This window comes from Mobula birostris, chromosome 22, assembly GCF_030028105.1.
Source record: "Mobula birostris isolate sMobBir1 chromosome 22, sMobBir1.hap1, whole genome shotgun sequence".
Lineage (NCBI taxonomy): Eukaryota > Metazoa > Chordata > Chondrichthyes > Myliobatiformes > Myliobatidae > Mobula > Mobula birostris.
In genome coordinates this window covers 50,305,453-50,377,541 of record NC_092391.1, presented here as the reverse complement: position 1 = coordinate 50,377,541, position 72,089 = coordinate 50,305,453, and the positions used below count along the sequence as shown (strand labels likewise).

The following is a 72,089-nucleotide window of genomic DNA, read 5'->3' as shown; positions in this document are numbered from 1 at the left end:
GAAAGGTCTGCTAGCCCAATGCGGGCTTGATATTTATATGCTAAACACAAAGGCAATCCCTATTCACAGTATAAACAATACATAAACAATGTTTTCCTTTGAAGCTACATACAAAACATCACACCTTCTGACTTTATCCTTTCCTCCTGACGCCCGCATGTCTAGGCTGGTATCCACAGCCTTTAGGAATGCAAGTTAAAATCCACAATACGTTTATTTGGCATTTTACGTGCTAACATAGAAGACAATTCATATCTATGAAGTATAGATAATGCTGTCTTCGAAACTACCTGTAAACTTCATCCCAGAGGCGTCAGCAGCGTCTGGCATTCACAGCTTTTAGGAAATGCATTGTTACAAATGAACTCAATCCACAGTACTTTGTCAAGCAGGACACTGGTGCCCAAGCCATTTAAGTGCAAAGGAATCATCTGCCCAAAAACTCACTCTAACGCAGACCCAGAGCTATCAAACGTTCCTCGTATGATAACCTTTCATTCCCAAAATCATTCTTGTGAACCTCCTCTGAACCCTTTCCAATCTTTTTTTAGATGAGGAGCCCAAAACTGTTCACAATATTCAAGGTGAAGCCTCACCAGTGCCTTATAAAGCCTCAGCATCACATCCCTGCTCTTGTAGATGTCTTGAAATGAATGCTGACATTACACTAGCCTTCCTGCAAGTTAACCTTTAAGGTGTTCTGCACAAGGGCTCCCAAGTCTGTTTGCCTCTTAGATTTTTGGATTTTCTTCCCCTTTAGAAAATAGTCTGCACATTTATTTCTACTACCAAAGTGCATGACCATGCATTTTCCAACATTATATTTCACTTGCCACTTCCTTGCCCATTCTCCTAATCTAAGTCCTTGTGAAGTCTATCTGTTTCCTCAACACTACCTGTCCCGCTACCTGTCTTCATATCATCTGCAAACTTGGCAGCAAAGCCATCTATCCCATCATCTAAATCATTTATATACAGCACAAAAAGAAGTGGTCACAACACCGACCCCTGCGGAACACCACTAGTCACTGGCAGCCAACCAGAAAAGGATTCTTTTATTCCCACTCACTACCTCCTACCAATCAGCCAAAGCTCTAACCATAAATTTCCTATAGTACCATGGGCTCTTAACTTGGTAAGCAGCCTCACATGTGGCACCTTGTCAAAGGCCTTCTGAAAGTCCAAATACACAACTTCCATAATATCTATCCTACATGTAATCTCCTCAAAGAATTCCAATAAGTTTGTCAGGCAAGATTTCCCTTAAGGAATCCATGCTGATTTTGTCCTATTATGTTCTATGTCACCAAGTACTTCCATCACCTCATCCTTAACAATTGATTCCAACATCTTTCCAATCACTGAGGTCAAGCTAATTGGACTATAATTTCCTTTCTCCTGACTTCCTCCTTTCTTAAAGAGTGAAGTGACATCTGCAATTTTCCAGTCCTCTGGCACCATGCCAGAGTCCAATGATATTTGAAAGATCATTACTAATGCCTCCACAATCTCTACTGCTACCGCTTTCAGAGCCCTAGGGTGCAGCTTATCTGGTCTGGGTGACTTAAGTACCCTTAGGTCTTTCAGCTTTTTGATCACCTTCTGTCTTGTAATAGTAACTTCACTCACTTCTCTTCCCTCACACCCTTCAACATCTGGCACACTGCTAGTGTCTTCCAGAGTGAAGACTGATGCAAAATACTCATTTAGTTCATCTGCCATCTTGTCCCCCCCCACCCCGTTATTATTTCTTCAGTCTCATTTTCTAGCAGTCCTATATCTCATCTCTCTTATTTTTTACATACTTGAAAAAGCTTTTACTATCTACTTTGATATTGCTTGCTAGCTTGCTTTCATATTTCATCTTTTCCCTCCTAATCATTCTTTTAGTTGCTCTCAAAAGCTTCCCAATGTTCTGTCTTTGCACTAAATTTTGCTTTGTTGTATGCCTCTCTCTTGCAAGGGTATTAGACCCCCTCCAATTCAGGTGCAAACTGTCCCTTCTGTACAGGTCCCACCTTCCCTGGAAGAGAGCCCAATGGTCCAATAATCTGATGTCCTCCCTCCTACACCAACTCCTTAGCCACATGTTAAACTGTATAATCTTCCTAGTTCTGGCCTCACTAGCACGTGGCACTGATAGCAATCCTGAGATCACAACTTTGGAGTCCTGCTCTTTAACATAGCACCTATCTCCTTGAACTCACTTTGCAGGAGCTCATCGTCCCTCCTACCTATATCATTGGAACCGACATGGACCACAACCTCTGGCTACTCACTCTCCCACTTGAGAATGCTATGGACTTGATTCCCCCTTGGCACCCTGGAGGCAACATACCATCCAAAACTCTTGTACTCAACCACAGCAGCAATGCCTCAAAAAGGCAGCATCTGCCATTAAGGACCCCTATTACTCAGGACATGCCCTCTTCTCATCTGTACCATCAGGGAAGAGGCACAGGATCCTGGAGGCATACACTCAATGCTTCAGGAACAGCTTCTTCCTCTCTGCCACCAGATTTCTGAATGGACATTGAACCCCTGAACACTACTCAAGACTATTTTTACACTACTTATATGACTTGACCACTATATTCCCCTAACCAATGAATCCCCTATCACTACAGCTTGTCTCTTCTCCACCAGCTTCCCTTCTGAGCCGCAGAGTCAGACTCAGTGCCAGAGACCTGACCGCTGTGGCTTTCCTCTGCGAGGTCATTTCCTTCCTAAGAGTGTTCAAAGCAGTGTACCTGTTGTCGAGGGGAATAGCCACAGGGGTAATCTGCTCTGACTGCCAATCCCCATTCCCCCTCCTGACAGTCACCCAGTTACCTGTGCCCCACACCTTGGATGTCCTGTCTATCAACCTCTCAGTCTCCCAGATGATCTGTTCATCCAGTTCCCACTCCAAATCCTTAGCATGGTCTGTTAAGAGCTGCAGCTGGATGCACTACTTGCAGGTGTAATCATTCAGGGACTCTCGAACCTGCCTTCCCACATCCTACAAGAGGATCATTCCACCATTTTCTGCCCTTGTTGGCTCTGTAGTTTCTATCACCTTTGAGTTATGCCCATAAGACCATAAGATATAGGAGCAAAATTAAGCTCTTTGGACCATCGAGTCTGCTCCGCCATTTCATCATGGCTGATTCAACTTTCCTCTCAGCCCAATCTCCTGCCCTTCCCTCAGTATCCCTTCATGCCCTGCCTTAAATATGCATAAAGACTCGGCCTACGCAGCTGCCTGTGACAAAGAGTTCCACAGATTCACCACTCTCTGGCTAAATAAGTTCCTCTGTTCTAAAAGAACGCCCTCTATTCTGAGGCTGCGTCCTCTGGTCTTAGACTCTCCCACTTTAAAGACTTTAAAGATTCAAGATTGTTTAGTGTCATTCCCAGCACACAAGTGTAAAGGAGAATGAAATAATTGTTACTCCGGGTCCAATGCAGCACAAAAAAAACACAGAATAAGATAAAGAACACCATAATAATAAAAAATCACAATAATTATAAATAGGTAAGATAGCTTAGATACATAGATTGATTGTATGTCCATAAACAACGTTCCCTCTAATTTTTAGTAGTTAGCGTGTAAATTTTTTTTCCTGTGACAAAAGTATGTACGCACTGAATGCACACATGGGGCAGTTTGTGCAGGTTTACAAAATATTTGACATAAAACTGCACAGAACAACAAAGTAACATACATATCTAAGTCACACACAAAAAAAATGCTGGTGAACACAGCAGGCCAGACAGCACCTGTAGGAAGAGGTACAGTCGACGTTTTGGGCCGAGACCCTTCGTCAAGACTAACTGAAAGAAGAAATAGTAAGAGATTTGAAAGTGAGAGGAGGAGGGGGAGATCCGAAATGATAGGAGAAGACAGGAGGGGGAGGGATGGAGCCAAGAGCTGGGAAGTTGATTGGCAAAAGGGATACGAGGCTGGAGAAGGGAGGGGGATCATGGGACAGGAGGCCTATGGAGAAAGAAAGTGCAGGGGAAGCCCAGAGGATGGGCAAGGAGTTATAGTGAGAGGGACAGAGAGAGAAAAAAGAGAGGAAAAAAAGGGGAAAAAAATCATAATAATAATAATAATGAATAAATAAATAAGGGATGGGGTACAAAGGGGAGGAGGAGCATTAACGGAAGTTAGAAAAGTCAATGTTTATGCAATCAGGTTGGAGATATTTAATTTTTATCATATTTAAATCACTCAGTTATTTTTTCTCTCTCCTGTCTTTGGCATTTACCCATTCTTTGTAAACTCTATCTCGACTAATAAAACTTCCATCCCATTGACAGCTTTTGATTCTTATTAACATATCCAAATGACATTCACCTAAACAGTTTCTCAGCTTGTTTTTGAGTTGATTCATTAGGCTAAAACTTCGTTCACAGTCCGCACTAGACGCAAGAAAGGTTCCTCCAATGTCCATCAACTGTGCAAGGTTGCAAAACTGTTCATTTTGAAGTACAAATGTCACCATTTGAGAAAAGTTTGAAATCGATTTGGATTTAATTTCTTCTTGCACGGAAAATCTGAAATCATTAAACTATCTAACTATTACAATATTTTCAGTTAGAAAATCATGATATTTTAGATATAAGGCATTAACTTGTTCATCGCCAAATATGAGGTCACAATCTGCAATTGCGGAGAAATCAAAAGCTGACCATTCTTGTACCTCAACTTTGATCTCCTCTGGGTTTGATTGTTTTCGCTCTCGCTCATCTGCACTCAACTGTAACATGCATAGCGCTCCTGTAACAGGTAATGATGGGTTCTGTTGCCTGAGCTTCTGTACACCATCCAAATGCGATTTACTTGCCAAATGACGCTTCAAAAAGTCAAGTTTCCAAATATCATTCCACTTCTTTCCACTAGCAAATTCTCCAGCAACTTTCGCATCACGACAATACAAGCAGATAACTCCAGTTTCCGAATCATACATAAATATTTCTCGTAGCTGAACATTCATGACCTCATGAGCTTTCAGTGTAACAATTTCTACTATTTTGTTAAGCTATTCAACTTCAAACAAATTTGCTGTTCTTTTGCACTTAATGCCCTTCGCTTCTTTTGAATTTGACATAGTGAATCAATATTTTTTTCCAATAAAAACTTAGTAAGCAACCTACAGGATTTAAAACATATCTTTGTAAACTTCACAACATGAACACTGTCCACCAAACATGGCAGCCGCCGTGATGCAGCTGTAGAAACCGGAACAGGATAAGTGAGGTGATGTAAATTAGTGACGTGCATTGTGGTATTTGAAAAACTGGCTAACTAGTTAACAGAAACAGTTAGCTAAACGATTATTTTCAATAAGTATGATTATTGACTACTACATTATTTTAGGTAACTAAACTTTTGTGCGCTCATTAATTTCCTTTGTGCGCTGGTTGAAAAACGTGCGTGCGCACACACGCGCACAGCTTAGAGGGAACTATGTCCATAAAGTGACAGTAGACTGTACATAAGGTGACTGACAGGGAATAATGAAGTAGTGGTGGAGTTAGTGGGTGGAGGTGTTGATCAGCCTTACTGCTTGGGGAAAGTAACTGTTTTTGCGTCTGGTGGTCCTGGTGTGGGTGCTACGAGGCCTCCTCCCTGATGGGAGTGGGACAAACAGTCCGTGAGCAGGGTGTGATGGATCATACATGAAGTTGTTAGCCCTTTTCCAGCATCTTTCTGAATGTACGTCCTTGATGATGGGGAGGCTGGTGACAGTGATCCGACGGGCAGTTTTGATTATCCTTTGTAGAGCCTTCCTGTCTGCCGCGGTGCAGTTTTCATGACCAAGCAATGATACGGCTTGTTAGAGTGCCCTCTACTGTGCATCTGTAGAATGACATGAGTAAGGTTGTGCATAGCCCAGCTCTCCTCAACCTCTTCAGAAAGTAGAGACGTTGATGAGCTTCCCGATTGTGTGGAGTGTGTTCTAGGGGCCATGGCGGGTTGTGTGGGATATGCACTCCTCGGAGTTTGAAACTGCTCACAGTTTCCACTGCAGTCGATAACCGTCTCCTTAGTCTTCTCGACATTGAGGAAGAGGTTATTTGCCTGGCACCATGCCTCGATGTTCTTCCATCTCCATTCTATAGGCCATCTCATCGTTGTTGGTGATGAGCCTCACCACTGTCATGTCATCACGAATTTGACAACGTGATTACTCGGGTATTTGGCCGCACAGTCGTGTGCGAGCAGAGTGTACAGCAGTGGGCTGAGCCCACAGCCCCGGGGGGGCACCCATGTTCGGGATGTTGGGGATGCAGGAGCGACTGTGCATCCTGACTATCTGAGGTGAGTTGTTCAGGAAGTCCGACACTCATTTGCACAGTTACATAGTCCTTAGTAGTGTGTCTAGTAACATTGTCAAAGAGTCAAAAAGTTCAGGGGTTCAGGGAGAAAGTTCCACCGTGTGGAGCTTCAGCAACTGAGATCTTGGTGACTGGGATAAACTGTGTGAATGAGGATTGAGAGTTTGCAGAAGAGGAAGGAGAGGCTGTTACAGAGTAATGGCAGGCAAGGGCTGTGGATGCATTTAAACTGGAAAACTGAAGGTTAGGGCAAGGCACAAGAGACGAGATGGGTAAGGAAGAACGTAGAGGTGAGCTGGTCAAACTTTGGTACAGGCTGCAGAGTTCAGAATGATCTAGAAATGTACCCTCACTATCAGGTTCAAGAGCAACTATCTTCAACCAAGGTTCAAAGTAAATTTATTATCAAGGTATATATTGTATATGTCACTATACACTACCCTGAGATTTATTGTCTTGTGGGCATGCTCAGCACGTCCAAGAAACATTACAGAATCGATGAAAGTCCGTATCCAACAGGATGGACTAACAACCAATGTGCAAAAACACCCCAACAAATTATGCAAATAGGAAAGAAAAAAAATGAAATAATGTTAGAGAATTTCCTTTTCCACCCAAGACTCAGACCCAGGTATTCATTGGGAGACTCTTTACTTATGTGACACGGGAGCCGCCCCTCCGGAGAGCAATGACTCTGCTTACAATGAGTACACGCACCCCCTTTATGGTTGATTCTAATGGGTATGGTTTGCTCAACATTTCCATATTTAGTATTGTTCTAAGCACGCCAGAGGGGAAAAAAAACACCTAAGTCACGTAGCCTTGTGGTGTACAGCTGTAGTCTAGAGGGCATCCCACATAATCTTATGTCTACAGCAGTAGGGCAGAGAGCATAATTTTCTACTGATCCAGGCATTAAGTAATACAGACACACAATTCTATAGTCTTGCAAAGGTATATACCGAATCCAGTTGGCCAAAATCCTGCACAAATAATAATAAATAAATAAGCAATAAATATTGAGAACATGAGATGAGGAGTCCTTGGTACTGAGTCTATAGCGAGTGGAGTTGTGTGAAGTTAACCCCATTAGTTCAAAAGCCAATTGAGGGGTTAACTGAGGGGCTGAGGGGTAATAACTGTTCCTGAACCTGGTGGTGTGGGTCCTGAAGCTCCTGTACCTCCTTCCTGATAGCAGCAGCGAGAAGAGAGCATGGCCTGGGTGGTGGGTGTCCTTAATAATGGATGCTGCTTTCCTGCATCAGCACTCCATATAGATGTGCTCAATGGTGGGGGAGGGCTTTTCTGTGATGGACAGGGCCATATCCACTACTTCTTGTTAGATTTTCCATTCAAGGTCATTAGTGTTTCCATTCCAGCCTGTGATGCAACCAGTCAATATACTTTCCACCACACATCTATAGAAGTTTGTCAAAGTTTTAGATGTCATGCCAAATCTTCACAAAACTGCCATACTTTCTTCGTTTTTGCACTTAGGTGCTGGGCCCAAGACAGATTCTCTGAAGTGATAACACCAAGGAATTCAAAGTTGCTGACCCTCTTCATTTCTAATCCCCTATGAGGACTATCTCGTGGACCTCCGGTTTCCTCTCCCTGAATTCAACAACCAGCTCCTTGATCTTGTTGAGGAGGAGAAAATCAGCGGTCCATGAGCCAGTCCTCATCGGGGCACTGTTGAAAACCACTCAGCACAATCCTAATCACTACGTCAGAAAGGCAACTCTGTGACCAGTTTGCACTAAAATAGACTTCATTTTATTTCTAGTTGTGGTCTTCCTTGTCAAGGCTGTATGCAATTGATGTTTTATTGTGAACGCTGCTTATCTGATGCTGCAATGTTGCAGCAAATTCTTTTAAGTTGCAAATTCTCTTAAGTATACTGAAGTGCAAGGGAAGATGGAGGTCTGAGCTGACGGTGGTATGAACGAGGATTCCAGGGAGTGGTTGAGAGCTGAGCAATGTTGTGGAGGTGAAATTAGACAGTGCCTGGGATAAGCTCATGTGGCTTAGCCTCAATCAGGGCATGAGGGACTACCTTCTCATGGCTGGGAGCAATTATTCCCTTATCCCAGCTATTGTGAGAGAGGAGGGTCTCCACTACTAGAGACCAATGGTGAGCCAATCATGTGCCAATGCAATAGGACTGAGGGCAGGAAGTTTCTCCCTCAGGAAGTGGAGTGAGTTCTGCCTCATGGCATGGTCCCACAAAGGTTACTGGGTACTCTGGTTTCCTCCCACATTTCAAAGACATATGAGTTAGGGTTGGTAAGATATGTTGGAACTGAAAGAGTGTCAACACTTGCGGTCTGCCCCAGCACGTACTCCATGCAAGCAACACATTTTGCTGTGGGCTTCAATGTTTCGATGTAATATACATGTGAAAATAAAGCTAACCTTTAATATTTAATTAATCAGTGTGATTAATTAAAACACTCTGATGAATTAATGATCAGAGGAGGGCCTCTATCTCTGTGAATCCAGCCCTGAAACATCGACCGTCTATTATACAGCAATATGGAGCCCTGTTTTAGAATATAGAACGTACAATATAGAAATAGTACAGTATGTGCTGATATTAAACATTGTGTAGACTGAAGGGGTTTGTTTAATTAGGGATTTAATTACTAGTTTAATTAGTTTGGTGTGACATCATGAGCAAAAGATCCTGCTTCTGTGTTGTACTGTTCTCTATGCCATGATAACAGTGATATACAGCTCAAAGTGCGCTCGTCCACGTTGTGCGTGATGTTTGAAGCAGTTTCTGGTCCTGGTGGCTGGAGGTTTAAAAGGAGAGTTTATTTTCCTATAAAGAACTGCGGATACCAAAGCAAGTCATTCACAAAACAGCTGAGTGTTTCAACTGGGGGCTGGAGTTGGGGTAGAAAGGAGCCCAGAGCTATTCAGCACTGGGAACACTCACAGGATGGCAGTGTGGAAGTCGCAGCAGGGCAAGGATAGCCTAGGGCAGTTGTAGTCAAGCGAGACCACCTCTGTTTACTACAGATGAGATTGTGTGTACTTAAGCCAAATAGTAAGACCTCTGTAGTGAGACTTTTCCCGAAAGGTCTTCCTAAAGTATAGCATTCCTTTACACAATAGGGGGTGCTGGAGACAGATGTGATAACAAAAGGATGCGAAACCTACTCAACAACTAAGGCTCTATTGTCTTTATTAACTTCGAAATACCATCGCTGTCCGCTTGAAGATTCGATAATTTAACTCCTCTATTGTGAATGGTATTTGATCTTGTGAGTATAGAATTCAAAGATATAAAATTTACAATAATCAATACACGTACAAGGAAATCTTGAGTCATAAGTGTGTGTGCGTTCTGGGCCCAGTTACTTCAGTTATTTAGTTTTTAAATTTTATTTATTATCGGTGAGGGTAGTTACTTTGACAGCACCTTACGATCAGGTTCTCCCTGATCTCACTGGCATCTCTCCTTCTACCACAGACTGAAAAATATAAGAATATGTATTTAAAGATTGGCCTTCTGTTGCATATACTGTGAGTATGCTACGGTACCCTGTGCACATTGAACTTCAATCATTTCGGTCCACTGATCAATAGACACACGTTTTTCAGTAGAGCTGACTGCAGATATGGTACCCTGTCGTTCATTAGTGTGTACAACAGAGGAGAAACCTCAGCCTCCAGCAGGAGCCAGACTGTGGGTCTTGCCGCTGTACAGTTGGACCACTCTGGTTGGATATTAGACTGGCCACACAACAGCATGCAGGCTGTGGTGTGTGCAGACAACAGAAGCTGATTCTATTTCTGCAGAGGATGTGGTGATCTAGAGGATATATTTACAGACAAGCAATCCAGAGATTAGAACTGCAAATGCTGGGAGCATTCAGCAGGTCAGGCAACAGCTGTGGAGAGAGAAACAGCTTGCCTCAGTACAGATTTCCACCTCTTGTTGAGTTTGCAAAAACTGCTTTGGTCTTCCCAAATTGATTTGAATAAAATTCTTTCTTATTCAGTATCGGATGTCAGACTAACATATCAGAAACTTCAAAAGACACAGAAGTCATGATTCTGTGCTCTGAGCAGGCATAGGATCTTAATGGGATATCCATCAATGTGAGGGTGAGCTTTGAGGCTTGGCAGATGTGTGAGGCTGTGCTGAGAGTAGGTAGAGACATGACTGATGGAGATTGATTTCAAATGGGAGTTGGTCAGTAGTGTACGAGGGGTGATTGATAAGTTCGTGGCCTAAGGTAGAAGGAGTCAATTTCAGAAAACCTAGCAGATCTATTTTTCAACATAGTCCCCTCCTACATTTACACACTTAGTCCAGTGGTCATGGAGCATACAGATCCCTTCTTTGTAGAAGTGGTCCACAGCAGGGGTGATTGATAAGTTCGTGGCCTAAGGTAGAAGGAGGTGAGTTATTAACTTCAAACTTTCTGCATTATCACCCAAAGAGCTGAACTGCACGTGCATGTAACGGGAATGTCTTGGACCTCCAGGTGGTCCATGGCAAGGGTGATTGATAAGTTTGAGGCCTAAGGTAGAACACTCTCATTACATGCACGTGCAGTTCAACTCTTTTGAGTGAAAATGCATAAAGTTTGAAGTTAATAACTCATCCAAGATGCCGACTTCTACAAAGAAGGGATCCGTATGCTCCACGACCGCTGGACTAAGTGTGTAAATGTAGGAAAAATGAATGTGCTAGGTTTTCTGAAATTGATTCCTTCTACCTTAGGCCACAAACTTATCAATCACCCCTCGTATAAGCCTCGTGAAGATGGGCCTGGTGAATGTGTTTGGTGTCAGTGAATATCATGCAGAACTGCACTCAGACCTCGGGTGTGCCACAAGGCATTGACTACATTGCTTTAAGGAGAAAGGTTAATGCTTGAGAAAGCTGACAAGAGTAACTAGCTGTGTAACTGGGAACCTGTCATCATACGACTTCTAAATTTTTGTAAGATATTCCATAAACTATCACATAAAAAATTGCCCTATCAGAATTAGGTTTAAGATCACTGGCATATGTCATGATTTTTTTTGTTTTGTGGCAACAGTATATTGCAATATATAATAAAAAAACTATTATAAATTACAATAAGAACTATATTTAAAAAAATTAAAATAAGTAAGTCATGCAAAAAAAGAAAAAAATAGTGAGTTAGTGTTCATGGATTCGTTGTCCATTCAGAAATCTCATGGTGAAGGGAAAGAACATTGATTGGGTGTCTTCAGACTCCTGTACTTCCCGTTTGATAGAAGCAATGAGAAGAAAGCACGTCCAAGGTGATGAAGGTTCTTAATGATGGATGCCAACTTTTTGAGGCATCACCTTTTGAAGGTGTCCCTAGTGCTCATGGTGGAGCTGGCTGAGGTTACACCAATCTGCAGCTTTTTTTCCGATCCTGTGCAGTGGCCCCTCCATACCAGAGAGCGATACAACCAGTTAGAATGCCCTCCATGATACACCTGTAGATATCTACAAGTTTTTGGGAACAGATATGAAAATATTGTTGTAACCCTGAAGTCTTCATGAATTTATATTTTTTGGAAAATGCAATGTGACAAAATGGAACATGTGTGATCCCAAAGTACTTTGCTAGTTTGGATGGAAGCTTACAAGAAGTGAGTGTTTTATGGTGGGGGTGCGTTTACAAGGATTGTTTCGATAACAGAGAAAAACAGGACACAGCTGTCATTGGGCAAGAAACATAGCAACATAGGAACCTAGAGCACATTACAGGCCCTTCGGCCCACAATGTTGTGCCGACCATGTGACCTACTCCAGAAACTGCCTAGAATTTCCCTACCACACAGCCCTCTATTTTTCTAAGCTCCTTGTACCTATCTAAGAGTATCTGATTAAAGAAACAGATGCCACATGCAGATAAGGAAGGAATTTCATTAAGTTGATGAATTACTGGACTTTGTAAATGCATAAAATAGTCTGTTTTGAGTTGTAAGTTTGAAGTTAGTTTCCAAACAACTTAACGTATAACAGTAGATCCCCCCTTGCAAGTGTAACGCCCTCACCAAGCTTGTATGCAAACTTTGTTCATTAGCTGGCTCTGCTAACAGCCATAAATCTCCAGGGTGGGAAGATCACCTTCCATAAGCAATATACATCTAGGGTCAATATGTTCAACCAAACAGGAATGTCATGATGTTCCCATTAAAGAAGCCTCGATTTTAACAAATGCTGTGTAAATATTGCCCATACGCAATTGTCGGTCGGCAAGAAATAACAGATTGTACACCACATAAAGTTATAAAGAAAGTATATTTACAAATTTCAGCTTTGTTGATCAGTTCGTAGGAAAAATAAAATTAAAGGGCAAATTACAGTTTACCCAGTCCAAGTGTGCACATAAAGACGGAGGTCATCTTGAAGTTGCCGTTTTACTCACGCGCTGGACCCACAGTCTGTGTGAAAGCACACACCAGCTTCCGAACATTGCCCAAAATCTATTTCGAATAAATGGGTGCTCTCTCAGGAGTTTTGGCCGTTCCTCTGCACAAAGCACTTCATGCAAGGGGGATGCTCCTTCCCATGGCATCCTCGACTACCTTCCCTCCTCCTTTCCACGGCTCCCGCCAAAAGGACCCGCAAACCATGCTGTCCGTCACAAATCTCACTCTGCCCTGTTCTCTCTCGAACCTTCTCCCAGTTCCACTATCCTGATTGGCTGACATGACATTCCTAAGTTGAACATCATAGCCCCTTGTCTTTTAACTGAAACCAAACAGTCTACCAGTAGAACACTCTGCTTCTACAGAACTGCTAAAATAAAACATCTACAGCATAATAGTAGAGATCTTAACCAGGGCATTACACAAGTAATAAACATACTTATAATTTGATCCACTCTGAATTTCTTGTGGTTTGTTGCTGTATACTAGAAGAACTAACCGAACAGTACACAACAGAAATTTGGAGATTCCACCAAGATTTCCTTGTCTGGGCGCGACAGCAACACGGGTAATTCCGAGGATGGCTCTGCCTAGGGGAAACCCCCTGAGAGTAGTGTTCGCCAATAGAAGTAAATTTCTTTCACTCCTGTGGTTTTTTCCCCTCTTAACAGTCAGATTCCGGATCTGTCTCGCTTTCAGCCTATACTTTGCGATGAATGCTATGGTCTTGAGTGGATCAGTTTCTCTCGACGTGATTCTGATGCATTTGGTGTGATGACAGAAACTTTAAGAAATGAAAGAGGTGAACACTTATTCAGGTCGACCTAGTGTCTGGGACACGTAAAAAAGATGAGCAAATGAATTGGGTGGCTCAGCGTCGGGGACAGTTGTACAGGGCGACCTAGCGTCTGGGCTGCATGCGCACAAACGTATTGGATGGTTCAGTGTCGGAGACACTTGCACAGGTCGACTTTGCGTTGGCGGCACATGAAATTCTACTGAGGTTATTTGAGAAAGGAAATTAGTAAACTATCTAATAACGAAAGGGTGTCAGAGACACAGGGTGCCGAAACTAAATATTGAAATTCATTAAACCTTGCAAGATGCTGTAGTGAAAACTGGTAGAATATTGGTAAATGTAAATAGAACAAAAATAGTAAAAGATGGGGCAGGGGCAGGGTGAGTCATTCCCTGATCCAGGATGAGAAACTTACTGATTTACAGACACAGAGAAGTAGAGATTTGACACACCAGTTTCATTTACAGTGTGAAAAGCTGCTTAAGGAAAGGAATCAACAGGAGGAAGCAGCTGAGTTGCTAAGACTGAGGTGGAGGGATTGAAGAAACAGATATGAATGTGATGCAGAAATCAGAACATGAACAGAAACACAACACTGAAGGTCATATGAAGTGTTAAAAGCAGACACAAAAGCTGCAGAGCAAACTGGCTGCACAGAGAGGAATAATATATACCTTTGGATCTGAATGCAGGGAGGGGGATGAATTTGGAGATATGGATTGGAATGATTTAGCACACAAGGTGACCAGATATTGTTATGATGAGGACCCTCCACCCGACGTATAACCAAAAAGAGCCTGTGTTACCTAGTTACTATCAGAATGGGCGGAGCTGGGGTAGGAAACCAAAACCAAACTATGACAAACGCTACCCCATTCGGGGATACCGCAGCCGAAGGATATTGCTTAGGATCGTGTCCCTTTTCGCACCATGTGCATCAGGCAGCAGTTTTGCCATTTTCACAGCATTGGACTTCTTTTTACGAGGCTGAGTTGTTAGTTCAATGCTCAACTCAGCACGATAGCAAGTGAGCAAGGAGCCGGCCCAATTTGAACTCGGGGCCATTTGCCTTGAATCCCAGTGCTGATGTCAATACACCACCGGCCGGCTATTGCTCAGGATATTGGGACGGGTTTGCATCTTTGAATTGTGTGAAGTGTGGCAGTATGTGAGTTCACTAGAGTGAGAGTGAGAGTGAGATGTTCTGTGTTTGAATTAATATTGTCTTCCAGATTAAATGTGATAATGTGAAACATTTTAATCTGGAGTGATTTCACTTTTGCGTTTTAACATGTGTTAGTGTGTTTTCCCCCTCCTTGGTGCTGTGTAAAATGTGTGAAAGCTTTTGATGGTGAGGATTATCTGTTTATAGGCATCTGTTAGTCTCATGAGACCATGGAGATGCACCTTGGAAGGTTTTCCAGGGCGCAGGCCTGGGCAAGGTTGTATGGCAGTTCCCCATGCTCCAAGTCTCCCCTCTCCACGGCACCGATGTTATCCAAGGGAAGGGCATTAGGACCCATACAGCTTGGCACCAGTGTTGTTGCAGAGCAATGTGTGGTTAAGTTTTGCAGTTATTTGTGGAGGTTCTGAAGGAAGAATGGTACAAGCATGGATTTTTGTTCTGCCTTGTCTGTGTTTTATTTTGGTTGTGTTTCTTTATTTGCTTTCCATGTAATTGCCTTCAGAGAACCACTGATTCCACACTGGCCATGAGGAACCTGGAGTAAGCAGATGGAAATCTGTGCATCTGTATTCTGGATATGGGATGCCCACACTTCTGAGGGAAATGGGTAGTTGGGGGAAAATGGGTAGACAGTTAAATTGGGAATTTGAAATTAACAGTTTTGGAAAGATTGGAATATTTTGGGAGCAAAAGTTGCTTTATTAACAAGATTGATTTCTTTTATAAAACATAAAAGATGTTGCTCAAGACTTCTGACATGTTGATCTTGAACTTGAGATTCCTTGGAAAGTAGTTTTGATGCAGTCAGTGTTTGTCATATAAATTGTAAATGGAAGAAGGTCAGGAGTTTCCTGGGGGCTCTACTCTGATACAGTACACAGTAGAAGTGTTCCTGCGCAGGTCTGGAGTGGAGATTGAAAATGCAGCCAGTTTTCAACAGGAGTCTTTCATTGGACAGCGGCACAGATGCAGTAGAAGTGTTCCCACGCAGGTCTAGAGTGGAGCTTGGAAACTCAGTCTCCATAAAAGAGAGGTCGAGCAGAGCGGTCATCATCGGAGTGGTAAGGCTTTGGCTCAACAGGCTTGGGCAAGAACAGGCAGAAACGAGGTAAGCAGGTAAGTTTATTTCTTATTTCTTTTTCTTATTTAACTCTTGAAAGAATAGGGGGGTATGTCTGCAGGGTCAGTGTTCTGCTCTGGGTGTCATTTGTGGGATTTCCAGGAGACTTCCAGCCTCTCAAATGGCCACATCCGCACCAGGTGCATCGAGATGCAGCTCCTTAGAGACCATGTTAGGGAACTAGAGCTGTAGCTTGATGACCTTTCAGCTTGTTAGGGAAAATGAGGAGGTGATGAACAGGAGCTACAGGAAGGTAGTCACCCCAAGGCTACTGGAGACAGATAAATTGGTGACTGTCAAGAGAGGGAAGGGAAAACACCAGATAGTGGAGAGTACCCCTGTGGCCATCCCCCTCAACATTAAGTACACCATTTTGAGTACTGTTGGGGTGGGGTGACCTACCTGGGGAAAACAACAGCAGCCGTGCCTCTGGCACTGGGTCTGGCCCTATGGCTCAGAAGGGTAGGAAACTGAAGAGGATAGCAGCAGTAATTGAGGACTCTACACTTAGGGAACAGATAAACAGTTCCGTGGATGCAAAAAGGAAACATGGATGGTAGCTTGCCTCACACATGCCAGGGTCCACAATGCTTCTGAACTCCTCCACAATATTCTGAAAAGGGAGGGTGAACAGCCAGAGGTCATGGTACATATTGGTACCAATGACATTGACTGAAAAAGGGAAGAGGTCCTGAAAATAGAATACAGGGAGTTAGGAAGGAAGCTGAGAAGCAGGAACTCAAGGGTAGTAATCTTGGGATTGCTGCCTGTGCCACGTGACAGTGAGGATAGGAATAGAATGAGGTAACAGATAAATATGTGGCTGAAGAATTGGAGCAGGGGGCAGGGATTCAGATCTCTGGATCATTGGACATCTTCTGGGGCAGATGTGACTTGTACAAAAGAGATGGGTTGAACTTGAATCCAAGGGGGACCAATATCCTTGTGGGCAGGTTTGCTAGACCGGTTGAGAGTAGTTTAAACTGTTATGGCAGGGAGGTGGGAACCAGGATGATAGAGCTGAGGATAAGCCAACAGGTTTACAAGTAGATGATGGGTGTTACATGAATGTTAGGAAAGCTAAACCAAAGATTGGATACAAATGCAGATAGAGCAGAGCTAAATTGTACCACAGAGGCAAAATTCAAAAGCGAAAATAATGCAGGACTGAAGGTGCTGTATTTAAATGCACGTAGTATTCGGAATAAGGTGGATGAACTTGTGATGCAGTTAGAGATTGGTCAGTATGATGTTGTGAGCATCACTGAGTAGTGGCTGAAAGAAGGTTATTGTTGAGAGCTTAATATCAAAGGATATGCTTTGTATCAAAAAGGCAGGCAGGAAGGCATAGGTGGTGGTGTGGCTCTGTTGATAACAGATGGAATTATATTTTTAGAAAGAGGTGACATGGGGGTCAGAGAACGTTGAATCTTTGTGGGTGGATTTAAGAAACTGTAAAGAGAAAACTTGTTATGGGAATCATATATAGGCCTCCAAATAGTAGCCAAGGTGTGGGGTTGAGGTTGCAAAGGGAGCTGGAAAAAGCATGTAATAAGGGTAATGTCTCAATTGTAATAAGGACTTCAATATGCAAGGGGATTAGGAAAATCAGGTTGGTGTCAAATTGCAAGAGGGGGAATTTGTTGAACGCCTATGAAGCAGCTTGTGCTTGAGCCAACTCGGGGAAAGGCTATCTTAGATTGGGTGTTGTGTAATAATTCAGATTTTATTAGGGAGCTTAACGTAAAGGAACCCTTAGGAGGCAGTGATCATAATATGACTGAATTCATACTGCAATTTGAGAGGGAGAAGCAGAAGTCACATGTTTCAGTATCGCAATGGAATAAAGGGAATTACAGGGGCATGAGAGAGGAGCTTGCCCAGGTGGATTGGAGGGGGGTACTGGTGGAGATGACGGCAGAACAGAGGTGGCTGAAATTTCTGGGAATAGTTCACAAAGTGCAGGATACATATGTTTCACAGAAGAAGAAATTCTCAAATGGCTGGGGCAGGCAACCATGACTGACAAGGGAAGTTAAGGACTGCATAAAAGACAAGGAAAGGGCATATAATGTAGCAAAAGTGAGTGGGAAGTCGGATGATTGGGAAGTTTTAAAAATCCAACAAAAGGCAACTTAAAAAGCCATAAGAAGGGAAAAGATAAAATATGAGGGCAAACTAGCCAATAATATAAAGTAGGATACTGAAAGCTTTTTCAGTTATATAATGAATAAAAGAGAGGTGAGAGATGATACTGGACCACTGGAAAAAGATACCATGAGGTAGTTATGGGGGAAAAAGAAATAGTGGATGAACTTAATAAATACTTTGCACCAGTCTTCACTATGGAAGACACCAGCAGTGTGCCAGAGGTCCGTGACTGTCAGGGAGTAGGAATGAGTGCCATTGCTATTAAGGAAAAAGTGCGAGGCAAACTGAAAGGTTTTAAGGTGGATAAGTCACCTGGACCAGATGGACTACATCCCAGAGTCTTGAAAGAGGTTGCTGAAGAGATGACGGTTGCGTTGGTCATGATCTTTCAAGAATCACTTGATTCTGGCATTGTTCCTGAGGACTTGAAAATTGCAAATGTCTCTCCACTCTAAGAAGGGAGGAAGGCAAAAGAAAGGAAATTATAGGCCATTTAGCCTAACCTCAGTGGTTGGGAAAGTGTTGGAGTCCACTATTAAGGATGAGGTTTCGGGGTACTTGGAGACTAATGATAAAATAAGTCCAAGTCAGCATGGTTTCTGTAAAGGGAAATCTTGCCTGACAAATCTGTTAAGAGTTCTTCGAGGAATTAACAAGCAGGGTGGACAAAGGAGAAGCAATGGATGTCATTCACTTGGATTTTCAGAAGGCATTTGATAAGGTCCTACACATGAGGCTGCTTAACAAGATAAAATCCCAGGCATTACAGGAAAGATACTGTCATGGATGGAGGAGTGACCGACAGGTAGAAGGCAGCAAGTGGGAATAAAGGGGGCCTTTTCTGGTTGGCTGTCAGTGACTAGTGGTGTTCCTCAGGGGTCAGTATTGAGACAACTACTTTTCATATTGTTTGTCAATTATTTAGATAATGGAATTGATGACTTTGTTGCAAATTTTACAGATGACACGAACATAGGAGGAGGGGTAGGTAGTGTTGAGGAAGCAGTGTGATTGCGGAAGGGCTTCGACAAATTGGAAGAATGGGCAAAAAAAGTGGCAGATGGAATACAGAGTTGGGAAATGTATGATAATGCATTTTGGTAAAAGGAACAATAGTGCAGACTATTGTCTAAATAGGGAGAAAATTCAAACAGAGTTACAAATGGACTCAGGAGTCCTTGTGCAAGACTCCCAGAAGGTTAATTCTTAAATTGAGCCTGTGGTAAAGAAGGCAAATGCAATGTTGGGATTCATTTAAAGGGGAATAGAATATAAAAACAAGGAGATAATGCTGAGGTTTTAGAAGACACTAGTCAGGCCACACTTGGAGTATTGTTAACCGTTATGGGTCCCATATCTCAGAAAGGATGTATTGTCCTTGGAGAGAGTCCAGAGGAGTTTCATGATGGTTTCAGGAATGAAGGGGTTAACATATGAGGAGTATTTGGCAAGTTTGGGCCTGTACTCACTGGAATTTAGAAGAATACTGGGGAAACTCATTGAAACCTAGCAAAGGTTGAAAGGACTAGATAGGGTGGATGTGGAGAGGATGTTCCTATGATGGGGGTATCCAGAACTAGAGGGGATCGACCCTTTAGAACAGAGGAAAGGAGGAATTTTTTTAGCCAGAGAGTAGTGAATCTGTGGAATGCTCTGCTGCAGACTGTGGTGGAGGCCATATTTAAAACAAAAATTGATAGTTTCCTGATTGATCAGGGCATCAAAGGTTCTGGCAAGAAGGCAGGTGTATGGGATTGAGTGGGATCTGGGATCAGCCATGATGGAATGGAGGAGCAGACTCGAAATGGCCTAATTCTGCTCCTGCGTTTTATGGTCTTAGGGATGACCTTCTGTTGACCTTGCCGAGCAAGGAAACTTGTGAGTAGGACTCCCTCTACCTTTTACAGAAACTAGCTAAGAAAGGACATTAAGTATTAGAGCAGAAACTACAGTTTGTAGAACCACAAGTTACTTATTTGGGACACACTCTATCCCAGGATACAAGGCTATTAGTTAAGACCTAGATTGAGGCAACAGTCAAAGCCCCAGAACCAATGACTCATAGGGAAATGAAGCATTTCCAGGGGATGGCTGGGTATTGTAGACAGTGAATTTTAGATTATGCTGCTATTATTAGGCCCCGCCAGAACTTATCTTTCCACTCAACCAAATCCATTATGCTGGATCCCAGAAGTTGAGGAGCAATGATATCTGGTCACCGAATTATAGGAAAGATGTCAATAAAATTGAGAGAGTACAGAGGAGGTTTACTAAAATGTTGCCTGGGTTTCATCTCCTGAGTTACAGAGAAAGGTTGAACAAATTGGGTCTTTATTCTTTGGAGCGTAGTAGGTTGAGGGGGGACTTGATAGAGGTGTTTAAAATTATGAGGGGGATTGATAGAGTTGATGTGGATAGGCATTTTCCATTGAGAGTGGGGAAGATTCAAACAAGAGGACATGAGTTGAGAGTTAGAGGACAAAAGTTTAGGGGTAACATGAGGGGGAACTTCTTTACTCAGAGAGTGGTAGTTGTGTGGAACGAGCTTCTAGCAGAAGTGGTTGAATCGGGTTCTATGTTGTCGTTTAAAGTTAAATTGGATAGATATATGGACAGGAAAGGAATGGAGGGTTATGGGCTGAGTGCAGGTCGGTGGGACTAGGTGAGAGTGAGAGTTCGGCATGGACTAGAAGGTCCGAGATGGCCTGTTTCCGTGCTGTAATTGTTATTTGGTTATATGGTGATATCCGTCCCAGCTTTGTGCTTCCCATAGCTTTTTCATCTTTTTGATCACCATAAGAATGGTTTTTCTCAGATTGTTTTGACTCAGGATGGCAGGGAAAGACAAAGTCCGTTTATTTACTTCAGTGCTCAGTTGGGCACGTGGCCAAGTGGTTAAGGCGTTCGTCTAGTGATCTGAAGGTCGCTAGTTCGAGCCTCAGCTGTGGCAGCATGTTTGTGTCCTTGAGCAAGGCACTTGACCACACATTGCTCTAGTGTCTGTGCGAGGAGTGGCGCCCCACACAGGTTTCCAATCTGTACTGTGTAAGGCATGAACAGGCCTCTCATGGTCTGAATCGATGTTAGACCCAGTAGCCGAAGGTTGCGTTCCAGCAGTGGCAGCCTCCTGCCTTGCCGCTCAGCACATGCAGCCTAACCGTCTTACTGTCTTCCATGTCCCACATTCAGTGGAAACGTTACTGACTCGCTGTGCCACGCAGCATCTTGCCCCGCTACAAAATTGAGTTATTAATAAACCTGAGTGTTAGAACCTCTCGCTGTGCAACTCCTAACCCGGCCACTCTTTTCCCCACGGAGCAAGGCGGCGACTGACACTGTTGTTACACAAGAAGAAAGGAAGTGCCATGCGGCCCTTACTGATACTCCTGTTGTTAATGCCGTTATCATTTTCTTTGTTGACGCCTCGGCTTTACGTAACGATATGGGAAAACCATGTGCAGGATATGCAATTGTTTCCTTCTCCCAAGAATTGGAGGCAACAGTCCCTCCTGTGTCTACTTTGGCACAACAAGTGAGTTCTTTGTATACCTGCTGAAGGCCAGACTGCCAATATTTATACAGACTTAAGGTTGATTTATACTTCTGCGTCAACTCGACGCCATAGGTACGGCGTTGCCGCAAACCCTATGCAGTGCCAACACAGACCCCTATGCTGTAGCCTGACGCACACCTCTCCCAAAATGTAACTACGCGTCGCGGCAATGCAGACCGCAACAGCTATGATTTGTCCGCTTGGTAGCATCGCAATGCCGCCTACGCTGCAATAGCTTCCCATTGGGCGACTGAAGGGCAGGGAAGGAACTCTGGCTGCAATGCTTTCCATAAAGCTTTACAGACCTCCGAAATTATGGAGGACACATTTTGCTTTTATGAAAAAAGGCGCTCGCTTTAAACTTGTTTACCCCGAGAGGGACCACAATGACTATGAAGCCTTGCACGGGCAGGTGTGTGCGCATGAGCGACGTGCGTGAATTGCAGAGCGACGCAGACACACTAATGCACAAGTATAAATGCTCGCAACACGTGTAGTTCACTTGCGTAGGTTACGGTGTTGAGTTGACACAGAAGTATAAATCAGCCTTCACACTCCAAAGTAGCACATGATTATGGACAGATATGGAAATTATGGGGATTTTTGACCTCAAGAGGTTCCCCTATCAGAAAAAAAGTCAGTGCACATACAAAACATATTGGCGGCAATAAAGGAACCTAAACAGGTCATGATGATTAAATGTGAAACACATACAGGACAGGTGGATGAGGTCTCTGAGGGCAATATTGTTTTGCAAAAGAGGCAGTAATTAGGCCCACCCTTGGACGATGTACCAGCATACCAGTCTATTGTTCCATCAGACAGAAGGGCAAAGTGGGAAATGCTTGGCTGTAAGCAGCACAATAGTATGTGGCTTCACTAGATGGAAGCCTTGTGGCCCCAGGTAAACTGATACAGTGGGGACCCCGATGTTTCCACAAGTTCACACATGCATCCAGGGAGGGAATGATTAATTAAGTAAACCAAACTTGGTATACCTCTGGAGTATATCAAGTTGCAGAACAAATCTGTAGACAACGTATGATATGTGCCCAGACTCTACAAAGCTGGGAAAGTTGGTACATAACAGGGGCTCATACTCCACCATCAGATGGACCTTTTGTACACTTAATGATGGACTTTATAGAAACACCTCAATGTGCAGCGTATGGGTATGTATTAGTCATTATTAATGTGTCCTCACAATGGGTTGAAACTTTTCATTTTGGAAAGAATGGTGCAGTTACAGTAGCAACATGTTTGTTGAAGGAAAAAAAGTCTCACAATTTGGAACTCCCTGGAAGCTATCTAAGGACAAATTTCACTGGTAAAGTAACTTAGCAAGTATGCAAAGTCTCATGAGTGCATCAGCATTTCCATTGTAGCTACCATCTTCAGTCAGAAGGTCTAGTGGAAAGCATGAACAGAGCAATTAAGAATAAACTTAGCAAAATGTATGAGGAAACTAGACTGAAGTGGAAACAGGAGCTAGTTTTGGTTCTGATGACTATTTGAGCTACTGCTAATAGAACCATTGGCTTGTCCCTACACGAGATGATAATGAGACTGTCCTTGAGCATGCCATTGGATGCATCAGTGGGAGTTAAGCAGATGGATGAGCATAAACTGAACGACAGTATTCTGAACTATTGTATTGTCCTAAAGAAAAGAATTACCAAATATCATCAGCAAATAAAGGAAGCCCGGCAACCAGCAACAGGTGCTAAGTGCCACAACATCAAGCTCAGAGACTATGTGATGGTGCAGACATTTAAAAGAAAGAATTGTTTGGAAACTTGATTTGAAGGACCATTTCAGGTATTGCTGGTCACCAATACGGCCATTAAGGTAAGAGAAAAGCCATTGTGGATTCATACCAATATATCCACTATTATGACTTCTTTGTAGTACTATCAACCAGGATAGTACTATGAACTAGGATAGATCTTCAGGAATTTTAAAACCCAGGAACCCTTTCCAGTTCTGATCCATCGATCTGGACTGAGGTTGAGGTCGAGGTCGGCCGAGGTGTGACAATTCAAGGAGTGAGTGAGGGCATTGGCTGAGAAGGAGTGGTTGATTTAAAACCTGGTCGAGACCAGCCTGCAAGCCAAACATTCGAGGTCAGCCGAGGTGTGACCATTGAAACGAATTAGTCAAAATATCAGCCAATATAATCAAAGTTTGCTCTAGGGGAGCGGCCTTGTCAAAGGAAGTGCCTTGTGAGAAAAGTGCGAGTCTTTGTCTCAAGAGTCTTCGGCAAGGAGGCTGAGGGAGGAGACTACGCCACAGTTGGAGAGGGTGAGAAGTGGTGAAGAAATGACAGCTCAATTCAGTGTGGGGAAAAAAAATCCTTTTCGTAATTATGTCATCATATCAGACCCCCAATTTGATGTCAACGGCCATGAATTGTGTATGTTTCCACCAATTGAGTTACTCTGCAACATCATGTTGTCAAGAAGTGGGAAATGGGAAATGCTGAGGTCAATTGCTTTAATACTTCGGTAGGAACAGTGAAAACAGTGAAGGCACTTAAGATGAGAACTAGCAAATGAAGATGTGTAGAAGAACATTGACTGGTTGGTTCAGTAGGTCCACATGGATAAGTAGTTCTGAAGGTAGGCAACAGATTGTCTTTGAAGTCTCAAAAATCATAGTACAATTGTAATGAGCCTTGATGCGGCTTCCAGAATATTGGTATTTAGGTCTCCATATGTAGTAATATCTTACTATTTGAGTATAGGAGAGACTGGAAGAGCAATGATCTTTCTCCATGGAGCACAGAAGATGAGGTAGATCAACTGATAAGCCCATGGATATGATATTCAGCAAGAAACTTCTCAGTTTCCTAAACTCTGATAAGTTTCCAAAACTACAGGACACCAACTTAAGAGAAGGAGATTTGGAGGAGATCTAGGAAGACCATTTCCACTCAGAGGAAAGTGAGTACCTGGAACACACTGCCAGGGAGAGGGATGGTGTTTGAGAAATGCATAGCTGAGCACAGATAGGAAAGGCTACCATCCGAGTCCTGGGAGATGGGATCAGTGGGGACTGGTGTCCACTGGTCAGTGTGGACATAGTGGGACAAATGACATGGAGGGATTGAGTAGAAGGAGTTTTAGAAGAGGAATAGAATGGTACAGCATAAAAATAGACCCTTAGCCCCACTGTGTCTCTGCCAAACGTCTACACTACACTTGCCTGCATTAACTCCATATCCCTTCGCACCCTGCTCATTCAAGTACAGTAGCTGTCCAGGTTTCAATGTTGTTACTGTTCCTGCCTCCACCACCTCCTCTGGCAGCTCATACCAGATTCTAATTACTCTTTGTGTGAAAGGTTTACCTTTCAGGTATTCTTTAAACCTCCTCTTTCTCCTAAACCTTTGCCCACTAGTTTTAGCCTTACCAATCAAGGGAACAAGACCAGAGTAACCATTCCATCTGTGGCTCTCATCATTTTATATGCCTCTATCAGGTCACCTCTGAACCCTCTTCACTCCAGGGAAAACAGACCCCCTTTCTCCAAGGTGAGGGGTAACCTCACATAAGTTTCTGAGTGGGATTGAGGGAGCCAATAGCAAGAGTTCAATACCTGTAAGTGATTTAGAATGAGGGTGCATCATGTGAAGAGAAAATGTTGGCAAGTGGGAATGGAGAGAAGGAGAAATACTTTGCAGGGGCTTGGGATTATCACTCCCAGGAACGTGAGTGCACTCAAGGCTGTGCAGGGATTTGTTCTAGAGGCACAGGATGGGATGTGATCTCCATGAAGAATCACTCAGCTTGATCCTGTTTCTGTCTCTTACTTACTTTGCCTCTTAGACAGCAGCAAAAATATTTAGAAGCAACTGCTATCCATGATAACCAGCACCCATAGACCATAAAACCAGAAGACATAGTAGCAAAATTAGGCCTTTAGGCTATTTGGTCAAGTCTGCTCCACCATTCCACCATGGTTGATTTATTATCTCTTTTAGCTCCAATCTAACCCCTAATCACAAACTTGTCAAGCTCCACTTTGAATATACCCAATGACTTGGCCTCTACAGCTGTCTGTGGCAATAGACAGATTCACCAGATTCACCACCCTTTGGCCAAAGAAATTCCTCTTCATCTCTGTTCATTCTCTACTGAGGCAGTGGCCTCTGCTCCAATGCTCCACATATTTCCACACAATCAAAAACATTCCCCACACTATCAAATCTCTCTCAAAGTTCATCCGAAATGCTGTATTGAAAACTGTGGGCATTTTGAGACTGGATGGACCTTGGTGAACCTCCCTGAATGTGGAGGATAAAGAAAGCAGCCAAGGGGCTGATCTTCAATGCCAGGGTATAGAATACTAAAGCATCGAGATCACTGTTCAACTTTACTTCAGGCTTGGGCAGAGTTTTGTGTGCAGTTCTGATCACCACACCACAGGAAGGATGTGCTTATGGTGGAGATGTACAAAGGAGATTCATCAGGACATCAGAGCAACTGAATCTGCTGGAGGAACTCAGTGGGTTGAGCAGCACACGTGGGGGTGGGGAGGGGGGAGGAATTGTCAAGGATTTATGTTGAAACCTTGCATCAGGACTGAGAGTGGAGAGGTCAATATAAAGAGGAATGAGGGAGTAGTGAGACAGGGGCCTGAGGAGACTGGGGGCTGAAGGGGAGTGTAAGACTGGAAAACTAAACTGTGCACCAGGGTAAACAACTGTGGTATTGGCAACTCTAGGCCAAAGTAACATTGCAACTGGCAGCCTAGTGATTTTGTCTTTAAATAACGACAGCATGAAAGTGGAATCCGGCTGGCTGCTACCTGGTTCCTCTGCTAGAATCCTCAGTAAACATTTTGTGTTGGCAGACAGAAAATTACATGAGATACATTCCCCATGGACAACCGGCCATTTTGCCATATGTCTCCTCTTGCTCCACTCCTTTGAACTGACAGTGGTTTATTATTGTCACATGGACTGGGATAGAGAGAAAGGCTTTGTCTTGCTTTCCATTCATACAGATCACTTCATTACAATAGTGCATCGAGGTAGAACAAGGTGAAAGAATAACACTGCAGAATCAAGAGAAAATGCAGTGCAGGTAAACAATAAAGGGCAAGGCCATAACCAGGTAGATCGTGAGGTCAAGAATCCATCTTATCCTACGAGGGGACTGTTTAATAGTCTCATAACAGTGGGGCAGAACTGTTATAAGACTGCTAAATAGTTCACTTGTTAACCCTAGTGGTACATGCCTTCAGGCTTTTGCACCGTGGAAGAAGGGAGAAGAGAGAATGTCTGGGTGGGAGGGGTCTTTGATTATGCTAGCTGGTTCACTGAGGCAGCGGGAACTGTAGACAGAGGCTGGTTTCCCTGATGTGCTGAGCCGTGTCCACAACCGTCTGCGGTTTCTGGCGGCCATGCGTGGATCAGTTGCCAAACACAATGGTGCCGCATCTGGATAGAATACTCCCTATGATGCACCGGTAAAAACGTGCGAAGGTCCATGCGGACATTCCACCAGCTGTGTGGTCAGTCTCTCTGAGAAGCACCGTCACAGCAACCTGTGCACGTGATATAGGGGCATCATCATCATCATCATCATTATGTGTCGTGTCGTATGATATAGGCGGTCATGGTCTCACGACCATAATTGCACTTGGCAGATTTTTACAGAAGCCTTTACAAGACGGGGGAACCCAGCTATTATCAATACTCTTCACAGATTGTCTGCCTGGAGCCAGTGGTCCCATAACTTGTGATATGCATCAGCTGTTCATGGGACAATTTACCACCTGCTTCCCTGGCTTCACGTGACCCCGATCGTGGGGGGTGGGGGTGGGAGGGGCTAAGCAAATGCTACGCCTCGCCCAGGGGTGACCTGCTTGCTAGTGGAGGGAAGGAGCACCTTACACCTCCTTTGGTACAAGGGTATCTCCACTCCGCCATCCAGAGGGGAAAGTGTGTAAAACAACGGGAGGTGTCGGCTACCCTTCCCAGTCTCGGCCGGACCGAGCTCAGACCTTTCCGCCTTATTGTGGAGGCTAAATTATTGGAGTATAGATGGGGTGAATGCACACAGGCATTTCCTCTCAGTTTGGGTGACTTGAACTAGAGGTCATCGGCTCAAGATGAAAGGTGAAATATTTAAGGGACGCGTGATGCGAGTGGGGAAAGAGCTGCCAGCGGAAGTGGTGATGTGGTTTCAATGGTAAAGGTAGCGATACGTTTCTAGAGGTAAATGGACGGAAGATAATGGTCCGGGTGTAGGTAGATGGGACTAGACAAAACCAGATCGGCGTCTACTTGGTGGTTAGCAAGGGCTATTTTAGTTGTCAACAGCATAAGTCACACTGTTCGCGCACAGACACCAAACATCACCAGAGGAAGAGGAACCACCAGGTCGACAGAATAACCTCCAGGGGCGGCTGCAGTGGATGTCGGGGCACGCACGTACACACAATCCGGCGTTTTACTGCCTTTAAAGCATGAAGGTAATGTTACTTTCTGGTAATGGTTTGTGTTGGATGGAGACAGAATGTGGTGCCCAGGGTCGGCACAAACAGAGGAGGGAGCAGATAGTCGCAGGACAGATGCGCCGACGGGAGTGAAGGTGTGCGGCAAAGGATCGGTGTAACTAGCTACCGTGGGCAGAAGGACGTTGTATCAAAATGAGTCGCCTATTTAGCTCGTATTAGCTCAGTAAAACTCCACGGTCTAACGTTTCGCAGACACCGCCCTTCTCCAATCCCACTCTCTCTTGCCCTTCTCCAGCACCCACTCATGCCCTCGCTTTCAACTGACCTGCTACACCGAGAGATTTACTATCTAACTCTGTAACTCTAAAAGAAAACGAATTAAACTGGTGTTAAAATAACATCCAATAGTCCAGAGAAAGACTCTTTAAGTCCGCTCCGGCGGACCGGAGTAGTTATCGGAGCTTTGCCGTCAAGGATCGAACGCCTGGGAGAACCGCTTCTTCTGGGGCTGGACGGCGCCGGCCTTGTGGAATGAAGGTTTTCTGAAGGTCAGTACCCGATCAGATACAGCACCTTTGTCCTTTGGTCCCGGCAGCTTGTTCAGAAAGTGAAGAAGAGGGCATACCTGTAATTGCAGGTAGCCGGGGATCTGGTGCCACACTGTGTTGTCTTGGAGGAAATCCTTTCGCTTTCTCGGGGATAGCAGACCCTTTCCTGGGAAAGGTAGGCAGAGAGTTACTTTCTTATTGCTGAGTTGCCTTCGACGTGCGAAGTAATCATTAGGTTAAAGTGTCACCACAAAATACAGTTTGTCAGAGAGCTCGGAAGCAGTGCCCCACAAGAACCGTTCTGGGGTTAGCTTTGGTAGAACACCTTGGTTACTGCTGTGTCCGGCGAGAGCAGGAGCTGTCCATATCTGCACTGGAGAGGGAGTCTGGTAAATGATCTGAGACCCCAGGAGTGAAGACCCGCTGAACTGTGAGCACAGCGTCACGAATCATTGGAACTGAAATTGATTTATTGTCTCCTGCACTGAGGTACTGTGAAAAGCTTGTCTTCGTACTGTTCATACAGATCAAATCCCTAATAATAACAATACGTATTTTATTGATCCCGAGTGGGAAATTCTTTCGTTACAGCAACAACATTGAAAAACACACTTTGCAGTGCACTTAACTAGTAATAAAGTTCAGAATAATAATATACACAATAATAGTTTACCAATGTACAATGCTAATGCACCAAATAATAGAGTCTATTGTACTGTGATGTGTGTTCTCCCATCGCACAGTGATGAACTGTTGTATGTGCTTATTGCATTTGGTAGGAAAGATTTTCTGTACGACCCTGGTGACAGTGGAGCTGATTGAGTCTGTTGGAAAGGGTGCTCTGCTACTTATTCAGTAGGTCACGGAGAAGATGTACCAAATTGTCCATAATGGAAAACAGTTTGTTCAGTGACCTCCTCTCTGCCAATAACTCAAAAGAGTCCAGGTTGTAGCCAAGGACTGATCCAGCCTTTTTGATGAGTTTATTTAGTCTTATTTAGCCACCAATGCTGCTCCCCTAACGTAAAGCCACAAAGAAGACTGCACTCGCTACAACAGACTGGTAAAAGATCTCCAACAACCTGCTGCACACATTGAAGGATCTCAGCTTCCTTAGAAATAGAGTCTGCTCGTCCCCTCTTGTAAACAGCCTTGGTGTTGTTTTTCCAGTCAAGTCTGTTGTCGACGTGAACACCCAAGTATTTGTACTCCTCCACCACCGCAGCCTCTTCTCCCAGAATGTATACAGGACTCATCACAGTCCTCTTCCTCCTAAGAGCAATCATCATCTCCCTGGTTCTAGCAACATTCAGGAGCAGGGGACTCTTCCCACACCACTCCACAAACTCTGTACTCCGACTCCTGCCCATCTCCGATCATACCCAGCCACCGCAGAGTCATCAGAGGACCTCTGCAAGTGGCAAGACTCAGAGTTGTACTGGAAGTCTGACGTGTGCAGTGTAACATTACAAAGTATATGGAGGTAGATCAAGATAAAACAACAACAATGCAGAAATAAAGAGTACCAGCTGCAGAAAATGCAGTGCAGGTAAACAATAAGGTACAAAATCATAACCAGGAAGATTGTGAGGTCATGACTCCATGTTATGGCTCTAGAGAAGCTTCTCACAACAGATAGCCCAACCTTGAGCCACATCCATGGGTTGGAGTAGGCAATGAAGAATTCCCCTAGGAACAATCTTTAAGCTTGTCACAGCATTAGAACTGCTTTAATTTTAGATCTTACCTGCAAAAACAAGTGAACAGCTTTAAGTTCCTCAGCATACATGTCACCGAGGATCTCACGTAGCCTGTACATACCGGCTGTGTGGTGAAAAGAGCACAAGAGTGCCTCTTTCACCTCAGATGGTTGAAGAAAGTTGGTGTGGGTCCCCAGATCCTAAGAACTTTCTACAGGGGCACAATTGAGAGCATCCAGACTGGCTACATCTCTGCCTGGAATGGGACCTGTACTTCCCTCAGTCACAGGACTCTGCAGAGAGTGGTGCGGACAGCCCAGCGCATCTGTAGATGTGAACTTCCCACTATTCAGGACACTTACAAAGATGGGTGCGTAAAAAGGGCCTGAAGGATCATTGGGGACCAGAGTCACCCCAACCACAAACTGATCCTGCTGCTACCATCCAGGCATAAAAGCTAGGACCAACAGGCTCCGGGACAGCTTCTTCCACCAGGCCATTAGACTGATTAATTCATGGCGACACGACTGTAATTCTATGCTATATTGACTGTCCTGTTGTACATACTGTGTATTGTAAATTACTATAAATTGCACATTGTACATTTAGACGGACACGTAACATAAAGATTTTTACTCCTCATGTATATGAAGGATGTAAGTCTGTCACTTGCTCGCCATTCTCACCAGTGAGGAGTTGCAGCACATCAATACCTATTTGACTTCTGAAACACAGCACCTCATACTTGTTGTTGTTGATTGACTGGAACTTCCCATTTCATTCCTATGATCTCTAATTTTACACTGTGACTGGGGAAGAAGACGCGAACAATCCCAGCCAAAACTTTCTGAAGTTTAACACTAAGAGAAAAATAAAATACTTTAACTGGAGTCAACTGAGCATTATAAAAGGTGAACCCTATGTTGCCCTCATTTACCATAAAGTGAGCCCAATAATGAATGATCCCAGTAACACACACTTCTGGGTTAGATCAAAATCATTCCCAAATTGTAAACTGAAGACACTGATGCTGGAACAGAGATTACAGAAGTGCCTGAAACCTTGCCTGATCATTTCCCTCATTGACGCTGCCTGACCTGCTGAACTCATTCAGCATTTTGTGTCTGTTGACCTCAATTGTAATTAATAGTTTTGTTCTTTTATTTCCTCTGATCAAAGGGAAAGCTTGAGATCCCTTCAAAAATACCCTCCCATGGCCCAAAGCTAATGAAACTTTCACATTGCACAGGAAACCAAAAGTTTGCTGAAGTCTTTAATGGCAGGACTTTGGTGGGATGTCCCAACAGAAAGACCTGACAGGACAGCACTCCCACACTGCTCTGTCAGCCTCGATTTTTATGCTCTGGTCTCTGAAAAGTGAGCTGAACTGGAACCTTTAGAGGTGAGAACCAATGTTTCCTCTAACGTGTGTGCGTGCACATGGCTTTTGCTACTAGTGTGGAAGGGATTTAAACTGCGCACAAAGGTTGTCACCCTCTGCCCCGTTGGCATGTTAAGAATATTTCATGATTGAACGCAATCACGTTTCCTTTTCCGGTTTCCGATGCAGACGACGTTGACAGCGTGGAGCTTGCGATAACTTGTCTGCGGGTTTTAGAACTGTTTTTATTGAAGAAATTATTCAGTGCGCACATGTTGTTGTCACTGGGCAAAAAATTGCACAGCACAAGAGCTTTTGCACACACTGGTCATTACAAATTAGAGGGAACATTGGCGAGAACGCTAGTGATCAGTTGACCAGGATACCCGAAGGAACTATCAAAGCTCACAGTGTAGCCACTTGATTCATTAACTGCCGGGATATTGGGAAAATACTGATCAAGCAAAGCCCAGGAACTCAAGAGATGAGAAGACCTTGAAGAGCCTCTGCTCTCTGACACAATGCTCTCATTCTCTGGCCCCAATCCATCAACACAAACATCTCTGAAAACACTAAATACAAGAAATTTGCTTCATTTTACAGGGAACCACACCTGATAACGTATGAGTTAAGACCATAAGAAATAGGAGCCGAATTAGGCCATTCAGCTCATCGACTGTGTTCTGCCAGTCCATCATGGATGATTTAATATTCCTCTCAACCCCATTCCCCTGCCTTCGCCTCATAACCAGTTTAGATTAGATTAGATTAGATTATGAGGACATTCAGTTCTCATTTATTGTCCCCAGTTTAAGATGAACTCTGCAACTATTTGTTGATAGCAAACAAAACAAAGACTAATTTTCTTGTAAGATTTATGGTAAACCATCACCGCAAACGATGGAGAGGTGAGCGAAAGCCAGACTGAGTTGAGGGTTGAAGTGAGTGGGTCCAAGACGATTTAAACGCTGGGCCAGATGGGTTGAAAAGGCAGGGTGTCGGGACAAGAGGCAAGGTTTGGGCTGGTTCTGCTTGCTGTTCCACACTGAAATGAGGCTAAGGCTGTGGCCTGCTCTGACTTCTCTGGACTTTGTGTCCATGGATTCACCTTCATTCTGAATGCTACTTGCTTGCTTCGATTGCTTGCACAATAATATTTTTTTCTCTCTCTGTACATTGGGTGTTTAATGGTCTTTTTTTTAATGGGTTCTTTTGGGTTTTTTTGTTTTGAGGTGAATCTCAAGGTTGTATATGTATATACAGTATACTTCAATAGTGTATATCGAACCTTGAACTTTGATAACCTTTGACGCCCTTACTAATCAAGAACCTATCAACCCACCACTTTAAATATGCCCAATAACTTGGTCTCTGCAGCCATCTGTGGAAATGAATTCCACAGATTCACCACCCTCTGGCTACAGACATTTCCCCTCATCTCTGTTCTAAATGGACAATCTTCTATTCTGAGGCTGTGTCCTCTGGTCTTGGACTTCCCCACTATAGGAAACATCCTCTCCACTTGCTCTCTATCTCTAGTCCTTTCAATATTCAACAGGTTTTAATGAGATCTCCTCTCATTCATCTAAACTGGTGATTACAGATCCAGAGCCATCAAAAACTCCTCATACATTAACTCTTTCATTCCCAGAATTATGCTGAAAAACCTAGTCTAGAATTTTCCAATGCCAGCATGTCTTAAGGGGTCCAAAACTGCTCACATAACTCCAAGCGTGGTCTGACCAATGCTTTATAAATATAAAGCCTCAGCATTACATTCTTGCTTTTCTATTCTAGTCCTCTCAAAATAAATGCTAATGTTGCATTCTTAGTCCTTTGATTAATTGAGTTTTAGACCTTGGCATGATTCTGTCAGGTGCTGCTGGTTTGTAGAGACAGAAATGTAGAAACATAGAAAACCTACAGCACAATACAGGCCCTTCGGCCCACAATACTGTGCCAAACATGTACTTACTTTAGATATTATCTTGGGTTACCCATAGCCCTCTATTTTTCTAAGCTCCATGTAACTATCCAGGAGTCTCTTAAAAGACCCTATTGTATCCGCCTCCACCACCACTGCTGGCAGCTCATTCCACGCACTCACCACTCTCTGCGTAAAAAAAACTTACCCCTGATATCTCCTCTGTACCTACTTGCAAGCACCTTAAAACTGTGTCTTCTCATGATAGCCATTTCACTACTGAGAAAAAGCCTCTGACTATCCACATGATCAATGCCTCCCATCATCTTATACACCTCTGTCAGGTCACCTCTCATCCTCCGTTGCTCAAAGGAGAAAAGGTATAGTTCACTCAACTTATTCTCATAAGGCATGCTCCCCAATCCAGGCAACATCCTTGTAAATCTCCTCTGCACCCTTTCTATAGTTTCCACATCCTTCCTGTAGTGAGATGACCAGAACTGAGCATAGTACTCCAAGTGGGGTCTGACCAGGGTCCTATATAACTGCAACATTACCTCTCGGCTCTTAAACTCAAACCCTCCATTGATGAAGGCCAATGCACCGTATGCCTTCTTAACCACAGAGTCAACCTGTGCAGCTTTGAGTGTCCTATGGACTCGGACTCCAAGATCCCTCTGATCCTCCACAGTGCCAAGAGTCTTACCTTAAATACTGGCATAAAAGTCTTGCCTTTTATTCTGCCATCATATTTGACCTACCAAAATGAACCACCTTACACTTACCTGGGTTGAACTCCATTTGCCATTTCTCAGCCCAGTTTTGCATCCTGTCAATGTCCTGCTGTAACCTCTGACAGCCCTCCACACTATCCACAACACCCCCAACCTTTGTGTCATCAGCAAATTTACTAACCTATCCCTCCACTTCCTCATCCAGGTCATTTATAAAAATCACGAAGAGAATAGATCCCAGAACAGATCCCTGAGGCACACCACTGGTCACCAACCTCCATGCAGAATAGAACCCATCTACAACCACTCTTTGCCTTCTGTGGGCAGGCCAATTCTGGATCCACAAAGCAAGGTCCCCTTGGATCGCTTGGCTCCTTACTTTCTCAATAAGCCTTGCATGGGGTATCTTATCAAATGCCTTGCTGAAATCCAAATACACTACATCTATTGCTCTACCTTCATCAACGTGTTTAGTCACATCCTCAAAAATTCGATCAGGCTCGTAAGGCACAACCTGTCTTTTACAAAGCCATGTTGACTATTCCTAATCGTATTATGCCTCTCCAAATGTTCATAAATCCTGCCTCTCAAGATCTTCTCCATCAACTTACCAATCACTGAAGTAAGACTCACTGGTCTACAATTTCCTGGGCTATCTCTACTCCCTTTCTTGAATAAGGGAACAACATCCGCAACCCTCCAATCCTCCAGAACCTCTCCCGTCCCCATTGATATGCCAAGTTCATTGCCAGAGGCTCAGCAATTTCCTCCCTCGCCTCCCACTGTTGCCTGGGGTACATCTCATCCAGTCCCAGAGATTTATCCAACTTGATGCTTTCCAAAAGCTCCACCATATCCTCTTTCTTAATGTCTATATGCTCAAGCTTTTCAGTCCGCTGTAAGTCATCCAGAAAATTGCCAAGATCCTTTTCTGTAGTGAATACTAAAGCAAAGTATTCATTAAGTACCTCAGCTATCTGCTCCGGTTCCATATACACTTTTCCACTTGTTTGGTCCTATTCTCTCACGTCTTATCCTTTTGCTCTTCACATACTTGTAGAATGTCTTGGAGTTTTCTTTAATCCTGCTCACCAAGGCCTTCTCATAGCCCCTTCCGGCTCTCCTAATTTCATTCTTAAGCTCCTTCCTGCTAGCCTTATGATCGTCTAGATCTCTATCATTACCTAGTTTCTTGAACCTTTCGTAAGCTTTTCTTCCAGTAGTCGCTGGAGAGCAGTGGTAAAACAATTAAGACAATGTCTTAAAAAGATTTTCCTACCCCAATGCTGCACTGCTGTAGAGCTGTGCTCGTCTGTGGTTTTGAGCTGTTAAATGCACATGATATCCTGTATCATAGCTAGGGTCCATTTTCTTCAGAGGACTGGACACGTTGTTTCTGCTGTCACTGATATGAAGGTGAATGTCATTTGTAAGTGTAAGGGGTTTCTTCTTTTATGTTACTGCTAAGGCTAATAAAAATGGCTTCTTTGTTATGTTAGAATAAATTGGCTTCTTTTTTATGTTAACTGCTGAGAAAGTGCTTCTCTCTCGCAGCTTGTTTGGGTTATAATTACTGATAAGAAAATTGTATTTATTTGCTAACCAATTGGAATAGATGATATTCTTTCTTCTGTGTCTGTAAGCTATTGTTTTGTGGGTTTTGGGGCAGACGGCGATGGGACAGAGAGAGGAGACGTGATACTGTAAGCTGGGTGGCGGGATGGACCCTGAGCGGGAGTCCGAGGTCCAGGGTCTTCGGCGAGGAGAGGAGACGAAGACAGACTCGTGTGGAGCGTCTGGTTGACTACCGTGGTTGGTCCCAGGTGGTGCGTCGAGGAGGTCGGAGGGGATTGAATGGTGGAAAGAAGACTCCATTAATTGAGCTCCAACTGTTGTGCACGAAGTGGTTGAACCCCAAGACGAAAGTGAGCTGAGAGAGTCTGAGGCTTACTAGGGGGCTACATTTGGGGACTCGTCCGGGATTTGATTCAGTAGGAAGCTGTGTGATTGCCCTCTTTAAATTATGCATGCTGCGGGGATGGAAAGCTGGTGTGCCTCTGTGAAATTGCTGGTTGTTACTGCATGCGTGTTGGGTGGAGTGGTTGTTGGTACCCTGGAGGTCTTTGTTTGAGTTCAGACTAACACTGACGAGTTGGTGATGGGACTGCCAGTGTCTATTGATCCCCAGGGTGAGGTGGGACCATAGGTAGTGTCTGCGAATAAATGTTCCAGTTATGGCAGGCTCCGCCTGGTTTTTGGGATACTGTCCACCCCTAAAGGGGTGGAGGCATACGAGACGTGGGCGGAGCGGATCTCTCAGTTGTTAGATGAGTGGCAGTGCTCGGTTGAGGGAGAGCGATTGGTTGAAAGTTTGAGTAGGTGGACTGGTGACGGTGTTAGAACTGTCAGGGTCAATTACCCCATAGTGACAGTTGCCAGTTATCTGAAAGTTTGGGAAAAGCTATCAGTGTATCTTCTCTGGCTAAGGGGGCAGCTAAATTGCTTGCAGTGCCAATGGGATCATTTAACGGGATCAGCCCCTCCCTCAGTTGTTCAGCTGATCAGAGAGGTGTCGGGAAACTTAGTGGAGGCCCAGTGGGGGAATGGCTTGGGGTCTCTTGGGGAGCACGTTCCCAGCAATGTACCAAGGAACTTCCGAAAGGAAACGACCCTATTCCTGAAGGCTAAAAGGGTCCACACCCCCATGTGTCGTTACGGATAGAGGGAAGCTATGCTAAAGCCATCCTCAACACCGGGGCGCAGGTCAAGTTGTTGTACAGTTCGTTTTACAACTGGTTTCTGAGGCATTTACCCTTGACAACATTAAGGGCACTGGAGATTTGGGGTACCAGTGCCAATGATTATCCAGAAGATGATTATTGGTCAGTGAAACTGGAGTTCGTGGGGACATTTTCTGTGCACCCAGTGTCTTGAGCTGCTTGTGAGGATGTGTGTAGCAGCCTTGGGCCGGTCCTGAATTTAAACGAGAGCCGATTGTGTTATGGCCTGGGGGAAGTATCTGAGGCTGAGACCCTCTTAGTAGACGCTCCGAAATACCACGAGAGAGGGGAGTTGACCGCTGAAGACACCTCGGTGAGAGAGAGGTCACAGCAACTGGCTCCTGTAGCCGTGGAAGATGTAGGCGGCGTGTGTGTGGATTATAGGACTCTGAACAGACACAGTGTCATTGACCAGAATATGGCCCTGAGGGCTGAAGACACGATGGTCTGTTTGTATGGTGCGACGGGGTTTAATGTGCTGGATCTGAGGAGTGGAATTTGCCTGATCCCAAAGAGTGAGGCCGACAAGGAGAAGATGGCCGTTATAGGTCCCCTAGGATTCTTTCGATCGGAAAAGATGCCACAGGGCACATCTGGAGCCCCTGCAACCTTCCCGCAGGGCATGAGGAAGACCATGGGGGATGTGGAAGTGTTTGGAGTTTTGGCGTATGTGGATGATCACCTAGGGTTTGGATTCGCCTTGGGGGACGATGATGTGAGGCGAGTGCCGGAGCCCCGGACAACTATTGAAGACTTGGAGTACATGCTCGTCAAAGTGGAGACGGGGAAACAGAATTCCGAGCCGAAACTGCGGTCACGTACTGATGAATTAATCCAGAGGGACAAAACAATGACCAACCTTCGAAAGGATCAGCAGAAACTCAAGACATCGATCCAGAACCGATTGGAAGAAGCTGGTGGTGTAATTGCGTCCCAGGTGGAGATGGACATGAAGCGTGGGTCAGAACTGCTGAGACTGGGGCGAGAGTTGGAGGAGTCGGAGAAGAAGCTGACGTCTCGACTACAGGAGGCTGAAGAGGCTGCAGAGGCAGCCTAGGCTAAGCGCTTCAGTTTGGAGAAAATCAAACAGCAGCTACCGATCGAGGGAATGAGGAAGAATATGGATTTGAAGGATGATGTGCTGAATGTGTGGTATATGCTGCCTTGGGCTAACTTCCCCTTAATTGAGGAAGAGACTTTTGGCCGTTCTCCCACTGAGTCAGGTGTAGTGGGGAGGGCTAGCTGTGGGCAGCCTGGGTTACAGCAGGACCCTGAAGGAAAAGCAGGATCCTGGACACGGGACGGGGGCTCTGAGTTGCAGTGGGGCATGAGTGAGAGATTGAGAGAGGAGTTGGCAAGCAGACCTGAGGTATCCCCAGCAGTGTCCGAGCCTGAAGGGTTTAGGTGAGGGGGTACGGAGGTCTCGGAGGATTAGGAAACTCCCTGATAGGTTGGCCTACGTAGTGCCCGTGGAACAGGGTGTAAGGTCTACTGTTTGGGAAGCAATGTGACTGTTTATACCTGCATTGGGTTTTTGTGTCTGCAGGAATGGTTGGCGAGTTATTTAGAAGTCATGAGGACATGACTAAACTTGGTGGGGGGAGAATGTAAGGAGGTTTCTTCTTTTATGTTACTGCTAAGGCTAATAAAAATGGTTTCTTTGTTATGTTAACTGCTGGGAAAGTGCTTCTCTATAGCAGCTTGTTTGGGTTATAATTACTGACAAGAGAATTGTATTCATTTGCTAACCAATTGGGATAGATGTTATTCTTTCTTGTGTGCCTGTAAGCTATTGTTTGCGTGGGCTTTGAGGGAGAAGGTGCGATGGGCACAGAGAGAGTGGACGCGATGCTGTAAACCGGCCGACGGGATGGACCCCAAGCCAGAGTCCGAGGCCCAGGGTCTTTGGCGAGGAGAGGAGACGAAGACAGACTCGTGTGGAGCGTCTGGTCAACCAGTATGGTTGGTCCCAGGCGGCGGGTCGAGGAAGTCGGAGAGGATCGAATGGTGGAAAGAAGACTCCGTTAATTGAGCTTCAACTGTTGTGCATGAACTGGTTGAACTTTGATAAGTTTGGCGCCTTTTACTTTTATATTTTATCTCTATTAATTACATAGTTGCGGTAAGATCTATGAAGTGTAATCATTTAGTCGCATATGGTGTATTGTCTGTTATTTGGCGGGGTGGAGTACATCACACAGCATCCACACAAACTTGATTACCCAGTTTGGCGGGGCCGAAGGCTGCTCCCCCTAGACGGAAGCGAGCTGAGCGAGCCCGAGGCTTACCGGGGGGCAACAGAAGTAACAGTTCAATCATTTCCCAGAGCACTGTTGCTGGTGCTGCACTGGTGTAATTGAATGAATGTCTGAAGCTTTCTTTTATCCTCATAATCTAATCTAATCCCTTGAGCCACATCCATTCACAGAGGGCATATCTAATGTAACTCCACTTATTTAAAAGTCTTCACTCGATAGTATTTGAAAGAACATGGCTTCCTTTTACTGATTGTAAATAATGTCAATGCTTCAACTTAATTTTGTTTATGTAGACTTAATTAAAGTAAATGTATCATTCTAAACCCCTATGAACAATTTCTAGTTTTATTGAACTACTAATCTGTTTGTCCACATTCCAAATCTCCCCAATGACCCCTGTCCTTTAGAAGAGGCTGCAGATGGTCGGAGCTGCCCCAGGGTATCGAATGCTCAGGAAAAGGACCTGTGTTTCCAGGATCACTATTTATTTATTTGTCTGTCTACCCTAATCCTGCAAGAAAATGAACCTCAAGGTAGCATATGGTGACATACACAGACTTTGATAATAGATGTACTCTGAACTTTGATCTTGACCACAGCTGATATGTCTGACAGTGGAGTGAGTACAGGGAGTGAGGTCCAGCCTTGTCCAACATTTGACCTGCCGGTTAGAAATCTCTCAGTTAGAATACAGGAGCTCCAGCACTCTCTACAGCCATGCCAAAGGCGGTGATTCGTCCCCACCCTGCTCTTTCCTGACAACCCCTAAAATCACCCCTCTCCACCCCATTGCCTTCCTCCTGATGGTGAAAAGCAGCCGCTGAACATTCATGGGGTCCTCATCTCTCGATCCCTCAGTGCTGCCGCACAGCATTCGATGTGGAAGCTTTGGAGAGGGCGTAGCTTTACCAGGATGTGGCCTGGATTGTGGATCATGCCTTATCGAGGGAAGGCTGAGTGAGCTAGGGCTTTTCTCCCTGGACTGAAGGAGAATGAGAGGTGACTTGATAGAGGTGTACAAGATGGGAGGAGGCATAGACTGAGGACAGCCAAGGGCATAATGTTAAAGTGATTGGATGAAAGCAGAGGGGGGATGTCAGAGGTAGGACATTGGTAAGTGCATGGAGTGAGGTGATAAAACAGATACATTAGGGACATTTAAGAGACTTTTAGCTAGGCACATGGAGACAAGGATTGAATTGATCTTGCATTAGATTAAAATTTGGCACAGCATCATGAGTCAAAGGGCCTGTACTGTGCTCTACTGTTCTGTGTTCTGTTTTTGTTCTGACAACGGGCTGCGTTGGACACCTAGGGAGCACTTCCAGATCACTCCCTCCCCCTCGCAATACAAACAGGATCCACGTATCACAAATATATCACACAAGCCTTAGGTCTAGTCACTTGGGGGCAGGGTTTATGAGGAGTGAAATCGCTTCCGATTTTAGGGGCGTGACTTCAGAAACCAACTTGTTAATTGTCAAATCTTGCCTTTCAACTCTGCAAGCTAATGCAAGAGGAAGCCCAGTGAACAAGAGGGGTACGTCAGTCACTGAGTCTTTCACTGTTCCAGGCCCCACTGAGTGAAGCAGGTGTGGCAGGGTTGCCCTGAATGTTCAGATTAAACCAGGGGGCTGTAAGAGATCACTTACTGACAGGCTAAAAGAGGACAGGAGTTCTCCCTTGTCTCCTGAACAGTATGTGGACCTCAACCAACATCACTAAAAGATGCTGTCCGTTTTCACATCTACTTTTAGGCAAATTATCCACTTTGTGTCCTGATACCATTATTAATATAAATTATGATTTATATTATAATCAGTAACACAGCCAGTGGAGGCGGTTCCTCAATGTCAATGAATCCCAGGTTCAATCCTTGACCTCGGGTGTTTCATATGTGGACTTTGTATGTTCTCCCTGTGGCCTCATGGGATTTCTCTGGGTGCTCTAATTCCCCCATATCGCAGTAGATTGCCCCTAGTGTGAAGGTGAGGGGTAGAATATGAGGTGGGCTTGTTGTTAATTGATTTATTTATTTAATGTAGAGATAGAGCACAGAATAGGCCCTTCTGGCCTTTCAAACCCCACCTCCCAGCAACCCTGACACCCCCAATTTAACCTTAATCTAATCATAGGACAATTTATAATGACGAGTTAACCCACCCGGTGGGCCTTTGGACTGTGGGTGAAAACCAGAGAGCCTGGAAAAAAAAACACGTATTCCATGGGGAGACCTGACAGAGACCTCACAGAGGATGCTAGGATTGAACTCCAGGTTCCGATGGCCTGACCTGTAATAACGTCATGCTAGCTGCTTTGTTACTGTGCTGAGAATGTGGGGGAAAGCATTGATAATATAGGACTAGTGTAGATGCTCAGCATAGACTCGATGGGCTGAAGGGTTCATCTCTGTACTCTGTTTCTCTATGGCTGACAGAATTGTGGCTCCACTTCAAAAATCGTCCTTTGATTGAGATTGTGAAAGGGGCTACAGAGGTGTAATTCTTGCATGTTTCTCTGCCAGTGAGAACAGTTTCACCTTAAGAAGTCTCAGATATCTGGAAGGTAATCACATTTTGTAGCCATGCTCACTGAAGTGATTTGGCATTGTTACTGATTTACAGGGCCCTCGGCATTTCATCCTGAGCATAATTTGAAATATTACCATTGTGTTCTCTTTCTTCCGACCAGCTGAGTGTTCCTGCTATTTTCATTTTTTTTTCGAAAGAACATCACTTTGGCTACCTCTGCAGGAGTCCCCCAGGGTTATTCCACATTCCTTGATTCATTTAATGAATCCCTACAGTATTTCTAAAACAATTACAGTTTTGTAAGGAAGTTAACATACATACTCTGTGTTATTTTGCAGGTAACTGGATTAACAGGACCTGCTTAGTCCAATAGTTCTGCTGCCCTCAAGACAGCCATGACCTTTAATACTACAATCAACAACAGCTCCTGTAAGCCTCAGCACATGAACGTTTTCATCCCTGCTTTCCTAAGTATGATCTTTGTCCTGGGGTTTGTACTGAGTGCCCTGAGCCTGTACACATTTTGGTTTCGCTTCAAGCAATGGAACACTGGAATGATCATTCAGTTTAATCTGGCTTTATCAGACATCATCATTGCCCCTACAGCACCACTGCTAGTTATCAGCTTTTCACTGTCAAACTGGTGGCCATTTGGGCAATTCCTGTGTCAGTTAGAGGCGTGCTTGTTATCTGTACATATGTACGGCAGTACCTACTTCCTCACTCTGGTGAGTGTGCATCGATATCACACTGTTGTACACTTGACCAAGAATAGTGTTTTTAAGAATCAGAAGTTTGTTAAATCAGTTTGTCTGGCTATATGGATTTTCCTCCTCATTAAGGGCTTGCCATTCTTTTTCATCCTTAGAACATCCAAAGTGCATAACGTTACCCAATGCTTAAGCATACATCAAAACGAAATGACATCTCTGTTCTTTGTATGGAGCATGGTTAATTTATTTCCTGGACTAATGATCCCATTTGGAGTTTCTGTCATTTGCTACAGTTTGCTTGGATCTTACATTGTTAAAATGGGTGCCAACCTCCCTAAGGGAAAAGCTGTGAAGGTGAAGTCGATGGGGATCATTGCTGTCTCTCTCGTCACTTTTGTCGGCTGCTGTTTCCCAGTACAGTTGTCACGATCAGCTGCCGTTATAGTTAAGCAGTTCTATCCTGAGAAGTGCCAGTGGCTCCTCAAGTTAGAAAATCTTTATTATATCTTTTTCGTGCTGGCCAATGTCAACTGTTGCCTGGACCCTCTCCTCTATTGGCTCTCCAGCAGGAAGTTCCAAGCCGCCTTCAAAGGTACTCTGCAATCATTCAGATGTCAATGCAAAAAGCAGGGTCCAGTTCTCAGTTCAGATACTGAGGTGTAGCAGCAAGAGCACTGATGAAACAAAGGCAAATGCCATTAACATGTGATGTTTGGAATGTAATGAGTTTATATTTGAATACAATCATGTATATGTTTGTAGTATAGTTACAGGTCTAACATTTCAATTACAACCGTGAAGACTTCAAAATGATTGAATGCTTTTAGACATTCTGAAATTGTGAAAGGTGCCATGTAAATATGAGTTTTTCCTTTGTTCTGCAGACTGAACGTACTTTTGTAACTGAAATCCAACATGAAGGGAGGTCCCTAAGTAAAAATAAAACTAATGAGCTCAGCCAATTGTCTGATTTCAGGGTGTCTGGTACAGAAAGGAATCTCCCTCAAAGTCTTCTTCATACAATTGAGTGGTGGTTTCAGGGACTTTCTCCATGGGGTGCTGACGTGGATAGGAGCATTCTGTGGGTCAAAAGCTATTCTTCTGCTGCATGTGCTCATTATAACACATGGTCCAGCTTCTATAGTCACTACATTCACATTTCAACAACAGTTGCATGGGAACTTGCTGCTACACTGTATGCTTAGAGTTGCCAGAGGAGGATGAGTTTCTTTCCTATTAGTAAAGGAATTAGGTTGATGAGTGGATGTTTCTCAGATGCCAATCCATCAACAAACTTTGATTGGCCCAGAGTAGATCTCATTAGATCTAACTTCTGGTTTAAATCTCATTCATTATGTAACTGGAGCCAATGAGATGTGTTTTCTGGCTTCCCGACAGGAATTGGAGCTGAATGGAGCAGTCTGTCTACAAACACACAAACATGACCAAATCACCTTTGAAAAACAGGAATACCCCACCCACCCCTGACAACAGACTCCTTTTGTCATAAAGCACTCAATGGTTAACCATCAAAATTAGTATTTTTAATTTGTCATTAATGAAGCTATCCTGTGCAGCAAGAGACAGAAGCTATTGTCCTTGTCTCCTGCACCCTTCACCACCAAAATTAGTGGGGTGTTAGAGGACTGGGAAGGTTTTAAAAAACAACTGAAGGCAACTAAAAAGCCCTAAGGAGATCAAATATGAAGCCAATGATATAGAAGATACAAAATGATTTTTTTCAGACATATGAAGAGTAAAAAAGAGGTGAGAGTGGATATCGGACCACTGTAAAATGGCTCTGGAGAGGTAGTAATGGGGGTTAAAGAAATGGTGGACAAGCTTAATAACTATTTTGCAGTCATTTTCACTGTGGAAGACACTAGCAGTATGCCAGAAATTCTAGAGTGTCAAAGGGTAGAAGTGAGTGTAATTGCTATTACTGAGGAGAAAGTGCTTGGTTTCAAAGGTTTTAAAGGTACATTTAATCTCAGAGAAATGTATACAATATACATCCTGAATTGCTTTTTCTTTGCAAACATCCATGAAAACAGAGGAATGCCCCAAAGAATGAATGACAGTTAAATGTTAGAACCCCAAAGTAACCCCCCCCCAGCTCCCCTCCCTCTGGCGTGTAAGCGGCAGCAAGCAACGATCCCCCTCTCCCCACTGGCAAAAGAAGTATCGTCACCCACCACCAAGCACTCAAGCGTGCAGCAAAGCAACAGCAAAGACACAGACTTGCAGTACCCCAAAGACTATGCGTTTACCCGGTATTCAACATACCACAGGTTCTCTCTCTCCCTAATAAGGAGAAAGAGGTCTCTCCGTTTCACAGCGAGAGGGGAGACATAACAAACAACTCACTGGTTTACGAAGTTAAGAGTCCGTTACATTGCTTTTTCTGAGCTCTGTGTCCGAAGATCTCAGGTCTCTGGGTGCACAGCCAAAGATCTTCCACCTCCCATGATACACCAGTCTGGGACACCGACCTTCGATTCACCTGTCACCAGAGCCCCGAGATCCTAGACCTCCAAAGGTGAGCCGAACTCCTAGGCCGCGCCCTTGGCATGTCAGCTAACGGCCAGTCGTGACACCCCGAGAGCGGATCCCATTCCTGTGAAGAATCAAAGTCAGCGTGTAACTCCAGGTCAGGGTCTTCAAAAGAACCCTGAAAGGAGAAAATAGAGATACTAAAGATGGAAATAGAGCTGTTTCTGAAGATGAAAGCAAAGGAGTCACCGTTTAGCGCCTTCTTGGGATGCTGAAAGGTCTGAAGCTAGAAAAGCCTCCTGCACCAGATGGTCCACGACCTGGGGTTCTGAAGGAGGCAGCTTGAATTGACTTGAATTGACTTTAGTGCTTACATCCTTCAAATACATGAGGAGTACACGAGGAAGGTGATGATGTTTAGCTGAAGAGATTGTGGAGGCATTACTAATGATCTTTCAATAATCTCTAGATTCAGGAATGCTTCTGGCCAACTGGGAAATTGGAAATGTCACTCTACTCTATAAGAAGGGAAGGAAGCAGAAGAAAGGAGATTATCGGCCAGTTAATCTGACTTCAGTGGTTGGGAAGAGGTAGGAGTCCATTATTAAGGTTGACGTTTTGGGATACTTGGAGGCACACAATAAGTAGGCCAAGTCAGTACAGTTTCCTTATTGGGACATCTTGTCTGATAAATCTATTGCAATTCTTCAAGGAAATAACAAGCAGGATAGACAAAGGAGAATCAATCGATGTTGTGTACTTAGATTACCAGGAGGTCTTTGACAAGGTACAGTACTTGAGGCTGCTTAACAAGATAAGAGCCCATGGTATTACAGGAAAGATACTAGCATGGATAGCAGGATTAGCTGATTGGCAGGAGGCTGCCAGTGACTAGTGGTGCTCCGGTATTGGGGCCACTTCCTTTCACATGAAATGCCAATGATTTGGATGACAGACTTGACGGCTTTGTGGCTTTCGGATGATATGAAGATGGTTGGAGGGGCAGGTAGTGTTGAGGAAGCAGGGAGCCTGCAGAAGGACAGACAGATTGGGAGAATAGTCAAAGAAGTGACAGATGGAATATGGTGTAGGAAAATACGTGGTTATGCACTTTGGTAGAAAGAATAAAGGTGTAGACCGTTTTCTAAAAGAGGAGAAAATACAAAAATCAGAGGTGCAAAGGGACCTTGAGACCTTGTGCAGGATTCCTTGAAGGTTTAGTTGCAGGTTGAGGTGGTGGTAAGGAAGGCAAATGCGATACCAGCATTCATTTTGAGAGGACTAGAATATAAAAACAAGGATGTGATGCTGAGGCTTCACAAGGCATTGGTCAGATCACACTCAGAGTATTATGAGCAGTCTTGGGCCCCTTATCTAAGAGAAGATGTGCTAGCATTGGAGAGGGTCTGAAATAGGTTCATGAGAATGTTTCCAGGGATGTAAGAGTTAATGTAAAATGAGGAACAGTTGATGGTTCTGAGCCTGTACTCCCTGGAGTTTAGAAGAATGGGGGGGGGGGGGGGATCTCATTGAAACCTATCAAATACTGAAAGGCCTAGGTAGAGTGGATGTGGAGAGAATGTTTCCTGTGCTGGGGCATCTAGGACCAGAGGGCACGGGCTCAGAGTAGAGGGGCGTCCATTTAGAACAGAGATGAGGAGGAATAGCCAGAGGGTCGTGCATCTGTGGAATTCACTACCATAGACGGATATGGAGGCCAGGACATTGGGTGTATCAGGTGGAGGTTCTTGATTAGCCAGGATATCAAAGGTTACGAATGAAGGCATGAGAATGGGGTTGAGGTGGATAATAAATCAGTCATGATGGAATGCTGGAGTAGGCTCAATGGGCCGAATGGCCTAATTCTGCTCCTAGGTCTTATGGTCTTATGTACTATTAAGGAAAGTCCACAGAGAGCACTTTGTGCATTGTGTTGATTTGATATTGTCCTTTTTCCTGACGCCATTTAAAGTTAAGAGTATCTCCATATATCTGTCTATTTTTCTGGAGATACTTAATAGAGAAACAAAAACAAAAAACATAAAAACCGTGAACAAGGCAAGGCTATTCAGTGTTCTGGGCTTCCTTCACTTCTAATTCAATATGATTAACGCTGATCCTTTATCAAAATAACATGATCCTATTCTTTTCTAATGTCCCTTAAAACCACGCAGCTCTTCGTCACTTCGCCCATCACCTCCCAGCTTTGCTGCTGTTCTCACTCTCCCCTCCTCTGTCCATCTCTCATTTCTCCACACCTGCCAACTCTTGCCCCACTTCTGATCTTCTTATTCTGGCCACCTCCCCTCTTCCTTTCAGTTCAGTTGAAGGGCCTTGACTTGAAATGTTGACTCCGCATCTCCCTCCACAGATGCTGCCTGACCCACCAAGTTTTTGAGAGTCGCTCCATTTCCCCTACTGCTGAAGTAGGCTGACTTGTCAATTTCTCCCTGTATTCTCTCTCCCCTTTCCATTCAGCAGTGGAGTTACTTCTGTCACCCTCTGATCTCCAGGAACCATCCAAAATGTATCAAATCAGGGACTGGACAGCCAACGTGCCCATGATTTCCCCAGGCACACTGAGGTGCAGATTATCAGGCCTGGCATACTTGCTGGTTTCAGTTCTTTAAAATCATTGGCGTGCTTTTTACTTCATCTAACACTTGAGCCAAACTGTTAGTTACTATGAAGACAGAGCCAATCTATTTCTTTAATTAGCCTGCAATTCATTTGTTTCCTATTATACACTACTCTGTTACTGTAAAAGACGTACATCTGCTTTCATTAATCTTTTTCTTCTAGTGTACTTAGATAAACTTTTACCATCTTTTAGTCTCCTTCCAAGTTTCCCTCATCCTCCAGTTTTATTCTTTTCATCAACTTTTTTTATGTTGTTGCATTCGAAACTGCTTCCAATCTCAGGCTTTCTTTCGGCAGCCTAATAGCAATCCTCCTCGGAGCAAATACCGGGTTTTAAAACTTCCTTGTTCAACCTTTCTCAGTGACTTCCCCTTTTGTGTTTCTGCGCCAGGAAGGAAGGAATGCACAGCTACTGTAGTTCCTACATCCATTCCTTAAGGCAGCTTACGAATGGGGTTGGTGGGATTGCTCAGAGAACTAGCGTATGCTGGATGAGTGTGATGTCCTCTTTCTGTACCCTTGGGAATTAAGAGAAACCATTTTTATCAACTTATTTGTAAAGCCTTTTGTAAATTGTGTTATGTTATATTTTAAATTTCGGGCTAAATAAAGCTGAAAGCACATTGGTGTTACAGGGGCATGAATGATTAATATTTTGCCTTTCAAATTCGCTCTGAAATTTAACAATTACTGTTCATCACTCAGATTCTCTGTAATTACATTGTTACTGATCCCTTTTTCTGTCTGTGAGGGTGACAAGAAGGGGAGTCATACAGTTTAACCTGAGTCCAGTGTTTCCACTGGTTGCCTTGCTAGGTCTGCCCACAGACACAGACACCACTTGTCAGGAGACCCACTGTGGTCCTATCCACCTGGGAGCTAACCCTGCCTTTTCAGGCAGCTCCCTGACCATGACTTGGTCACCCGGCTGTGGGAGGACTATCTTCTCTCCCTCTGGCTCTCTCCAGTCAGCAATATGTTGCTAGTGTTTTGATCTGTTACCCTGGTTACAATAGTTCTCCACCTCACTATATGGTCTTTCATCTCTCCATATGATATTCACCCCTCCGTATGGTCCTTCACCCCTCCGTATGGTCCTTCACCCCTCCATATGGTCCTTCACCCCTCCGTATGGTCCCTCAACCCTCTGTATGGTCCTTCACCCCTCCGTATGGTCCTCCACCCCTCCATATGGTCCTTCACCCCTCTGTATGATCTCCACCTCTCCATATGGTCCTTCAACTCTCCGTATGGTCTCTACTTTTCCATATGATCTTCACTTCTCCATATGATCTCCAACTCTCTATATGGTCCTTCATTTCTCCATATGATCTCCATCTCTCCATATGATTTTCACATCTCATTATGGTCCTTCACCTCTCCATACAATCTTACTGAAATTGGCTCCAGTAGTTTCTTTCTCCATACTTGTAATTTCTGTCATCATGTGCTCTTCCGTTGTTCTCCTTGTTTTGTGATCTTACTTACTGGACCTTGCTTTCACCTTTCTCGTGTGTCTTCATTGCTGTTACCTGTGCAGGCAGCTGAACAATTCTTCACTGTGTTTGACTCCCACCCTTGGAACCTCCTGATATGATTCCCACACATTGAGCTATCTCTTGTCCCTTTCTTGGACTGCTGTCTCTTTGTAGGCCATGTTTTCTGCTCTATGGGCCATACATGTGTTGCTATCCCTGTCTTGCCCATGTTATTTCTCCTTTTCCTGAGTCTATGATAGCACTTGCTCTACTCAGTGTGTCAATCCCCCGAACAGTTCCCTCATTGTTTGGGCACTCCCAAAAAGCTGCAAGAAGCAGCGTTTCCACAATCTCAGGTCCGTGAGACTCACTTCTCTCTGCCCCTATTGCTCCACACCCTGCACTGGTAATGTAAATCACTTCCCCAGTTGTGAGCAAGGTGGATCAGTTATCGGCACTGATGACCATGTGTCTATTAACATATCACGTTACTGGCTCCCCAATGAGCCCTTTGTTTAATAAACTATGGGTGACCAGTACTGGCAATGGAGGCTGCCGCCCGTCATTTCTCTGAACTGGATGCTGTCCTCACCTACTCTATGATCTGGTCAGCAGTGAGATTGGACAGAGAGAGCATTGCTGTAGTTCCTGTCCTTTGTAGAGAGTGATTTGCAGACCTCCCTCCCTTATCAGGGCACTGCCTCCAACCATGGCTTGAGAGGCCACAGCTGTAAAATATCATCCCCTTTACCCTTCTATTTCTATTCCAGAAGTCCCTTGTGAAGTGCCATTATTGCTAGCACACTAATCAACTCCTCTGCATCTTCACAGCAACTACATTCATTACAGCCACCTTACGAATTTTCTTCCCCCTCCTCTCCTCTATCTCCCTGGCCCACAATACTATTGCAGAATAAGTCAATCCCAGTTACGCCAAATCGAAAACTTCCTGGTGGGGTGAGCTCAGGCATTCCTTCAGCATTCCCAGGAACACTAGATCAGCCCTCCTGGATTGTCCAGCACTGAGTATTCCTCATACGCTTGATATTTAAGCTCCGTATAATCTATGGCAGGTACATCAACTCTCTGAGCTACTGACATTAGCATTCCCAGTTACTCTCATCTCTCCCCAGTCACTCTCACTTACCCCTTCCTCCCGCTTAAACCTGCAATATCTCTGCTTATTACTGACATCCCACTAGTTGCCTGTTAGTGCATATTCTTATATGCAATGTAGCAAATATTAGTTTCAACAGCAACCAGTCTTTAGATCTGAATATGAATTGTAGATTGAATTTAAAATGCAGTTTGGAACAATGGTCTTTCTGAAGCTGCATTTTAGAACATAGAACATAGAATAGTACAGCACATTACAGGCCCTTCGGCCCACAAAGTTGTGCTGGCCCTCAAACCCTGCCTCACATATAACCCACCACCTTAAATTCCTCCATATACCTGTGTAGTAGTCTCTTAAACTTCACGAGTGTATCTGCCTCCACAACCGACTCAGGCAGTACATTCCACGCACCAACCACTCTCTGAGTAAAAAACCTTCCTCTAATATCCCTCTTGAACTTCCCACCCTTTACCTTAAAGCCATGTCCTCTTGTATTGAGCTGTGGTGCCCCGAGGAAGAGGCGCTGGCTATCCACACTATCTATTCCTCTTATTATCTTGTACACCTCTATCATGTCGGCTCTCATCCTCCATCTCTCTAAAGAGTAAAGCCCTAGCTCCCTTAATCTCTGATCATAATCCATACTCTCTAAATCAGGCAGCATCCTGGTAAATCTCCTCTGTACCCTTTCCAAAGCTTCCACATCCTTCCTATAGTGAGGTGACCAGAACTGGACACAGTACTCCAAGTGTGGCCTAACCAGAGTTTTATGGAGCTGCATCATTACATCGCGACTCTTAAACTCTATCCCTCGAGTTATGAAAGCTAACACCCTATAAGCTTTCTTAACTACCCTATCAACCTGTGAGGCAACTTTCAGGGATTAGAGTAAATTATAGACCATGAAACACCCAACTGACCTGAGGTGTCTGCATGTACATGAATGAAATCAACTCCCCAGTGACCTACATAGGCATGAATATGACTCAGAGAGAATGGTAATTTAAACTCATTTTGGGGTGTTGGTGGGAAGATTTGAAAAATTACATGTAACTCAAAAGAAGCATTATGAAGACATTATAACTTTAGAAATTGTCCTGTTACCTTTGTTTTTTAACATATGAAAATATTAATGAATGTAATGTTGGGTCAGGGAGCCTGTCCCTCTCAAGTGACTCCAAAGGCTGTCAGCTTGTGTGTGTCCTGAATGCAAACTTTTATATCTACCCGCTGCGTCTCTGGTTTCCGAGATGCGTTCGTGACCCATCGTGTGGCCAGCAATCTCAGCAGTCTAGGTGGCTGAGTATTTTAAAAATTAGCACTCACACTTGGATCTGTTCAGGTTGGTGACACAGGATCATGAGGTATCACAGACACAGCGGAGAACTGAACTGGTATTTTTAAAAGTAGCGTGCATCATTTATGTAGGAGACTAGACATCTTTGGGTAATTTGGTGAGATAGGGCCACTAGTTGTAAAGGGAGGTTACTGACCATTCAGGGTGCCAGTATACTTGTTTGGGGAACTATATACTAGTAGCAGACTCGTTGGCGAGTATGTTCGTGTGTTTAAGAATAAGCCTGTATCCTTGGTGTAACAGTTTTAAATGCAAAGGAATAGATGCAAAGGCATTATGAGTTTAGATGCACGTAAGTGACAGATTGCAGAGTATGTACTGCTTAATTTTTGTCCATCATTTCTATTTGGCGTAGTGTAGCAGTTAGTGTGGCGACACTTGAGGAAAACATTATACCTAAATATATCCATCAGGATGGCACCTATTGAGGTCAGGCAATGTCAGGTGAAGAACCCAGGTGATCAGAGCCAGCCCTTGGCCTTGATTACGACTATCCATAAGCCCTTCACCCCCAGGGAGAAGCAGAGCATTTTGTCAGAGCTGCCCTCACTTAAAGTTGCCTGAAGGAATGCAGAATTCTGGTACAAGCTTGAGGAAATGATTGGCATTTACCAGATGCATCTCAGAGATATCCATGTGTTGGTAAACGTGAAGTGCCTGAGGAATACGTGGGACAGTATGGCCCAGAGAGTGCATGATGGTACATGGACAACTACTAGGAACGCCAACAATGAAAATGGATGTAACACACATAAAAGTTGCTGGTGAACGCAGCAGGCCAGGCAGCATCTCTAGGAAGAGGTACGGTCAACGTTTCGGGCCGAGACCCTTTGTCAGGACTAACTGAAAGAAGGGCTAGTAAGAGATTTGAAAGTGGGAGGAGGAGCAGGAGATCCGAAATGATAGGAGAAGACAGGAGGGGGAGGGATGGAGCCAAGAGCTGGACAGTTGATTGGCAAAAGGGATATGAGAGGATCATGGGACAGGAGGCCTAGGGAGAAAGAAAAGGGGGAGGGGGGAAGCCCAGAGGATGGGCATGGGGTATAGTGAGAGTGACGGAGGGAGAAAAAGCAGAGAGAGAAAAAGAATGTGTGTATATAAATAAATAACGGATGGGGTACGAGGGAGAGGTGGGGCATCAGCGGAAGTTTGAGAAGTCAATGTTCATGCCATCAGGTTGGAGGCTACCCAGACAGAATGTAAGGTGTTGTTCCTCCAACCTGAGTGTGGCTTCATCTTTACAGTAGAGGAGCCCGTGGATAGACATGTCAGAATGGGAATGGGATGTGGAATTAAAATGTGTGGCCACTGGGAGATCTTGCTTTCTCTGGCGGACAGAGCGTAGGTGTTCAGCATCGGGTCTCGCCAATATATAGAAGGCCGCATCGAGAGCACCGGACGCAGTAAAATAGATGTGAAAATAGATGTCGCTTCTTTTAAGCAGGAAGTGAGGCAGCAACTGGGGGAGGTGAGAATAATTGGGGAATGATAACGTTAGTGGTTCAGAGAGCTGAAGAGCCTGCCATGGATTATGCAGAACCTAAATATCGAGCGTTTGAGGAGTATTCTGGGTTGGACAATCCAGGGAGGAATGACCCAGTCTTCCTGAAAATGATGAAGGAAGGCCTGAGCTCAGCCCACCAAGAGGTTTAGATTTGGGGATAGCAGTGGGATCGACCTATTCTATAATATATCTTAGACCAGGAGACCAGAGGAGGGGGGAGAGGGATCATAAAGTGGATGTAACTACTGTGACGTCACAGAGGACTTGCTTTGTGTGCCAGCAACCAGGGCATCTAGCAAGGAACTGCTGAGATAGACATAGAAGGGTAAAGGAGATGATTTGTTACAGCTATGGAAGTGTCCTGAAAAGAGTGGAAGGTGTAAGAATCACTCACCAAAGCAGACAGAATCCACAGCCGCGCTCTCTCTTTCTGATTCGACTGCTGACTAGATTATAGAGCAACTGAGGTCAGACAGACAGCTAACGGTAGCCTTTATTGCCTGTGGTGGTTATTCACGGCTGTACGCAGGAGGTTTACTAGGGGACCAGCAACGTGAAGTGTTAGTGGGCATCGGGTTGTCAGTGTCAATGCAGTGATTAAAGTAAAGGCTCACCGGAAAGGGATGGTAAGGAGCAGAAAGGGAACGAGTGGGCAGACACCAGTGTGAGAAGGGCAGTGGAAGAACAAGAAGCACCAGAATGACAAGTGTACAGGAAGGAACCAAGTTAGTAAAAGTACATGGAGGTGTGAACATTTCTGTAAACAGGAAAACACATTGAGCAATTGAGAAAAGCAGCAGATCTGAGAGAGCTAGAGGGAGAGAAGATAGTGCTGCCACAGCCAGTCAACCGAGTCACGGTAAGGGAGCTGACTGACATGAAAGGTTTCACTCCCGGGTGGATAGAACCACAGGCGGGGCTCAAGATGAATGATGCCCATGTTGGCGTACAGTCCTAGCGAGGCAGCCAGTGGAAACACTGGACGCAGGTTAAACTGTACGATTCACCTTCCTGTCACCCCCCACAGACGGAGCAGGAGATCAAGTGTACCCAGTAACCGTGTCACTGCAGAGAACCCAAGTGATGTGCAGCGGCTGCCTGCATCAGACCTGACCACAGCTGATGGAAACAGACCCATGGCAAACGCAAAGGCAGAGGACACCGAGAGAGCACAGTGAACAGTGTGTTAACGATACTCTGAAGATAGTTGATTAGTTGTATAACTCAGAATTGAAAAAATATTGGGGAGGTTAGATGGGAAGGGATCCGAACTACAGCAGAGACATCAGGTTCCACAACTTCCATGGCATGGCAGACTGAGAAAGAAAAGAAATTGCACACAGCGTCTGAAGGCAGTCACCCCAGCCTGAATGGCGAGTGAAATTAAGTGAACCAGGCCCTTCCAGTGATCGAATGGACAGTGCAGAAGGGGGTGCCACCAGGGTGAGGTCCTTGCAGTCATTCAAATAGAGACCACCCCAGCCCCTCCTGCACATCGGTGAGAAGGTGTCAGAGACTAGCTGTCAAGATCCTGACCATCTTTTGTCGTGACATGGAGTGTGAACTGTTCCCAGTGAGCCTGATACAGTTAGCTTGCTGGTGCCACTGGCCAGAGGTAACTACTGATAGCCACTGCTGAGTTTTAACTATCCAAGAATGAAAGGGTGAAGATAAGAGCGTGATTAAACCGCAATCGGCAAGCGGGAAGGAGGCAACAGGCACATGAATGACAGAGCTGCAGTTTAAAGACAGTTGGTCAAATTTCTGGACCAATCTCTGCTTAGAGCCTTGTGGATAGCCATTAAGGATGATAGCATAGGTGTAGATATGAGAGGTAATCGGGGAAGGGTCTAAAGTACAGGATATTTTTTCTGCCCTATTTAATTAGATACTCCTTTGAATTTGGCCTTTACTGGAACTAACTTATTTTTGTCCTGGAGGGCCAAGAGGAGGGACTAGGGCATATTCTGGAGATATGCAATGTAGCAAATATTAATTTCAACCGCAACCAGTCTTCAGATCTGAATATGGAATGTAGATTGAAATTAAAATGCAGCTCAGGGCAATCTTTAGAGTAAGTTGCAGACCAGGAAATACCCAATTGACCAGAGATGTCTGCATATGTATGAACACGACTCAGAGATACCAGTAAATAACTCTCATTTTGGGTGTGTTGGTGGGAAAATCCATGTATTTGAAAAATTACATTAAGTTACTCAAAAGAAGCATTATCAGGGCATTGTAACTATATAAAATTGGTCTGTTACCTTTGTTCTTTAACAAAAAAATGTGCTGTAATGTTGGGCTGAGGAGCCTCTCTCTCTCTCGAGTCACTCCAAAGGCTGTCAGCTTGCGTGTGTTCCAAATAAAGACCTTTATATCTACCAGCTGTGTCTCACTGGAGGCTTCGTTCATAGTCATGACACTGTCCACGCACAATCCACACTCCCTGGATCATACTGTTAAAAGCAAAATTGATTGAGGAAAATGCTATTCCTCGAGCATTTTGCTTTTAACAATCCCTGTGTATCTTTGAGGTGCATCTGATGAATTTGAAACATTTCCTCAAGCTTGCAATTCCCGCAAGTGACTTTAAGTGAGGGCAGTTCTGACAAAATGCTCTGCTTCTCCCTGGGGGCAAAGGGTAGTAATCAATGTCAAGGGCTGGCTGGGGTCATCAGGATTGCCGTTGTAACCTGCTGTTGTCTGACCTCAACATGTGCCATCCCAACAGATGCACCTGGGTATAATCTCCCCCTCCAATCTCTCCACATTAATTCCTATATTAAGCAAAAGACAAAGGAAGGATAAAAGTAAAATAGTGTATAGTCTCTAATCTTCCACTTACGTGCCACTGAAAACATGATGCCTGTTATATTCCTTTTCACCTGTTACCCCAAAGTTTCAGACTCATTCTTAAAAACACAAAGCTCAGTCTGTGGGCCAGCTAGTGCTCCACGGACAGCATTGTTTATTGGCAAAGGTGTGCTTTCAACTTCAATTTACTGCTTGCAATTTACATTAAGAAATGAAGACTGGTTTTTGCTTGAATTAATATCTGCTATGTTCACATAGCTCCAGAATACTCCCGAATATATCCTCTAAATATTTCCTATCTAGGTCTATGTCCAGTTCCTTTTCAATGTTATTAAATTAACTCCCTCTTTCACTTTCTCTGGCAGTTTATTTCATACATGGGAAACTCTCTGAATGAAAGAGTGCCTTTGTGTTCTTACTATTTTTAATATATGTCCTGTGAGTTTATATTTTGTTTCTTTTTCTCTTTGAATTATTAGATTGGCATGTGTTTTAAATTGCAATAATGACCATTTTTCTAGGCTACCACTATATATAGGCATCCATTAGTCTCATGAGACTGTGGATTTGCGCCTTGGAAGGTTTCCAGGGCGCAGGCCTGGGCAAAGTTGTATGGAAGACCGACAGTTGCCCATGCTGCAAGTCTCCCCTCTCCACACCACCGATGTTGTCCAAGGGAAGGGAATTAGGACCCATACAGTTTGGCACCAGTGTCGTCGCAGAGCAATGTGTGGTTAAGTGTCTTGCTCAAAGACACATACGCTGACTCAGCCAAGGCTCGAACTAGCGACCTTCAGATCACTAGACGAACGCCTTAACCACTTGGCCACATGCCAACAAAGGCGACTATTAACCTTCACAATATTGTACACATTCTCTCAGTCTGTTACCATCTTTAGGGTTATAGAGTCATAGAAAAGTACAGCACAGAAACAAGCCTTTTGGCTCATCAAGTCTATGCTGAACCATTTAGACTGCCTATTCCCATCAACCTGCACCCAGACCATAACCCTCCATACCCCTCCCAACCAAGTACCAATCCAAACTTCTCTTAAATGTTGACATCAAGCTTGCACGCATCACTTGGGTGAAGAAGTTTCCCCTCATACTTCCTATAAACATTTCACCTTTCACCCTTAACACATGACCTCTAGTTGTAGTCCCACCCAAACTCAGTAGAAAAAGTCTGCTTGCATTTACCCTGTCTATACTCCTCGTAATTCTGTAAACCCGTCATAAGGTGGGTGCTGGGAGCGGACTCAAATGCAAGACACAGACTCTGAAGTACAAGGAACTGGACTGGACTAGAGTTAGGGACGGGACAGGACACAGACTGGGAGCTGCGACAGGAACACAGACTTGGGCTCGGACTTTGGCTAGGAAAGTGGGAACAGGACAAGGAACTGGGAACTGGGAGTTTGGGATTGGACTCCGAGCCAGAGACTGGACAAGGACCCAGAACCTGGGTCTTGACTCGGTTTCGGACTCCAGAACTAGGCGAAGACATGACGTGGCTACAGGTCTAGACAAGGCTTGGATTCTTCGAGGTTTTCCTGGGCAGGACGAGGCACACAGACAGGACGAGGCACACGGAGCCTTGACTTGGTCTCCGCAGAACAGGGACACAGAGACTTGGTCTCCGCAGAGACCGGAACACAGAACCTTGGTCTCGGCAGAGACAGGAACACAGAGCCTTGGTCTCGGCAGAGACAGGAACACAGAGACTTGGTCTCGACAGAACAGGAGCACAGAGCCTTGGTCTCCGCAGAACAGGGACACAGAGACTTGGTCTCAAGAGAGACCGGAACACAGAGACTTGTTCTCGAGAGAGACAGGAACACAGAGACTTGGTCTCGAGAGAGACAGGAACACAGAGACTTGATCTCGAGAGAGACAGGAACACAGAGACTTGGTCTCGGCAGAACAGGAACACTGAGACTTGGTCTCGGCAGAACAGGAACACGGAGCCTTGGTCTCGACAGAACAGGAACACGGAGACTTGGTCTCGACAGAGACAGGAACACAGAGACTTGGTCTCGAGAGAGACAAAAACACAGAGACTTGGTCTCGGCAGAACAGGAACACAGAGACTTGATCTCGCCAGTACAAGCACACAGAGCTTTGGTCTCGCCAGAACAGGAACACGGAGACTTGGTCTCGACAGAACAGGAACACAGAGACTTGGTCTCGGCAGAACAGGAACACTGAGACTTGGTCTCAGCAGAACAGGAACACTGAGACTTGGTCTCGGCAGAACAGGAACATGGAGACGTGGTCTCGACAGAACAGGAACACGGAGCCTTGGTCTCGACAGAACAGGAACACGGAGCCTTGGTCTCTGCAGAACAGGAACACGGAGACTTGGTCTCAAGAGAGACAGGAACACGGAGACTTGGTCTCAAGAGAGACAGGAACACGGAGACTTGGTCTCGAGAGAGACAGGAACACAGAGACTTGGTCTCGAGAGAGGCAGGAACACTGAGACTTGGTCTCGAGAGAGGCAGGAACACTGAGACTTGGTCTCGAGAGAGGCAGGAACACTGAGACTTGGTCTCGAGAGAGGCAGGAACACGGAGACTTGGTCTCGGCAGAACAGGAACACGGAGACTTGGTCTCGACAGAACAGGAACACGGAGACTTGGTCTCGACAGAACAGGAACACGGAGACTTGGTCTCGACAGAACAGGAACACGGAGACTTGGTCTCGACAGAACAGGAACACGGAGACTTGGTCTCCGCAGAACAGGAACACGGAGACTTGGTCTCCGCAGAACAGGAACACAGAGACTTGGTCTTGAGAGACACAAAAACACAGAGACTTGGTCTCGGCAGAACAGGAACACGGAGACGTGGTCTCGGCAGAACAGGCACACAGAGCCTTGCTCTCGGCAGAACAGGGACACAGAGCCTTGGCCTCCGCAGAGCAGGGACACAGAGCCTTGGCCTCCGCAGAGCAGGGACACAGAGCCTTGGCCTCCGCAGAGCAGGGACACGGAGACTTGGTCTCGGCAGAACAGGACACGGAGACTTGGTCTCGACAGAACAGGAACACGGAGACGTGGTCTCGACAGAACAGGAACACGGAGCCTTGGTCTCCGCAGAACAGGAGCACGGAGCCTTGGTCTCGACAGAACAGGAACACTGAGACTTGGTCTCGAGAGAGGCAGGAACACTGAGACTTGGTCTCGAGAGAGGCAGGAACACTGAGACTTGGTCTCGAGAGAGGCAGGAACACTGAGACTTGGTCTCGAGAGAGGCAGGAACACTGAGACTTGGTCTCGAGAGAGGCAGGAACACTGAGACTTGGTCTCGAGAGAGGCAGGAACACTGAGACTTGGTCTCGAGAGAGGCAGGAACACTGAGACTTGGTCTCGAGAGAGGCAGGAACACTGAGACTTGGTCTCGAGAGAGGCAGGAACACTGAGACTTGGTCTCGAGAGAGGCAGGAACACTGAGACTTGGTCTCGAGAGAGGCAGGAACACTGAGACTTGGTCTCGAGAGAGGCAGGAACACTGAGACTTGGTCTCGAGAGAGGCAGGAACACTGAGACTTGGTCTCGAGAGAGGCAGGAACACTGAGACTTGGTCTCGAGAGAGGCAGGAACACTGAGACTTGGTCTCGAGAGAGGCAGGAACACTGAGACTTGGTCTCGAGAGAGGCAGGAACACTGAGACTTGGTCTCGAGAGAGGCAGGAACACTGAGACTTGGTCTCGAGAGAGGCAGGAACACTGAGACTTGGTCTCGAGAGAGGCAGGAACACTGAGACTTGGTCTCGAGAGAGACAGGAACACTGAGACTTGGTCTCGAGAGAGACAGGAACGCGGAGACTTGGTCTCGAGAGAACAGGAACGCGGAGACTTGGTCTCGGCAGAACAGGAACGCTGAGACTTGGTCTCGAGAGAGACAGGAACGCTGAGACTTGGTCTCGAGAGAGGCAGGAACGCTGAGACTTGGTCTCGAGAGAGGCAGGAACGCTGAGACTTGGTCTCGAGAGAGGCAGGAACGCTGAGACTTGGTCTCGAGAGAGGCAGGAACGCTGAGACTTGGTCTCGAGAGAGGCAGGAACGCTGAGACTTGGTCTCGAGAGAGGCAGGAACGCTGAGACTTGGTCTCGAGAGAGGCAGGAACGCTGAGACTTGGTCTCGAGAGAGGCAGGAACGCTGAGACTTGGTCTCGAGAGAGGCAGGAACGCTGAGACTTGGTCTCGAGAGAGGCAGGAACGCTGAGACTTGGTCTCGAGAGAGGCAGGAACGCTGAGACGGTCTCGAGAGAGGCAGGAACGCTGAGACTTGGTCTCGAGAGAGGCAGGAACGCTGAGACTTGGTCTCGAGAGAGGCAGGAACGCTGAGACTTGGTCTCGAGAGAGGCAGGAACGCTGAGACTTGGTCTCGAGAGAGGCAGGAACGCTGAGACTTGGTCTCGAGAGAGGCAGGAACGCTGAGACTTGGTCTCGAGAGAGACAGGAACACGGAGACTTGGTCTCGAGAGAGACAGGAACACGGAGACTTGGTCTCGACAGAACAGGAACACGGAGACTTGGTCTCCGCAGAACAGGAACACGGAGACTTGGTCTCAAGAGAGACAGGAACACTGAGACTTGGTCTCAAGAGAGACAGGAGCACTGAGACTTGGTCTCAAGAGAGACAGGAACACTGAGACTTGGTCTCAAGAGAGACAGGAACACTGAGACTTGGTCTCAAGAGAGACAGGAACACTGAGACTTGGTCTCGAGAGAGACAGGAACACTGAGACTTGGTCTCGAGAGAGGCAGGAACACTGAGACTTGGTCTCGAGAGAGGCAGGAACACTGAGACTTGGTCTCGAGAGAGGCAGGAACACTGAGACTTGGTCTCGAGAGAGACAGGAACACAGAGACTTGGTCTCGAGAGAGACAGGAACACCGAGCCGGGACCTCTCCTAGGGAGCAGGACGTAGGGCCGGGACTCGTACACACAACACAGAGAGACAGTTCCCAACATAAGGTAGCAGCAAACAGCCGGACCTACCTTAGCAAGGGCATGGACACAAAGACAGTTCCCAACACAAGGTAGTGGCAAACAGCTGGACCTATCTCGCGAAGGCGTGGACACAGAGAAAATTCCCAACTACAATAGACAGTTCCTTATCTAGACACAGCAAGACTCTGGTCTTGCTCCAGCTGTAGAACTTGACAGCAAAACAGGCTAGGCTTCAGAAGGAAGGGGAGGAGAAGAGAATAGTCCAGCCTCAGGGTAACAGCAAAGACGGCCTGACTTGCCCCATGGAGGTGAGGACGGGATACTGACGAGACGAACCAGCACCCACACTCGAACCCAGGGCCACATATTCCCAGCCCCAAGACGAGCATCAGGTGCCCATGATTAAGCCTAACTGAAACAAGGGACATCTGCAAGACACGGAGTCCGGAGTCCACAGACTGGACTGTGAACCAGAACGCGGACTACATGGACTGGACCATGACAGTACCCCCCACCCCCTCTATGAAAGCCTTGGGTGACCGAATAGGCTCTCCAGGACTACAGACGAGCAGGGCGGGTGGGGGTGGGGCGGTATTCAATCAGGAGGGAAACCAGGGTGATGAGAGTTAGATGACTGTGTCTGCATTGCTGGGTCCATGTATGGCAGGTTTGTTCTGTCATAATGGGGTCGCTGGGCAGAGACTGGACAAGGACCCAGAACCTGGGTCTTCACTTGGGCTTGGACCCCACAACTAGGCAAGGACATGATGAGGCTTGTGTTCTTCAAGGCTTGGGTATGGACTCCGAGCCAGAGACTGGGCAAGGACCCAAAAATTGAGTTTTGACTCGGACTCGGACTCCAGAACTAGGCAAAGACATGACGTGGCTACAGGACTGGACGAGGCTTGGATTCTTTGAGGCTTTCCTGGGCTGGACGAGGCACACAAAGCCTTGACTTGGTCTTGGCAGAACAGGGTACGCAGAGCCTTGGTCTTGGCAGAACAGGGAATGCAGAGCCTTGGTCTTGGCAGAACAGGGAATGCAGAGCCTTGGTCTTGGCAGAACAGGGAATGCAGAGCCTTGGTCTTGGCAGAACAGGGAACGCAGAGCCTTGGTCTTGAGAGAGACAGGAATACAGGGATATGGAACACAGAGCCGGGACCCCTCCTTGGCAACAGGACTTAGGGTTGGGGCTCTACACAGAGTCAGGACCCCTCCTAGGGAGCAGGATGGAGGGCCGGGACTCATACACAGAACACAGAGAGACAGTTCTCAAGACAAGGTAGTGGCAAACAGCTGGACCTACCTAGCGAAGGCATGGACACAGAGACAGTTCCCAACACAAGGTAGCAGCAAACAGCCATACCTACCTAGCGAAGGCATGGACACAGAGACAGAGACGTCTGTATGATAGACAGTTCCTTATCTAGACCCAGCAAGGCTCTGGTCTTGATCCAGCGGTAGAACTTGATGACGAAACAGGCTAGGCTTCAGAAGGAAGGGGAAGAGAAGGGAATAGTCCAGCCTCAGGGTAACGGCAAAGACAGCTGGCTTACCCAACAGAGGCAAGGACAGGAAGGAACAGATCCACCGCAGGGTAACGCCAAAGATGGCCTGACTTACCCCATGGAGGTGAGGACAGGATATTGACAAGACAAACCAGCCCCCACACGCGAACCCAGGTCCACTTATATTCCCAGCCCCAAGACGAGCATCAGGTGCCTATGATTAAGCCCAACTGAAATAAGGGACAGCCGAAAGACCTGGAGTCCGGACATCACGGACTGGACCATGACAAAACCTCTATCAAATCTCTCAATTTTCTACTTTCTAGGGAATAAAAGTCCTAACCTATTGAATCTTTCTTTATAACTCAGGTCCTCCAGTCCCAGCATCATTCTTGTTAATGTTCTCTGTACTCTTTCAATCTTATTTACATCTTTTAGGTATGTGTCCAAAACTGCACACAATACTCCAAATTAGGCTTCACTAATGTGTTATACAACTTCAACATAACATCCCAACTGCTGTACTCTACATTGATTTATCAATGTTAATGTGTCAAAAGCTTTCTTTACAATCTTCTCTACCTGTGCCCCCACTTTCAGTAAATTTTGCACCTGTATCCCCAGATCCCTTTGTTCTACCATACTTCTCAGTGTCCCACCATTCACTGTGTAAGACCTACTCTGGTTGGTCCTACCGAAGTGCAAGACCTCGCACTTGTCTGCATTAAATTCCATCTGCCATTTTTCAGCCCATTTTTCCAGATGGTCCAGATCCCATTGCAAGATCTGATAGTCTTCCTTGCTGTCCACTACACCCCCAGTCTAGAATATGATCTATAAATTTGCTGATCCAGTTAACCACGTTATCATCCGGGTCTTCGATCTAGATGACAAACAACAACGGAACCAGCACCGATCCCTGTGTCCCTACGCTAGTCACAGGCCTCCAGTCAGAAAGGCAACCAGCTAATACTTCTCTTTGGCTTCTCCGGCAAAGCAAATGTCTAAACCAATTTATTACTTCATCTTGAATGCAAAGTGACTGAGCCTTCCTGAGCAACCTCCCAGGTGGGACCTTGTCAGATGCCTGAGTAAATCCATGTTGACAACAGCCACTGCCCTGCCTTCATCAACTTTCCTGGTAACTTCCTTGAAAGACTCTGTAAGGTTAGTTAGACATGACCTACCAAGCACGAAGCCATACTGACTATCCCTAATCAGACCCTGTCTATCAAAGTACAGGTCGACCTTCATTAATCCGACTACCTGTAATCTGGTTCCTTTGATTATCCGGCACTGATTATGTTTAATGTGATCCTTCTGTAAATCGGCATTTTCACTAATCCGGCACTCCTCAGGTCCCAGTGGTGCCGGATTACTGAAGGTCGACCTGTATTGATAAATCTGGTCGCTTAGAATGCCTTCCAACAACTGGTGTCAGGTTCACTGGCTTATAATTTCCTGGTTTATTCTTAGAGCCTTTCTTAAACAACACAACAACATTGGCTATCCCCAATCCTCCAGATGATTAAAATATCTCTGCTAGGGATCCTGCATATTCTGCACCTGCCTCCCACAGGGTACAAGGGAACACCTTGTCTGGCCCTGGGATTTATCCACCCTAATTTGCCTCAGGACAACAAACACCTCCTCTTCTGTAATCTATACAAGGCCCATGACCTAAGTGCTCCTTTGCCTCACTTCCATAGACTACGTGACTGTCCCCCAAGTAAATACAGATGCAAAAAATCATTTTACGATCTCCTCCATCTCTTTTGGCTCATGAATAGATTACCATTCTGATCTTCCAGAAGATCAGTTTTGTTCCTTGCAATCTTTTTGCTCTTGACATATCTGTAGAATCCCTCAAGATTCTCCTTCACCTTGTCTACTAGGGCAACCTCGTGCCTTCTTTTAGCTCTCCTAATTTCTTTCTTAAGTGTTCTCTTGCAATTCTTATACTCCATAAGTATCTCATTTGTTCCTACCTGCCTATACCTGCTATGCACCTCTTTTTTTTCTTAAACAGGCCCTCAATATCTTTTGAAAACTATGGTTCTCTAAACCTGTATATCTCTATGACTGTATGATCTCAGTTGCACAGCAGCTGATAAGAAAGCACTTCAGTGGGTCATCTCTAGCGCACAGAAGATCATCGGGACACAGCTCCCTGCCCTGGAGGACACCTACAGCTCTTGCTGCCTAAGGAAAGCTACAAGAATCTGTAAGGACAATACACACCCATGCAATCATCTGTTTGAACTTCTTCCGTCTGGCAGACGTTATAAGGTTTTCTATGCCCGTACTTCCAGACTGAAAAATAGCTTTTTCCCTAGAACTATAATTGCTCTGAACCAATCGATCAAGCATCATCCATAAATTGGTTATATTGCTACTTTAATATTGGTTTTATGGCTGTCATGCATCTGAGCTGTGCTTTTGTACTGCTGGACATTTCTTGTACCGGCTGGTTACTTGATTTTATTTATTGTTTATTTATTTTATTTGTTGTTTTATAGCATTGAGTATGAGAGTTGCAAACTCATTTTCGTTGTATTGGTGCATGACAAATTGTACTATGCAATGACAATGAAGATATTTCAATTTCAATTTCAATGATGTGGAGGGATGTAAAATTGTGAGAGAAATTACTTGATTGTTTTCTTTGATCAATAACTACGCAATGTTGAGATAATCCTACATTTTATTGATATGCCCATGAGGTAGGTAGCACCAGTAAAGTTGCAGTGTTGTTTGTTTTGGAACACTGCAAACAACAGTAACAAAGAGTCTCCAATCTGAAATATTAATTCTGTTCCTATATCCACAGATGCTCCCTGAACTGTCCATTTTGTGTCACAGAGTCTTCTGAGCTCCTCAGTACTGACACAGCTCAGCAAATGCAAAACCATTACCCCCTCTGTGCGCTACTCAGGCTGGACAACAAGGGTGGTCAGTCATGCAGGACATTTGGGTTCCTGTCTCACTTACAGTGGCATCTGCAGCCGCTTCCATCTTGGACACTGTCCACCTGAGCACACCTCTAAATTGTCCTGCAGTCTGTCCCTTCCTTGTTACAGGCAGTGAAATAAAAATGTGCCCAGAAATAAACATTTGCACACTCAAAACTGCAAATCACTAGGTTTCAAACAAAAAACATTCATAACCCTTTTAACATCCCAGGTACTTCACTGGTAATCTCAAGCTGGGCCACAATTTCACATTTGGGGATATCAGAGTTCCACTAGAGACTTCACAATATCACTTCTCCTAGACCTTGATCCACCTTCCCTCCAGTGAGCAAGATCTTACCAAGATCAGCATTCAGGTTTGGTTCCTTAAAAGCAGGCTGGTTTTGGGAAATGACTTCACTACAGTTCTGCATATTGGTTATAGTGCCAATCTACATGTTGTTAACTAATGCACATCTTTCTAAAGATTATTGGCCCCTGCTCTCCCCACTGACTGGCTACTGTTATTTAGTTATGCATTGGTCTTAAGAAACAGCTAGGTAATAAATTTGCATTACTTAAAAGATTAATGTGATTTAACTCAGTTTTTATGTGATTTAATACACTTTTTAAAATACAAATCTTTCTGTGGATCTGATTTTTTTTTACACAAAATTCCTGTTTAGTAGATTTATATTCCAAAATGATTCTAGCTAGTTACAATATTACAGACAAGTGGGTCTTCTGCACTACTAGATGTTAACCATTCCTTAATTACAACAGCTAAGTTTGAACTTGAGGCGGCTGAGAAAGTCCTAAAGCTCCACAGGAATACAAGGTTCCATTTGTATATAATAAGGAAGGTACACAAGTCTTTCCACGGCATTCTTAATCACCGAATCCACATAGTCAGTGAGGTCGCCATCGCAGTCAGACAGAGTTATACTACACAGAAACAGTTCCTTCAACCCATCCATCAAGGCCAACCATGTCGCTTACTTGAGTTAGTCTCATTTACTTGAGTTTGGCCCATGTCCCTCTAAACCTTTGCTGTCCATTTACCTGTCCAAATACCTTAAATATTGTCATTGCTCCTGCCTCTACAACTGCCTCTGGCAGACCGTTCTACATACCAGCAACAGTTTGTGTGCAAATCTTTCCTCTTTCACCTTAAACCTATCACCTCTAGTTTTAGACTCACTCACCTGGCATAAAGACTGATGGCCCACCATGTCAATGTTTCTCACGCATTTTATAAAACTTCATCTGGTCACCCCTCAGTCTCCTTCACTCCAGGGAAAACAGCTGCAGCCGCTCCAGTCTCTAGTTACAACCTCTCCCATCACCAAAGCATCCTTGTAATCACTTCTGAATCCTCTCTCACTCAATCACATCCTTCCCTGTAGCATGGTGACCAGAACTGCACAAAATACTCCGTGAGATCTCACCAATGCCTTGCCCCAGTGACAGCAAGCATGCCAAACACCTCCTTCACAACTCTGGCTACCTGTGTTGCCACTTTCAGGGAACTATGTATCCTCAGTTCTCCCTGCTCTACAACAGTTCCCAGGATCCTGCCATTCATCGGGCAAATCCTGCCCTAGTTTACCTTCCCAAAATGCATAATTTTGCACTTGGCTGAGTTAAATTCCATCTACTATCTAGTTACCCACTCCACTCTATTGTAATCTAAGACATCTTTCCACAAATTGTGATGTCATCTGCAAATCATCAGCAGGTGGTGTCACCTAGTAATCACCTAAATCAGTTTGCTGTCTCATCCTGCGTCCCACGTGATCTCACTGACTGAAATACTGCCCTGCCCTCATCAATCACTTTGCTCTGCAGAAAACTCAGTCAAATTCATAGCATTTCACTATCTCAAAAGTCTTAAAATCTCCTAATTTTCTGTGTAGGTTTAAGTTTACACTCTTAGAACATAGAACATAGAATAGTACAGCACAGTACAGGCCCTTCGGCCCACAATGTTGTGCCGACCCTCAAACCCTGCCTCCCGTATAAGCCCCCACCTTAGATTCCTCCATATACCTGTCTAATAGTCTCTTAAACTTCACTAGTGTATCTGCCTCCACCACTGACTCAGGCAGTGCATTCCACGCACCAACCACCCTCTGAGTAAAAACCTTCCTCTAATATCCCCCTTGGACTTCCCACCCCTTACCTTAAAGCCATGTCCTCTTGTATTGAGCAGTGGTGCCCTGAGGAAGAGGCACTGGCTATCCACTCTATCTATTCCTCTTATTATCTCGTACACCTCTATCATGTCTCCTCTCATCCTCCTTCTCTCCAAAGAGTAAAGCCCTAGCTCCCTTAATCTCTGATCATAATGCATACTTTCTAAACCAGGCAGCATCCTGGTAAATCTCCTCTGTACCCTTTCCAATGCTTCCACATCCTTCCTATAGTGAGGCGACCAGAACTGGACACAGTACTCCAAGTGTGGCCTAACCGGAGTTTTGTATATTAATAATCAATTTGCTTAATTTATTATCATGTTATCATTTGTACATCAGACCCAAGGGCCAACTCTTGCTCCTAGATATTGTGCCAGTTCCACATAATCTATAAAATCTAATTTCCGTCTGTTAGGAAAACAATTATTAACTTTATTATGAATGGAACACAAAACGGTACAGCACAGGAATGAGTCTTCTAGCCATAATGCCAGTATCAACCATTGTGCCAATTTCAACTGCACATCAATGAAAAATGCTCAGTGCCCCTTCCTAATATATATGCTGAGACGGAGTGTTAGTGGATAAACCACTGGCTGAACTTGGAACAGAAAACTCATTGAACTCCTGCCATCCTGCAGTCTATCTCTTACTCCTTTTTCCATCATTTTCTATTTAATAAATAAAATTGATTACAGGAGGGGTGGGAACATCTTCAAAGAAAATTAAAGAAATTTTGCAGTAAAGTGACAGATGAAATTTAGGACTAATTAATGCTTATTACAAATTAAGAATTAAAATATCAATGGAATAATTATTAAATAGTGGGAGGTATTGCAATCTACTCTCAATATATTGAGTAAGTTTTACTTAAACTACGTCAGCTTTCAACTGATTATACAGAGAAAGTTCCCATTATCAGTTCCTCAATTAACACATATAACTGTTGCTCAGTATTAGTCAGATACTCTCATTCCGGGAAGTTCAACATAAATTCTATTTGGGTTGATGCTTAAACACAAAAACTTCTGCAGATGTTGGAAGTCCTGAAGGAGGGTCCTGAAACATCAGCTGTTTATTCATTTCCATAGATGCTGCCTGACCTGCTGAGTTCCTCCAGCAGTTTGTGTGGATTGATCAGAATCAGAATCAATTTATTGCCAGTATGTGAAACATACCAGAATTGATTGCAGGACAGCATGACCTACACAAAGGGGTTGGGTTGCACCTGAACTTGAGGGGACCAATATCCTGGCGGGCACTTTTGCTAGAGCTTCTAGAAATCTAGAACTAGTTTGGCAGGGGGATGGAACCAGAGTGATGGAGCAGTTTGTATACGGGTAGATGCAGTGTGTAGAGAGACTGTGAGGGAAGATAGGTAGAGAACGGGGATAATATCCAATCAGTTTGATGAGTTGATATGTGCCTACTTTAACGCAAGAAGTATAAGGAACTAGGCAATGAACTTAGAGCACAGGTCAGTAGATGGAACTGTGACATTGTGGCCATTGCAGAGACTTGGACTCACAATGGCAGGAATGTATGCTGGATGTTCAGGAATTTAGATATTTTAAAAGGGACAGAGGGAAAGCTAAAAGAGGAGGGATGTGGCATTGCGAATCAGGGATATTATCACTGCTGCTGAGAGGGAGGGCATCCTGGAGGGACTGTTTTCGAGTCAGGGTTAGGAGAAAACTGTATGGGAAAGTACTCAACTGGGGGAGTGTGAATCTTGATGCTATTAGACAGGAACCTGGGAGCATAAATTGGGAACAGATGGACTTGGGGAAATGCACAGCAGAAATTCGGAAGTTGTTAAGGGAGCACTTGTATGGAGTTCTGGAAAGATTTGTCCCACTGAGGCGGGGAAAGAAGGGTAGGGTGAAGGAACCATGGTTTACAGGAGATGTGGAAGATTTTAGTCGAGAGAAAGAAAGAAGCATTCTTAAGGTTTAGAAAGCAAGGATCAGACAGGGCACTTGAGAGTTACAAAGTAGCTAGGAAGGAGATTATAAATGAACATGGAAGAGCTAGGAAGGGCTTTGAGAAGGCCTTGGGATCAGGGACAAAAGTGGAAACGTGTGCCTTGCACCGGAGGATATAAGGGAAGTCCTAAATGAGTATTTTTCTCCAGTATTCATCAGTGAGAGGGATCCTGACTTCTGAGGTCAGCATAGAACAGGCTGATATGCTGGAGCATGTCAATGTTAAGAAAAAGGATATGCTGGAACCTTTGAAAACATTAAGATGGATAAATCCCTAGGGCTAGTCAGGATCCATCCCAAGTTACTACAGACAGTGAGGGAAGAGATTGCTGTGCATTTGGTAATAATCTTTGCATCCCCACTGACACACACAGGAGTAGCGCCAGAGGTTTGAAAAGGTTTGCATATTCCTTTATTCACGGAAGGTAATGGGGTATCCCTGGGAATTATAGACCAGTGTCTTATGTTAGTGGTAGACAAATTATCGGAGGTATTCTTGGAGGCAGGGTTTACAAGCAGTTGGAGAAGCATCGTCTGACTAGGGATGGTCAGCACAGCTTTTTGAGTGGCAGGCCGTGCCTCATAAGCCTGACTGAGCTCTTCGATGATGTGACAAAGCACGTTGATGGAGACAGAGCAGAAGATGTAATGTTTATTGATTTTAGTAAACCATTTAACAAGGTTCCCCGTGGTAAGTTTATTCAGAAAGACAGAAGGCATGGGACCCAGGGAAACTTGGCCGGATCGATCCAGAATTGCTGCCCACAAAAAATATGGGGTGATAGTAGATGGAGCGTATTCTGCTGACCGGTGGTGTTCCACAAGGATCTGTTCTGGGACCCCTGCTCTTTGTGATCGTTATAACTGCCTTGGATGAGGAAGTGGAAGGGTGGGTTAGTCAGTCTGCAGATAACACAAAGGTTGGTGTAGGGCCATCGACCGGACACAGAGCTGGGCAGAGGAGTGGTTCATGGAGTTCAATCTAGAGATGTGTGAAGTTATTCACTTTGGAAGGTCATTTTTGAAGACAGAATACTGTGTTAATGACAAGATTCTTAACTGCATGAAGGAGCAGAAGGATCTTGGGAATCACATCCATACAGCCCCCAAAACTGCAGTGCGAGCGCTGATAGGTGGTTAAGAAGGCCTATGGTGTGTTGGCCTTCATTAGTTGGCGGATTGAGCTCAGGTACTGCGAGGTGATATTGCAGTTCTATAAGTGTCTGGTCTGACCACACTTGGAGCATTGTATTCATTTCTGGTTGCCTCATTATAGGAAGGGTGTAGAAGCTTTAGAGAGGGTGCAGAGGAGATTTACCAGGATGCCACACAAATTGGAGAGTATGTGTTATGAGGATAGGTTGAGTGAGCTGGGGCTTTTCTCTTTGGAATGAAGGAGGATGAGAGGTGACTCGATAGAGATGTACAAGATGATTAGAGACAGAAATAGAGTGGACCACCAGACTGATTTTCCCAGGGCGGAAATGGCTAATACAAGGGGCGTGACTTTAAAGTGTTTGGAGGAAAATACTGTATGGGGAAAATAATGTCAGAGGTAGATTTTTTACACAGAGAGTGGGAAGTGTGTGGAATGTCCTGCCAGGGGTTGTGATAATGGCAGGTACATTAGGAGCATTCGACTCTCTTTGATAGGCACATGGATGAATGAAAAATGGTGTTCCATGTGGGAAGGAAGGGTTAGATTGATCATAGATCAGCACATCATTGTGACTAAAGGGCTTTCACTGTGCTGTACTGTTCTATGTTCGATACAAGAAATAGAAGGGACATACATAGGTGAAGGTTGCATCATTAGCAGTGGAGGGGAAACCCCATTTTCAGAAAAAGGAGGATGTCCGGCAGTGGAACGTCTCATTGTGAGAATGGATGTGGTGGAGACTGAGGAAATGAGAAAAGGGAGTAGTGGCCTTGCAAGTGAAAGATGGGAGGAGGTGTAGAAGAACTTGCTGTGAGAGTCAGCGGGTTTGTAGAAGTCAAAGGTGGAGGCAGAGAGATCAAGGAAGGGAGAGGAGGGTCAGAGATGGACCGAGTGAAATTAAGGGCAAGGCAGAATTTGGTAGCAAAGCTAATAAAATTGATGATCTCAGCATCGGTGCAGGAATCAGCACCAATGCATTTGTCAGTATTGTTAGAGAGCATTACTAGTATCAGCTTGGAATATGGACTGTTCCATGAAGCAACATAAAAGCAGGTTTAACAGAGTGTCCATAGCTGTATGTTTGGTCTGGAGAAAGAGGGAAGGGCCGAAAGAGAAGTTGTTGAGGACGAGCTCCAGGTCTGCCTGATAGTGGAGGTTGCTGGTGGAGTTCTAACTCAGCCAGGAGAAAGGTTCACGTGGTAAGTGTGTGAGAGAAGGATCATTTAGCTAGGGAGCATGCGGAAAAAATTCATAAGTATGGTACTGGGTCCTGGGGGCTTGAGTTATAAGTAGAGACTGGATGGGCGGGCCTATTTTTCCTAGAGGTCGAGATTATGGCTT

The 72,089-nt window shown here is 44.9% G+C and overlaps 1 protein-coding gene across 2 annotated transcripts; it reads left to right on the top strand.

Annotated features, from left to right (window-relative positions):
• The first annotated feature begins 27,554 nt into the window (after positions 1-27,554).
• On the top strand, positions 27,555-43,532 carry LOC140186429 (lysophosphatidic acid receptor 6). 2 transcript variants are annotated; one of them, XM_072240699.1, is made up of 2 exons: positions 27,555-28,030; positions 42,210-43,532. In XM_072240699.1, the coding sequence occupies exon 2, from the start codon at positions 42,267-42,269 to the stop codon at positions 43,245-43,247; it is 981 nt and encodes a 326-aa protein (XP_072096800.1). In that variant the 5' UTR covers positions 27,555-28,030; positions 42,210-42,266; the 3' UTR covers positions 43,248-43,532. The 2 variants fall into 2 exon arrangements, with proteins under 2 accessions (XP_072096800.1, XP_072096801.1); XM_072240700.1 differs by lacking the exon at positions 27,555-28,030 and adding an exon at positions 28,114-28,563.
• Positions 43,533-72,089: the final 28,557 nt, after the last annotated feature.

Coding starts and splice junctions, on each gene's coding strand:
- LOC140186429 (XM_072240699.1), top strand. CDS start 42,267: ATGACCTTTAATACTACAATCAACAACAGCTCCTGTAAGCCTCAGCAC.